The 61,753-nt window shown below is 32.8% G+C and overlaps 2 protein-coding genes across 3 annotated transcripts; one reads left to right on the top strand and one right to left on the bottom strand.

The window, feature by feature from the left end:
• Window positions 1-3,159: 3,159 nt before the first annotated feature.
• On the top strand, window positions 3,160-10,925 carry LOC133189168 (uncharacterized). 2 transcript variants are annotated; one of them, XM_061324576.1, is made up of 7 exons: window positions 3,160-3,204; window positions 5,593-7,060; window positions 7,938-8,049; window positions 8,628-8,762; window positions 9,051-9,158; window positions 9,411-9,618; window positions 9,935-10,925. In XM_061324576.1, the coding sequence occupies exons 2-7, from the start codon at window positions 5,616-5,618 to the stop codon at window positions 10,228-10,230; spliced, it is 2,304 nt and encodes a 767-aa protein (XP_061180560.1). In that variant the 5' UTR covers window positions 3,160-3,204; window positions 5,593-5,615; the 3' UTR covers window positions 10,231-10,925. The 2 variants fall into 2 exon arrangements, with proteins under 2 accessions (XP_061180560.1, XP_061180559.1); XM_061324575.1 differs by lacking the exon at window positions 3,160-3,204 and having other exon boundaries at window positions 5,559-7,060.
• Window positions 10,926-13,671: 2,746 nt separating this feature from the next.
• LOC133189167 (uncharacterized) lies at window positions 13,672-20,315 on the bottom strand. Its single transcript, XM_061324574.1, has 7 exons — window positions 19,661-20,315; window positions 18,745-19,382; window positions 18,166-18,401; window positions 17,757-17,874; window positions 17,111-17,231; window positions 16,306-16,421; window positions 13,672-16,118 (listed from the first exon to the last, which is right to left on the bottom strand). The coding sequence occupies exons 1-7, from the start codon at window positions 20,313-20,315 to the stop codon at window positions 16,065-16,067; spliced, it is 1,938 nt and encodes a 645-aa protein (XP_061180558.1). The 3' UTR covers window positions 13,672-16,064.
• Window positions 20,316-61,753: the final 41,438 nt, after the last annotated feature.

Here is a 61,753-nt window from a genome sequence, read left to right as displayed (position 1 = left end):
CAAGTTTGGTTGAAATTGGCATAGTTCTAACAACAACAACGACGCCGACAACGACAGACAATGGATAAATTTCGATGAGAAAAGCTCACTTGATCCTTTGGCTCAGATGAGCTAAAAAGGAAAGGCGGTATAGGTATTAATCAGATAGATGTAGACCTTCACAAAGCCGAGGAATGCTGGACACCAACCATCTTGACAAATATTCTTCAGAAGATCTGGTATTCAGAAGAGACACCAAATTCCTGGAGAACATATACTTATAGTTAAACTATCAAAACAATGAGATTGCTCAAACTGCAACAACAATAGAGGGATAATGTTGATCTCAATAACCATAAAATTTCTGATCAGAGCGATGTTTAACAGAATCACAGAAGTAACAGATTCCCTACTGCGAAAAAAGCAGGTTTTAGGAAGAGAAGGTCATGTACCGACCATATATTCACTCTCAGACAAATACTAGAGGAGAAAAATAAATGGAACTCTCCACTTTCAATCAATTTTGTCGACTTTACGAAAGCTTTTGACAGTGTTAATCGCCTAGCCTTAGAAAAAATCCGGCCTCAGTCGTTATGGGATCCCAGATAAATTCATCTCCATCATTACAATGCTGTAAACAGGCATATAAATGCCAGCTAGAGTTATGATCGATCCTATCAGAGGATCTATAGTTTAAATTGGAGACAGGAGTGAAACAGGGATGTCTGCTCTCCCTTCTTCTCTTCACATTCTGCATTGAGTGGGTCATGCGAGAAAACGTAAAGAACAAGCGGATGGGAATTAATCAGTCGGGATATGTCAGAAATGTTTAAAAATCTAGATTTTGCAGATGTATAGCACTGCTAGCTTACCGATATCATGATATCTAAGAAAAAAAACAACCAGCTTGCAAAAATGGCAGGAAAAGATTGGTCCCAAAATCAATAACATAAAAACTAAGATCATTAAGATCAACACTAAATCAGACGAACCCATCACCCTAAATGGTATAAAATTGAAAATGTCACAGAACTTTGTCTAACTAGGAGTAAGATCACCACAGATGGGGACTTGGAAGTAGATGTACTAGCTCGGATTTCTAAAGCCACAGAAGCGAATGCTGCATCGCGAAACATCTAGAGGTCAGCAAAGGTCAGCATAAACACCATAATTAGGTGTTTTCAGAAGCAATGTGCTTGGGGTCCCTTGTATGGTGCTGAGTCTTGGAAAGTAACAAAAACCATTTCAAAGAAGCTAGATGCCTTCCAGATATGTTGTCTTTGCAGAACATTACGCATTTGCTGGCCTTATACCATCTCAAATAAATGAAGAGCTGTATACAAAAAGATTAACATCACTCCTCTATATCCCATTAATAAGGAAGAGAAACTGGCTGTGGATAGGACACATAGGGGTTGCATTGAGAGGGACGCCAAACGGTAAGAGAAAGAGAGGAAGGCCAAAAAAGACCCGAAGAAGATCATTGGAAAAAGAAATGATTGAGAACAACTGGACATGGGGACAGGTCTAGAGATGGACACAAGGCAGACCAGCATGGAAGTCTCTGGTGGCGGCCTTGTGTGTTGACCAGCACGAAGAGGACTAAGTATATAAATAAAATTCTGCAGCCACCCCCCCCCCCCCCCCTGCACCTACTCCTTTGAAAAAAACTTTGCTACCTTCCTATTAAATATTTGATAATATAATATTCTACAAAAGTAACATATATTCCTTTCTGTTCATTTGTAACAGAATTTAAGGTGGGTGCGGGAAGATGTCGCCTCTCATTGGGGGGGGGGGGTATATATAAATACAAAATTTATGTGATTTTATGATATGAAAATGAAAAAAAAAGTCATATTTCGGTTTATAATATTATGTATGTTCTTGTCTTAGTATATCACTAGGAAAAAAATCTTAAATTGTTTTGCTTTATTATGTCACAGGGTGAATTATAATTAATTAATTAATATTACTAATTATCATTCATATCATATTCATACATTTGTCTAAGACATTATATTATTATAATAACTAGTGAATTCCGTTCTCACTACGGAATTTACTACGTTCATTCATTGCCTTATTCATTCATTCATTCATTCATTTATACGGGTGAGTGGTCAGTGAGAGTACGGGTGTGTGAGTGGTCAAACTGGTTTTATTCTGTCCCCTGCGCATTCGCGCCAATACTAATTCTCGAGCACTCCAACCTAAGACTTTGGGGAGAGAAGACGCTCTCTCTCCCCAACACAACTTTATCTCACGATAATTGTGAACTTCAGTCTAGGAATTACGGTAAGAAATAATTGGTATATTATTTCTAAGGATTCAATTATTATTCAATATCTATTTGATCATTTTATTCAAATCGAGTATTTTCTAAATTATCCAAATTTATAAAATTTAAATTATGATCCGCGTAAAAGTGTGAGTGAGGCGAGAGATATTTAATACCTGTTGTTATATTTCAGGTCACCCTTCCTTCTATGTTATAAAATTCCATAATCGTAGAATATATACATGTATTATATATATACATCGAACCCAGCAGCCGTGTTGTGTTGTATTTTACCACTTATATAAGGCTGTGACAATTATATGAAATTAAAGTAGTTATGACCACTTAACACGATCGATTGAAAAAAAATACCCCAATGCAATATTACAAACCATTTCACACTGCTTATCATTGTAGTAAATGAACTTGCGATGTTTTTTCTTTAATAACCAATTCAAGTTCGATAGAAAACGAATTTGTGACATTTTTTTCTTGAAAAATCAATTCGAATTCTATAATTTATAATTTGCTTTAAATTTTTATTATGGTTAAAAAAATGTTTGTTTCCAGCATACAATTTTTGTTCCAGGAACAAACACCTTTATTTTTTAGCCCTTAATTCTATTATACCAGCATGCATGATTAAATTTAAACCCCGATTCTTTATGCTCACGAATAAAATCAAAATTACTCTCTCGCTCTTAGCAACTTAGTCCATTTGATATAAAACAAGACAAAATAATAGGTCCACGATTTATTATTTCTTTTCATCTATTTCTATACCATAGAAAGCCATTGAAAATCAAATCGGGATCGGAACAATGTAGATAAATTTCGATGCAACCCGAAAGGTTCTTCGTGACGTAGAACTCATATTTCCCCGAAAATGTCAGCGAAACTCGTTTGACGGTTTACATAAAGATTTATTTCATTTTTGCAAAAAAGTAAGTATAGATTCTTTTTATAACAAATATTGATACTCGGTTCTTTGGTCAAAATTATCAGTAGCAGGTTATGTGTCATGAAGACACGCATAGGAGTTTGGTAAAATGGGTAGAACCCGTGCCGGGCCTGTATTTACGAAAATGAAAACCAGGTTTTATCCCGAAATGACGAAAAATGACAGAATTGAGATAATGGAGATTGATGTAAAAAAAAGGTTGAATAATTCATATATTAAAGTACTAAATTAAAAGTTTAAAAATAAATAAATGAATAATTAAATTAAATACACAATAAACAAAAATATTCTTGGACTATCTTTAACTTAATTTGGTATTATTATCATGTGATTATATTATAAACATGAAAAACATATGATAATTACTTTGGTAAGTAAGATAATATCTGCAGAGCTAGCTTGGTACACATTATATTTGCTATATATCAAAGGAAGAGAGGATAGGAAGGTACTAGGCTGCTTAATCCTGCAACTTAAACATGTTAAATGAGGATACTTCTACAATACAATTCAATTCAATTCAATTAGTTTATTTACCAATTAAGGGCTCTCATGGGGCAAAAAAGAAAGTACATTGTAAATTAACATTTATATATAGTCATGATATAGTCATCCACTAGTTAGAATAATCTAACTGTGTCTCGGGACAAGCCCTCACCACAGTTAGAATACGTCCCATATACTTGCAATGTAGCAAATCGGAGTGGATCCACTCCAAAATGATTTCGAAGAATACAAAAGGAGTTGCACTGAAAATAACTACCAAATTAATCATAACAAACCTTTTTGAGATTGTATATGCCTTTTAACCTAAAAAATAATCCTCATAAATACGAAATTTCAACTCATTTTCTCAGCGTTTTTTCCTCGCTTCAAATTTAACGCCACGTTGACATTCGGAACTCTCTGGATTGTTCATAGAAAATGCACAGAGTTCGAGTTATCGCCCATGTTTATTTTGCAACATTGCCAATACACGGAACAAATTCTATCGTTAAACCAGGTCCGTAGGACAATATCATTTTAATGATAGAACGTTCTATCTAGTCATCCACATGAGATGTGTAATGTCTGAGGTAAGTGATACAGTCATTGGACATTAGTATTCATCACTGACCTCAAAATACACAAATGGCCTTAAAAATTGTCAGAGCTATTTCCGTTCATGCTTTTTTTTCCTGATCAAAATTTGTCCATTAATTGTCTGTTGTTGTCATAAACTTTTCACAATTTTATCTTCTTCTCAAGAACCACAGGGCCAAATTCAACCAAACTTGCCACAAAGTATCCTTAGGTAAAGGGGATTCAAATTTGTTCAAATGAAGGGCCGCACCTTAATCCAAGGGGAGATAATTATGAATTTGTGAAAAATTAATGGCGTCATTTAAAAATCTTCTTCTCAAGAACAGCAAAGCCATGATTTATCATACTTATATGGAAGTATCCTCAGGTAGTGTAGATTCAAGTTTGTTCAAATCATGACCCCCGGGGGTAGGGTATGGTCACAATAGGCAATCAAAGTTTACATAAGAATGCATAGGGAAAATTAATCTTTAAAAATCCTCTCAAGAGTAGCAAAGCCATGATTAGTCATTTTTAAATTGAAGCATCCTCAGGTAATGTAGATTAAAATTTGTTCAAATCATGATCCCACTGGAGAATAGAGGGGCTATAACAGGGGATCATAGTTATACAAAGGAATACAAAGGATATATCATAAAAATTTTCATCTTAGGAACAGCGAAGCCATTATTTGTCATGTTAATTCAAAAGCATCCCTATGAAGTATAGATTCAAGTTAGCTCAAATTGGCAACAACGGAAAATGGAGGAAATTAATTTTCAACAAAGTAAGTGAAGGTTACAAAATCAAAATGAATATTTCAAAAATTGATAGATTGTTTGCATTGATGCAACACAGGAAATTGCAATCAATTGTTATAGGTATTCATTTAAAAAATGAAACACAAAAATGTCCAAACTGGATTTGCTACCCATTTTATCAACCAGGAAAATGACAATTGGTAATATTAATAGAAATACATGTTGTTTGAGGTAAAAACTTCCAGCGATGACATATTTTATTGTCTTTAACTTCATGTCATATGTATAAAATTTCACGATCAAAGAGCAAAATTATTCTTAAAGTAATTGTCAATGACAAAAAATAAAAAACAGTTTTCACTTCAGTTTTGAAAATCCTGGCCCGACTCAAAGTCATAAATAACAGAGATATGCAACTGCTTGAAATCTCACTTTTGAATTATCATGGGTCAATTATTAAATATTTAACATGTTTAAGTTACTTTTTTTCCTGTTATCAGGTGGCAAAATTTCCATACTTGTCTATTGTGACTTTATTTCCATTCAAGAGTGGCTTAGAAAATAGTTCACCATGGAAGAAGAGAATAGACCATGTAAAAGAAAGAGAACAGATCCAGAGGAGGGAAGTTCTGAAGACAGCTGTAAGAATTCCGGATGTAATCCAGACCATCCGGACTCCACATCCAGATCTCTTAATGCATCTCAGAGAAATTCTAATTCCATCCTGTCTCACTCGGATGTTGATATCTGTTCACCAAGTGAAAAATGTTCATCCAAGTCAAATAAATCTCCGTTTAATATAAATCCTGAACAGTATGTGCCAAAAAATATGCCTCAGAATTTTCATGTACCAAATAGTTTATATCCTTTTAATGACTCAAAGCCAACTCAGGTACAGCCTTCCCCAAAAGTAACTATATCTAGTGAAAATATTGCAAGCACATCTTATGACAATAATAAATTTTCAGATCTGCATTCAGGACAGGGTAGCTCAAAATTGCTTGATTCCAAGTGTGATAGTTGTAACTGTGAAAATGTTAAAAGTTGTGAGAAATCCAGTGACTCAGTGTGCCCTGTGAACTCTGACCTTAAATTGAACTCTAACCTTGAATTTACCTCTGACCCATTGCTAAATTCATGTATGTGTTCAAGTACCTGTGCATTTAGCAAGTTAGGTTCTAATAGTCCCAGTAATGAAAATAGTCCCCAGCAGATTTGTAACCCAGGTTTTGAGGTTCTATATTCACCACCAAGGAAGAACAACTCGGAGGCAGTGGGGGTGGATCCAGAATGTGGAGAGGTGGATGATGAAAGTGGAGAAGTGGATGATGAAAGTGGAGAGACAGTTAGGCAACCACCTCAGAAATCGGGCAGGACACAGCATGAAAATTGTGATGATGAGAGGTCTACAGTAAATGATATTATAACCTCTAGAAGAATCACTAAATTTAAAATACAAAGAAGTCTAGGTGAAAATTCCCCAAATTTCGGACATAGGTCGTGGAATTCCTTTGGTGTTTCAGAAATAAAAGACTGTGATAATGTTGAAAGTGAAAGAAATACTCATTCCCCTCAAAGTGACTTGAAATGTGAAAATTACCCGACATTTGAATCTCTACCCATTACCTCAGACAACCAGGTAGATAAACTCAGGAACACAGTAGGTAGTCTACCAAATAAGGGGGTGTGTTTTTCTTTGACAGCTGTCAATAACATTAATGACCTCCCACCTTCCATACTCGTGAATATATTGAAACATTTAAGAATGTGTGACCTACTTCACAAGGCATCCCTTGTCTGTAAACTTTGGCATCAGCTTGTGTATGACCCAGACCTATGGAGACATGTTGACCTTCACTATCAACACAAGGTCACTGATAAACAGTTGTTGACCTTGACCCAGATAAGTGACAGAGTGACCCACATTGACATCAGCGATACTCAGAATTTGACCTCTGAGGCTATGGAACGTGCTCTGAAGTGGTGTGGTCATTTACGGTCACTTTATATGTCAAGGTCAGTATAGTGGATACAATCTGACATGATAATGCATAAAATTTTATTTCAGTTCATACATATTTGTTGAACATACATGTTAGTACATGTATAAAGAAATGTTTTTTTTCACTCCATGTCTTATTGGATATACAAGTATGTATTCCCAACATTTGCCCAATGGCAAACCATCTATCTTATGTTTTGTAGAAAATTTCCACTTGAAACAGATAGCTAAACAATGTGTGAAAATTTAAAGAAGCTGTTGAAAAAAATTGTTTAACATTTAAAATTGAATATCTGCCTTTTTAACATGTTTAACGATGCATCATGATGATCATAGTCCTAAAATACTATTTCAAATCTGATTTATTTTAGAATGTTATTATTGAAATAGCTCACAAACAAGTTTCCAAATGCCATGAAAATAAAGATATTACTCCATGCCCAGCTGCCCTCAAATATTGATATAATTATCCCCCCACCCCACCCCTGATATAGATATCATTAACCCCCCCTTTTTCTACTCTCCCTCCCTCCCCCAATGAAGATATCATTACCCCACCCATCCCCAAAATCTAGATATCATTATCCCACCCACCAAAATATAGACACACCCCCACCCTCCACCCCAAAATATAATTTATCAATACCCCACCCCACCTACCAAAATATAGATATCATTACCCCATCCTCCAAAATATATACATGTATATCATTACCCCATCTCCCAAAATATATATATCATTACCACCCCATTCCCCCAATCTGAATACATGTACCATTGGTTATCTCCCAAAAATTGTAATAAAATGCCTTTTTTGTGGGGGGTGTAGGGTGGGGGTTCTAAATTGCACTTTCCTGATTTTCTATTGATTTCTCTCTTTTTCTTTCACAGGTGTTACAAGTTGAAGGACACAGTTCTACAGACCGTGGGGAGCCACTGTCCCCACCTCGTCACACTAGTGATGGACGGGTGTTATAAAATTACAGATGGTGGACTCTGTGCTGTAAGTAAAGTTACAGTGAAACTTGTCTAATGCAGACTGGTTTCATAGAAATAGGCTGGACTAAATAGGACAGATAGGACAACAGTTTAATCAGTTGAATTTACTGAAAGGGACTTAAAAGTAAACATCGTATTAGAAAAGAGCATCTGGATTAGACAAGTTTTAATGTGTAACCTTCCACTCTCCATTAGATTGAGCTAGATATTTACTTTACTCAAAAAAAAAAAAAAAAAAAAAAAAAGAAAAGAAGAAAAGCTTATTCTAAAAAAATGAAAAATCTGAAAGAAAGACATTGTATCATTGCCTCATTGGCAGTGAAGTCAGGAGTTTTGATCTAAATTGTTCCAAATGAAAATAAAAATTCTTTAAAATTTTCAGATAATTTTCTTAATAAAAAAGACTACACACCAAATGAAGGATTATGAATTTTTGCAAAATTGAATAGGCATATTTTCTAGTTCAATCCTTAAACTTGGAACTATAGTACCATGTGTACATGAAAACATAAAATGAAGAAAATTGTGAACTTGTAGTGACTTCCAATACAAAATGTAAATTATTTTTGTAAATTATGATAGATGGCAGTTGGATGTAAGGAGCTACAAAAGGTAAACCTGAGTCGATGTTCATACCATGTGACAGACAAGGGAGTGGTAGCTATAGCCGAGAACTGCCCACAGCTGAGAGAAGTTATACTAGCTTATCTGTCTGAGGTACTTGTATATTCTGATTTTTATTTCCCAAAGACTTTGTCTTGTAGAATAAATGTATAAACATGAAATTCATGTGATTGTATGCTTGAGCTTCAGTACCTCCAACTATGACATCTGGAATACCATGTAAATGTTGAAGACACTTGGAAGTCCCAGCTGCCTTTTTTTTTTTATGTATTTTAACCTGGTTAATCTGAATCCTCAGACATCTTGAAGTTATTTCTTCGTTCCACAGAGTTCAAGATTATGAGGTTTTACTGTATACATGTATATGCATATGTTTTTTAGGTGACAGACTCTTCCTGTGTAAGATTGTGTGAGATGTGCCCTAACCTGGAGGTCGTGACCCTGATGTTTTCTGGGGTCAGTGAGAAGGGAGTCAGAGCCCTCAAACAGGTGAATAATTAGGGAAAATCTCAAAACCTTTTAAAAAGTAGTGGATAAGAGATCAGATTGAATCTCTTTACACTCTTCATACATGGTTGGAAAAACAAAGAAAAAAAAACTGATGCAACATTTCAAAACATAATTCCTTGAAATTAAACTAAGATTTTTCCTTCTCTGATAAAGAAAGTAGCAGATTTTACATTTTTAAATGACCACATTGTAGTCTTTAAAATTAATATCACTGTGTTTTTTATTTGACAGCTTAGGAAGTTAAAAATCATTGACATATCTAGTCTACCTGGCATTTTGCCAACAGATGTAGCGTCCTTGACCCAGTATTGCCCTGACCTTGAGGCAATGAATGTGTCCTTGAATCCTCAGATAAATGATGAGTGTCTGTTGAAGGTCATCAAATATGGCAGAAAACTTCATCTGTTGCAGTGTGTATCTTGTCACATCACTGACCAGTGTAAGTAGGTTAAAGTTCAAGTCAATCTAAAGATCCTTTGAACTGCTCACATACAAATGTATTTAGCTAAGCTAGAGATGTAACAATTAAGATCCAGTTTGGGTTCATCTCGTATTGACGATAACCAGAGATGCCTAGCTAGCTGCTATATGAACATCCAGATTTAGAGTAACAAACACTGTATTTAGAGAAATATTATGGAATTCAATTGTCTAAAGTGATTTCTTGTCTAAATTAAATTAATCAAGATGTGTCCTCTGCGAATACAATGATAAGTTATCTACATGAACAATTATTTATTTTTATTTTTTTGTAGTTTTAGGAGAAATTGGAAAGTACACAAAAACACTAAAGAACCTTGATATTGGCTGGTGTCAAGCAGTCACAGACAACGGCATTCGAAATCTGTCTGCAACCTGTACGTCCCTGCGGTATCTTGGCTTGATCCGATGTGACGCAGTCACGGCAGATGCAGTCGAAGAACTGGTTGCGCAATATCCGCACATCACATACTCAACTTTTATACTGGAGTCCAAAAAGCTTATAGAGCGGGCCCGACGAGAGGGGTTCATGTTTAACGATGATCAAAATCATGTTGATATGTTAGTGTGATATTGCAGATAATTAAGTGTGATTTTTTTTTTTTGCAGAGAGTTGTTTCCCTTTAATCTTAACATATTTTTTATGTTGCTGAGGAATATGTCAAACTGATTCTGGTTTTTAAATGATTTCATTTTTTTTAACATTGATTATTTGAAAAACAACTTTCATTTACTATTTTCAGTTAAAATTTTTTAGGGAAATGTATCAACAGTCAGAACAATCATGCATTATGAATGTTTGATTAGCCTTGGATATATGAAAACTAGCCAATGAATAAGAGCTTCATAGATTGGAAATTGAAGTTTCTTTTATATAAATGAAGGTCTCGCCTTATAAGTTTTAAATCATGCTGCAGGCAGCTAATTAATGAAGAAAAAAAATCTATTTTATATACCTGTGTATATTGCTTGTTAAATGATATTCTGATGTGAAATGAAAGAAACTATTATATAGGATAACCTATTTCAAATGATTTGTTCCTTGGCGTTGTGTTTTGGCATTTTGAGGGAACAAATTATAAACTGAATGCACTTTTTCAAAAGAAGAATACTTCCTGCTAGAGATACAAGTACATGTATATGAATGAGATCACTGTATTTATATCAAAATGCATGTTTATTGTTTTCGTGTGAGAATGAAAGTACATGTATTTGTTTGCACTTATATTCTTTTTTTTTAATTCAGACTTCATGATTAAAAGAATTATTACTATAATAGAATTGTTCTGTATTTATACTCATTGTCTGGACATCGTTGTTATAATATTTATTTACTAAATGTTTTTTCTCTAAAAATTTGTGTATTTCCAATCAGTTGAAGAAAGACAACTCTTGCAAGTCAAATGAACTGATTTGAAAGGTGGAGATCATAAAGACAGAGGTAGATGACTCTTGGTCTCCAAATGTTTAGCCAATGCTTGCGGTAATATTAATGCCAGAGTACAGATGTTTTAAGCAGTAGGAGGAGTCAAATCCCTCTAAACAGAAATCTGTAAAATACATTATGTGAAACTGAAACTGATTTATTTGATTAACACCTATTTTTACACAAATGTATTCAATGGAGTTGTACAGTAAAACTGTAAAAAAAAAAAAAAAAAAAAAATTACATATTATTTACAAATGTACATGGAGAGTAATCATTAAAATAAAGCATCAAAGTCCCTAAAGAAGTAATTTTTTAAGTTGTTTCTGAAATCCTCAATAGATTTTGATTGTTTAATATACAAAGGCAGTTCATTCCACAATTTTGGTCCGATGGTACTAAAACTCCTGTCGCTGAAAGTTTTTCTTTTATTAAATGGGACTATGTAACAGCTTTCGGAATTTTGGGAAGAGTGCAATTTTTGATTTGAAGTTTGTTTTGACAGAAGTTCAGTTAGATATTCTGGTGCTTGGCCCACTGAACAATTATACATGAATGTCAGAATCTTGAATGATATTCTAGTTTTGATCGGTAGCCAGTGGAGATCAAATAGAGATTCTTTTGAAATGTCAAATTTCCTCCGATTTAAAACCAATTTGGCACACATGTTTGGAATTCGTTGCATTTTATTAATTTCGTATTGTGCTATGCCGAATAAAATAACATTGCAATAGTCTTAATGTGAAATAACTAATGATAGAACTAAAATTTCCGTAGCTTCCTTCGTTAAATATTTGCGGATGCCTTTGATCCTTAGATAATTTAACATTGCTGTTCGACATTTCCTATTTACATGTTCTTTGAAATTAAGATTTTCATCTAAAAATGCACCCAAATATCGTATACATTCTACGGACTTTATTTCGTTTTCATTAATGTTAATCACTTTTGTAGCACATTTTTCTAGTTGTTTTTTACTGCTATGTAGGTAGCTAGTGCATGCCATTTTTCCATTTTGAAATGCCTGGTATGTATAAAATGTAATATATATATTTTCCCTACATTAGTTAAGGATTTCTATCCAAGAAGGCATAAGGGCCTAACAGAAGCCTAAGATAGAGGAACTTGACTGTAGGTTTAATATCATAACACAGTAAAATCAAACAGAAAAATAACATTAATTTTACAGAAAATATTGTTACCTGTATCTTTAATAGCCGTTACCTTGACCTTAGATGCAATGACATGTACAGGAGTGTTTACTCCATTCTGTAAGGTTAAATCCTTCTCTGAGCCATAAGGCTAGAGCTCGTACCCGGTACATGTATCTATGTTGCTAAGCAGATGAGAGTCATTGACTTCCCCTACTCCTACAAGAGCCTCGGTTAACGTCCCTAACCTCCTTATATACCTCTGTGCGCCAAGTCAAATGTATCTTGCCGTGAACCTCTAGCATGCTGGAGTATGATTTCCCCTGGATGAGACACCAGTCCATCATAGGTTAATCATCAGCAAAAGCTGGTCCCCATTGCAGCTGGGTGGACTGAGAAGTGCAGATGAAGTGTTTTGTCTTAAGGACACAATGCCAAATATCAATTTCCCACTGGGGAACTTGAAACAGCGACTTATGCATTCTGGCCAAACACCTATGACCTCTAGGCTATGTACTCCACTTAACCATTCTGTAGTTTTCAGTAACTTATAATAATTTTAATAAAATGGTTCTGTCCATAATTTGGGCTTTTCATGGCAATACCTTGGCTTAATTTTTTTTTTTTTTTTTTTTTTTAATTTTCAGAAATTATAATGAAATTTTTATTGTTAGGTTATTATTTGTCAGCATGTAATACATAAATGACACTTTTATGAATCACCTAGGCAACTTTTCATTATATTCCTTATTTGGATATATAAAGAATCTTGGTTGTAAAGAAGCCAAATTTGAAGTCCCAGTAGCTTCCTCATAGCAGACCTGTTTACCCATATTGTTGTCTCTCGGTATTTTTTATTAGATTTGTCAGTGAGATTTGGCATTTGCCAGTAAGATTTCACTTCCCATCGATTTTACATATATTACTAAAGAACAACTACATTTTTGATTACCAAAACATGGTTTAGTAACAAAGAAAAACATCATGCCTTGCTTTCTTTCGAGGGGTTTCTGTCATTTCTTAAACAACCGCGTTTTGGCAACCCAACAACACTTAAGCGTTTGAAATCATTCTCTTTTATTCAGCCATTAAAACGCGTCAAACTGAGACGAATCATAACTATAACTCCTGAAATCCAAACGAATGGATTTCCGTATTTTTATTATAGAAAAACGTGAGACATATTTTGAACTCAAAATCCGTACATAATAAGTCGAAATCCTAAGAGTAAACAGGTCCGTTATAAACGAGCTTTACTGTATATGTTGTATTTATTGTTATCATATATTAGCATGTACTTATTTAATGAACAAGAAAAAGCACAAATGCAATTAAATATGATTGCGGCTAAATTAAGTACCATTACATGTACAGTGTACAGTACATGACAACTATATGAAGCTACTGCTGGTTGAATCATAAAGAACATCAAAAACATCTTTTTATTTTTACTTTAATAATCATTTTTCTTGCAATAAATAAGCTGATTTAAAATATGGCATTTGTTGCCTAATCAACATGTAATAGATTGTTCCAACTTTTCTCTTCTTCACAGAATTTCAATGTTCAAAAATTTCTTTTAATGCCTTTAAACAAGAAAAACTTTAAATAAATTCAACCAAAAAATGGCAACTCAAAACTTGATGCAAGTTTTGTTTAACAATTTAAATACATTTAAAACACATATAACTAAAAAAAGGATTTTCTTAAGACTACTGGTAGATAACTTTTAAAATGACTCATTACAGTGTGTGCATGATGAGTGCCAAAAGAAACACAAGTACCATATATATTCGCCTATAAGTCGGTCCGCCTATAAGTTGGTTGTATTCTTTTAACTTCAACTAGAGTGATTGACCCACTAAAATACCAATCATTTTATAACTCTCGTATAAGTCGGATAAAGAGTTTTGGACCAAAGTTTGACTCCCAAAAAAACGACTTATAGGTGAGTATATACGGTATACTGTACACATACAAGTGTTGAATGAACATAGAAATTTATACAGATATGCATTATATAAAGATTATTTCCACTTAGTACTATAAATGCTATATCAAACATTTACATATACAGTTAAACTTTGGTATCTTGAACTCTGATACTTGAATACCATGTGTATGTCGAAGTGATCTGAAAGTCTCAACCACTAATTTCTTATTGTATTTTAAGGACATACGTCGCAACGTACCTTACCTACTGATAATATTTCAAGATAATTCTTAATTTAAGATCATAGTGCCATCAGATGTTTGTAGACAAAAAATCAGCATGCATTACCAGGGGTTTTGAAAAGATATCAATTGATGAAAATTCTTGTATAATTTAAAGAAAAATATTCAAAAACTACTAAGCATATATTCTAGATGTTTTGTTTATCAAAACTTGTTTTTATAGAAGAAGTGTACAACAGCATATATAGACATTAAAATGTAGCACACAGTTCCTTTAAGTATTGGAACTCTTCAACTCCAGGGGAAAAGACAATAAAGTCCAAACTACGTTGCATATGTCCTTAACCTCAATACAATCTGATTAAAATCAGATCTTTGTTACGCTTTTTACGGCGACTGTCAGTTTTCGGAGCGTAACAAAGATCTGATTTTAATCAGATTGACCTCAATATCTCAAACCTTTGGATATCTCGAAGTTTTTACTCAGTCCCATTGAGTTTGAGATAACAAGGTTTAACTGTATGTCCTTGACCTGTCATAAATGAAAATTAATCAGTCATGGAAACGATAGATTAATGTTACTCTGCCTTGTCAACTCATGCGGGAACAATGGCATCATGGGCTATCAATAATTCTGAAGCAAACACTTGAATTCATCCCCTTGAAGAGGCTGTTTAAAAATTCTTTTCAAAATCGTAGTTTATTTTGCCAATTATGACATTTGAAGTGACAAATCATTGAAATGGTGATACATGTATATCGCCTCCTTCCGCCCCTTATTGAAAGCCCTGGGCATGTTCAGAATTTAGCGGAAATGAATGTCTTGGAACATGTAAGTAGTGCCATCAGCAACTTTATACTGGGTATTATAGTCTGATAAATTCATATTTTGCCAATAGTTATAAATTAAAGCATAAAAGACTGCATCAAAGATGCTTCCATATGAATTCTGTTGACAATGTACCCTTAAACTACAGTGCCTAATTATACATATTCTGAAGAATGAGGATGGTTCTATACGCAGACTTAAAATAAAACCAGCTAAGCTTAACAAATGAAAGCTGCATGTACATGCATGGTCCATAATTCAATGGCTTCCACAATGTATAAATACAATGTGAAAAAAAAACTTCAACAAATTCAATCATTACCCAGTTGTATGCACATGTATCAAGTACATGTACCTAGATACATTGTATCAGTATATTGCACCTCAATCTGTTCCCAGCCATACAGGAAATTGACACAGTTACATGTATATCACATTGAAACAAACTGAGAGTTAACATTCCATAAACAAGATTCTCTCAACAAATAACAAATACTCTCAGAACTGCACAGCACTATCAAGACTTGCCACTTTAAAAATAAAAAAAACAAAAACAAAATGCAAATATGAGAGGAATCTTATCCAAGCAGGAGAATTGTTAGTATGAACATTACAAAAGCAGTTATATTTCAAGATATGCCTTAAGAAAAAAAATTTTGGACATGAACAAAATATATTTTGCTGTAGAGATATAAATAATTATAGATCCATGTAATTATGCTGTCCCTCGTTGTATAGTATTTTCTGTTTTCCTACTGACATCTAAACATCAAAAGGTTAGGATTTTTTGACATCACTTCCTGTTGAATGAGCATGCTCAGTTTCTATGGAACTGTTGGTGACTCCACACGTGATCGACAGACAGGACATGTTGCAGACTAAAACAGAAATTGTACAAGGAAATGGTTATTGAGTTTGGTCTGTGATCTGAAGACAAATATCAGTTTAAAATTAAAATTGGACTTGTAAAATTTTGATATTTGCATTGATAGTTTGGACAAATATGCCTTTAGAATCCACTATAAAGTTGTTCAAAATACTCTGTACATTAAGATTGCTTTCTACCTTTGTTAGCCAGGCTTTGATGCAGTGAAGATGAAAAAGGTGATTGCAAGACAGATGTGAAGTGGTATCCATGACAACAAAGGAAGACAAACAAATGGAGCAAGGGGCAAGGTCATCTGAAAAAATAAACAATATCATCATTTTTTAAAAATTTTGATTATTGTTATATGTAATCTTTCATAATATACTTGAGAATGAATTTTTAGCAAGTAGACAGTCTCTCATAATTACACGAAAATAAAGTTCAGTCTAATTAAAAGTAATTTACAGTACATAAAAAAGTGACTGTTAATTGTCACATTTTTCAAGATTCAACTCAGGCATAATAAAAAAATATGCTTGTTTATGGTTACATGCTGAAATAAATTAGGGTCGGTAGGTAAGATTTTTTTTTATTTCATTGAAATTTTTTATATACAAATTCACATGAATTGGTTGAAATACTTGGTTGAAATACAAAACAGTTTTATCATTGTGTAGTGATCGATTTACTTTTGTTTGGACTTGCCATATGGGCGATAGACACAAATACATTGATGTAGATATTAATTTAAAACATGCCATTTTGTTTCTAGTACTTTTGATTTCAAAAGTTTGACCAATTAAAGATGCATGTCAAATTTAAACTGACCGGCGAGACTTCCGGATTTTTACAACGAAAAAAAAATTGGGCCGGCGATTAAATATAGGGTCGGTTGGGTAATGTAAACAAATATCTTTTTATTACACCTCAACTTATCTTGCTTTATCACATGACTAAAACCTAAAGTATTCTGACTGATCTTAGTGTATTTATTGGCCATACCAATTTGGTGGGCGGTGACTGTGTTGTAAGGAAGGCTTTCAATGGTCGAAGTAGATGCAGGGGGTGGGGCTTGTTCTGTTCCACCTCCAAGGTTAATATCTTGTAGCTGGGCTATCATTCTCTGTAATACAGGATGCAATAGCATCAAAACAATGAACATTACATCAAAACCTCATTAAACATATGAGATACATGTGCTGAGCAGACAATAAAAATTCACTGTTTAGTTTTCAGTGAACCATCTTACTGCATATTTTGCAAAAATTGACATACAATTTCCCACATATGTACATATGTGCTGGTATATTATCAAAATAGTTAAAATAAACTTGATCTGTATTTAAACAAACATTTTAACAACTTGTTCTTATACCTAATGACAGCTAAGAGAACATGCATCTAAAAGGTACATGTATGATGACTTTGAAAAGACAAATTTGTGCCTCTTGCTTTCCAATGATAACTACTCAACTAGGGATTAACATTGTAGCACTGAATCAAAAGTAATGGATGGAAAACTCACAATTAGGTACACAATGTTAGAGTAGAGAAATAGGTTTACAGGTATACTTTTTAAAAAATTAATCATTAGATGTTTCTGAATAATTCAAAGCTTATTACAAGAGATGGTGGACTTGTTTGCTACCTCAAACATGGCCTCCAGTTGTTCTGAGTTTAATGGAGGCAAGAGACTGAACCTATAAACACCCTCTTCTATATCATTATCTTCAGGGTCAGAGGTCACTGAGGCTCCCATGGGTGTTCTGTAATTATACAAAATTGTCAGAGTGATTTACTATAAGTCCTGGAAAATAATGTTGCTAGAATGATAAATATATGTATATATATGCTTAACCAAAAGCCACATAATATTTAATAACCTTCTTGAACATGTTGAAAGAAACTTGTTGATGGAATTAGGAATATAATTTTCTATCATTATAACACTACTAGTGATTAATGTATATATTAAAAAAGTCCAAACATCGGAATTTTTTTTCCAAAACAATTTGTATTTTCATCAGGATGAGCAATGCTTTCCATGTATGACATACCTTTCACTTGAGAGTTCTTCAAGATTCCTATTTTGTGTATGAGAATTAACTCCCCTGGTAGAATCCTCCAGTCTCCCTGCCACCTGCCAATTCAGGTCAAGGTTGTTGTCATGGTGACCTGGCCCTGATCCTTCACAGTGCCCACAGTCACATTCAAACTCATCGTCTGCTTGGCAACTGTCAGAACTGAGACTAGAAAATAGGTCAGGGACCACCTCAGAACCTTCACTGGACATCTGTAGAAAAAGATAAACCAAATTCCTTACAGGTATATTTTCTATGATAATTATGAAAAATCACCTTAGCAAACACTTGTCAAACAAATTTTATTCATACACGATATATATGTTGAATTTTCCATTGGTATTTCAGTTTTTATTCCTAGCTTGAAAGGTTGATGATGATTAGCTAAAAAGTACATGTACTGCCTTGTGAATTTCTTATGAATATATATACAACTGGTACCTTAGTTGGTACATACAAATGTATTGAAGTTTTTTGTACAAAATATGAAATATTTTCCAATCACAGCAAGTTAAATCTTCTCCCTAACAATTATAACAATGAATTCACACAAACCTCATCTCCTCGTTCCTCCAGGAAGTGATCCAGTAGGTCAATCTTTCCCACGTCCTCCACAATCCGACTGACGGACTCCTCAATCTGCTCCTCCTCAGAAGTAATGGTCCCAAATATACTGTCCTCAGAGAGGACCCCACTGTAACTGTCCTCAATGTCCTCAGAGTGGGCTCCAATGAAGTGGTCCTCAGAAACTCCTGTTGTATGCTGATCATTGGAATTGTCAATATGACAAACATACATTTCTCCATTATGTTCACAGCTATAACATTGCGAACCATTGTCTGATGGAATCATGCCTGTATCATTACCATGGCGATTGTCTCCAAATTCTTGTTTTCTGATGTCACATTGGTTGTTATGGGGATTGCAGCAGCCACGATGAAAATGACTACAACCCTTATTTTCCACAAATCTGCATGGTGACTCACCATTCATTTCACTCAATCTTCCAGAACAAAATGGTTGTGATTCATTGCCATGGCAACACGAACCACTGTCCTCATGGTAGTCGTGACAACATCGAGGTAGATGTTTGTTGTCAAGGCAAGGATTTTCCTCCAAAACAAAACTTCCACTATCACTGCTATCATAGTCACAGTGGTCAGTTTCCTGATCTTTGATAGTCTTTGTGGCACCTAATTAAAGAAAATATTGATGCAAGTCTCAAGATGTAAGGATAACATGTAAAATTGCCTCTTCTTACAAGGTAAAGTTTTGTGTACATCATTTTACATCATATTAACTGTGTCAGTGAGGAAAGAATTTAATCTTATCCCATTCCTGATGTACAGAATTTTTCACTGTTTCTGATAGATCTCTTTTTTCAAAAATTAGTTTGACAGCTCAAAAAAATCTTCTCTAGTCACAATAATTATATTGAATACTTGTGCAAATTATATGGTACATGTCATACCTATTTCTTTGGGCTCTGATTGACATCTTAGTCTGCTGAATAAGCTGGACTTTAGTTTGTCTGACAAAAATGGAATGGCATAATGCAGTCCTGAAATAAAGTCACACGTCTGACTGGTTCCCTGTTCTTGACTGGTACCTGCTTCTGAAATCTGAGTTTCGTTAGTTTCTGTTGATTTAAGATTGGGTCTCAGTGTTTTTGAATCTCTTCGGTTCTTTGGCTGTAAAGCTGATGATTTAACTTTATTTTCATTTAAATTGTTACCATATTTAGCACTACACAAGTCATGAAGTAGGGAAGATAACTCTGGATACTCAGTTTGGGTTGTTTCCCCTTCATCCTCATCATCTTCACCGTTTTCTTTGTCATATTCACAAGCTTCTGATGAAGAACATGGAACTGCAAAAATATTTTTGGACCCAACATTGGAATTAAAGCTAAATTTTGACTTGGACTGGTTAGATCCACTCCTTGGTTTTCGTTTAAATTCCCCTTTCATACATGTATGTTTGTCTTCATAGTGACATTCACAGGAGTCAGAATCCAAAACTGGGCACTGAATTTTCTTGACCTCCCTTTTCTTCACTTTATTTTCACAAAGTCTTCCGGGTTTCTCACTACTGTTTGAATGTTTTTCTTCTGTATTTTCTTCCATATCTTAATCTGAAAGAGAAAAAAATGCTACTTTACCTTCTCATTCCGAGCAGAACTAAACAGCTAAGGTTGAATTTTCTTAACACTGATCCAGTGTTATCAAAATCAGTTATTCCTTGTTTAAAAAACACTTCTTTGCTCTAAAGATAGTAAATAAAAAAAAAAAAAAAAAAAAAAAAAAAGAGGAAAAAAACTCCACCAGTCGATCTTTTCCTTCAAGTTGTTGACGATCTAAGGGAATCTCGAACCCGACTTGAATGTGTGATTCTTATGTTTCATGCTTTTTTCGTCAATTATCAATAATTATTTCATTTTATTTTCGTTTTTTTTAATCAAAGCACTAAAATCCATGCCCGGTATCACAAGTGCGGAACCATGATCCCCTCCCCCAGGGGGAATGTCCATACTGAACTTAAAAAAAATTGACATTTAAAAAACACACAAAAAAAAAAATCCATATACGACAGCCAACTGCTTACTGCCAACTACTCAATGCTTACTGCCAACTGCCAGCTGCTTACTGCCAACTTCTACTGTGCATATATGATATTGCATGCTATGTTATCTTTTATACGAATGGTTGAATATAAAACCATATCAAGCGCGGATCCAGAATTTTTTTCCAGGGAGGTCCACCCCAGACAAAAAAAAATCAACCCAGAAATTTCTTGACAAGCAAAAAAAAAGGGGGGGGGGTCCAAGGTCACTTTTAATTGCTTTACTATATACATTTAATAACTTTGCAACTTCAAAAGGGGGGGGGTCCGCACCCCCTCCTCCCCGACACCCCCTCTAGATCCGCGCATGCCTATGATAGCAAGAATATAACAATGATAGCAAATATTATTCAGAAATTTTTAAAAGGGTGTAGGCGAGGTAGAAATAAATAGAAGGAAGGAGTATTTCTCCTTAAATACAAAACATTTAATTCCCACATTTCCTTACAGGCAAATAATTCAATAGCTTTTTGACGGGAGAGAGATTAAAGTCTTATATAACGTCAAAAATGGGGATGGGGGACTTTTAGTATAGGATCCTGGGTAACATTTGTTGGTATAAGTATTTATACCAGAAAAACAAGGCATTAATTTTACTCTATGATATTAAAATTATGAATCCATTACTAATAAACCCTTCTTTGCATTCAAGCAAGTTTTAATGGCCAAACTGTCATTGGTACTGTTGAATTGAATGGATGTAAACTGTAGGCGAGAATCGAGAGTTAGTGTGCATAGTTCTAACAATAATAACAAGAATAGGCAGATTCAGGAATTTTTAAACTGTGAAGGTCAGGTTAATTGGAGTAAATCGGAAGAAGGGTTATTTTCTCATAGAAACAAAACATCTAAATCCCACATTTTCTTACAGGCAGATGATTTAATTTTTTTGACGTTGGGGGGGGGGGGGGGGGGTCACGTACGACGAAAGAACAAACTTTTAGTAGGGTCTTGGGTAATATTTGTTTGTATATGTATTTTACTAGAAATATTACTAAAACTCATAATAACATACCTTTTGCCTATAGGGTAAAATATCTAGCACATGTAATATCTTTTAGTGTCTTTTAGTGTTTTGTTTTTTTGTGTGAAAAGTACATGTATTTGTGATTTTTGGTATGTGTCGTATTTAATTCGAATTAATGGGTAACGTCGGGTCGGTAGAAGCATTGGTGGTGGTGAGGATGGGGATGATTGTTGAGGGGGTTACGGTTTTCATAATAAATTACCAACATATACTATACAGTTAAATGTATAATGCTCCCTCAATAATGACGCCTGTGACCTTTTTAATTACTTGCGAAGGGATTTCCGTTGGGTTGTCCCCCCTACCCTCCCACACTGAAATTGCTTCCTTGCCTGGGATCTACTATTTTTAAATAGAGTAAAATGCCTTGTTTTAGTTTATGATTTTCAGTAGTACTTCTCGTATAAATACATATATCAACAAATGTTACCCTAAGATTCTACTAAAAGTTTGCCCCCCCCCCCCCAGTTTCATCTGACGTTCTATACGCCTTTACACCCCCCCCCCCCCCCGGCTATTGCGCCTTTTAAAAAGGCGTTATTACGGTATATATATATATATAATACATCCATTTAATTCATTATAAATGGCAGTATCATCTATGATCAGTGGCAGTTGGCAGTAAACAGCTGACAGTCGGCAGTAAGCAGTGACTAGTTGGCAGTAAGCAGTATAGAATTCCATATGTAAAGGGTGTTGGGGTGTATGGGGAAGCTGCTTTCATTCATTTTAGAGCTTCGTACATGTAGAAGGGTTCTGTGTTTTCAAATAGGGTGGGAGGGTCCAAGTCCATTTTTTAGCTACTTTGCTGTGTACATTTCATAACTCCGCAAATTGGTGGGGGGGGGGGGGGGTAACTCTGGATAAGTTATTCTTCATTAGTTCAAAGGACTATTACGAGGTCCACTCACAGACGCCAGATACTTTCAAAGAAATATAGAGATAACAATCTGTAATCAAGCTCAAAAGTCCATTGAAACTATACAAATAGGGCGCAGATCAAACATAGAACTCTAAATTAATCAGAGGTGGTTCCAGGTGTCACGGAGGAGTAAGCAACCCCTGTCAACCGGTCATATCGGCTGTGTACTCATTGTCATGATCGGGTAAACGGGAAAATCCGTAAACAACACAGTGTGTTAATAATGACCTAAAAATTAGTATGAAAAACGACAGTCAGCATTCGAATTAATGATGAATACAAGAACAAGTCTGCTAATAGAAGAGCGCAATATTGGTACACATATACGAATGGAAATTCCGACAGATTGTTTGAAGTTTTAATCTACATAGTATTACATCTACCAGTATTAATATAAATAATAAGTATTTAATATCAACTTCAGTGTACTTGTTTGTACAATCAGAATATTTTTATCAAAAAAAAAAAAAAAAAAAAAAAATGAATAAAAAAAAAAAAAAAAATAAAAAAAAAAAAAAAATAAAAAAAAAATTGCAATTGACCAATGACAAGGTAAGTAAATTTACGAGTTCCATTTCTATTAAAACAAGATGTGTTTGTGAAACACTGATGCCCCCGTAGTGCAATTTAACTTATAGCGAAGGTTAAACTTTCTCAAATGCAAATCAAATATGTTGGTACCCAAAGTAAGGTCTTGTCCCGAGGAATATACCTGTGAAATATAAAAGTCCTAGCAGCAACCATTGGAAAGATTTGGAAAAGTTAAAGTTTTTCAAAAGTAAGTCAAACATCAAGACCAAAGTCGAATGATCATGACCCGCAGTGTATTTTTGTTTGTAAGGGGAAAAATTCCTACGAAAATACACATCTAAACATTTAACATAACATTGTAAAGCACAACAGCTTGCTTTGTATGTGTTTTACTTTACATAATTTTATTTTATTTCATAATTTATTACTGCCTTTGTCTACAATTATATCTCTTTCACGTATCTGCGAGGGCCCTTGATTTGAAGTAAACTATTGTCTACAGTCTAATGCATTCGGATATCAATATTAATATAAGACAGAACAAGATAAATTCCACCTATATACGAGGGCCGTTCAAAAATTACGCGAACTCTGCTATTATTTACTCTTACAGACGTCATATAGAAATGAAATTTCACAGGAACATATTTCTTCAAAAATCCAATAACTTCTTGGTAAAAATTTTTTGATTTTATTTAATATCTCATAAAATTATTGCCGTTTTGATACTGCTGATGGTGATATACGGAGCAGGGCAAAAATGTTGAAAACCAAACATCAGTGCGGTATCCAAAATTTTATTCATTTATTTTCCATATTTCACGATATTATTCAACGATTTTCTCTAAAATTTCTTTTTATTGTTTTATTATTAAGTATTTAGATTTCTGGCGTAATATTTGAAGTACTAACAGAAATATTGTAATTTTTCTCCGATGTGACCCCTACGAAATCAACTGCAAAAATGACGTCTCGTGATTTGACGGAGCAGCGCACTTTTATCAAATCATGAATCATGCTGGGAAAACGCAAACAGAGACCCAAAATAATCCTAATGAAACATGTAGTAAACCAGAGGAATATCCGACACATCTCTACAAAATGTAAAAAAGAAGAATTTTAGACTGTTAAACCTCAGTCAAAAGGCAATCCGGGAGGGATGAAAGAAGTTCATCAACAAAACACTGATCTGGGCTGTTAAGAATGTGATTGAGATCGACTGACGTCAAACTCAACTTCAGAAATATCTGCAGTTTTGGGGTTTAACACAAACTAAAACACACAATAATAGTTTTATAGTTTTAAAGCTGAATCGGAAATGTTATATGGATGTTTATTCTGAGTGGATAAGGTAACCCAAACTATACAGTATCAAATACTAAGGAAAAATATTGAGAAAATAAAAGCTCCCATTTTTTTAAAATGCCCTTGACGTTGAAAGTTTACTGCGCCGTGACTTCATGAGATGTCCTGTTAAATCACTTGAAATTGATACCAATTTACAATATTTTGATATGAAATTTTGATGATCATATCTGAAAAGATTATTTATATATTATTTATGACTTTTTGCTTGTTTATGTCGTCAAATATATTGTGCAATTTCTGAACGGCCCTCGTATTTATCCATCTTGCAAAACTTACCGATCTATAAAGATTTACATACCATTTAATTGTACTCTATTTGAAAATCGTGCAGTAGGAATGTTTATTTAAAAATATGATCTGCCAAAATCTAGAAGTTAATACGCATGTCCGTCGCTAGGCGTTTTAAAATCAATATGGCTGCGGACAAGGTAGATATTTACACGTATTTGTTAAATTTTTTATAATATTGACACATTTTAAAATATTTTTACTCCGATAATATATTCTATTTAAACAAATAAAATAATATTAATAAAAATAATACTAAATTAATAGAAGATTGAATAAAAAACTATAAAAAGAAAGTTTAACTCTAATGATTTGAAAACATTGATCTTTATATATAAACTAACAAGTTATGGAAACTGCTTGTAGTATTCACTATAATGTACATGTAATATAATTTTCCATTTTAATGAAAACCTTAATCTTTTCTTAATATTAATCTGTCAACTAACACGGATCGTACCTGCGCAGCAAATAAAAGGCTTAATTAATTTATCATTTCTAAAAGTATATGTCAACATGCACTTAGCAATTACAGTGTATTTGATTCGTGAAAATGTTGCACGGTAAAAAAATCACAAGAAGACTGATTTACTAGTTTTGTCTCAATAATTAAATCTTACAAACCTGATTAACTACAATGATTATATATTCTGTTTATGCGTTATATAACAAAGACAATCACTCTCTCTTTAACTATCTTTAGGCGCCGAAGCTGCTGGGAACAGACGTAGACGAGGTATTTTTTGAAAATCTTAAAAACCACAGCATATGCATGCATAAATACATAAGTATATGTACATCCTTAAAAACTCTAAAGAAATTTTAGAAAATTAAAAATTTTTCAAAAGTTTGTAACATCAAAACGTACGACTTTTCTACAATTTATATACAACTATTCTGCACGATAAATTAAAAATTTTTAGGCTTTTTTGATATCATAGACGACTGCTTCTTCAATAAAAATGGAATTCGGAAATTTTACATCTTATGATTGTACATCAACAAAATTAGCTCGTTTCCTCGATGAATACTCTGTAATTGATATTTAAAGAATGCTTGAGTTCCTCAATGACAACAATCATCTAGTCTTCGGAGACCACGTCTTCCAGCAGACTGTTGGAATATCGAAGGACATTGATTGTGCTCCTTTATTTATTAGCCGACCTGATTTCATATTCCTATTCTTTATTTATTCTTTAAGCCATATGGCTTATCAGATTACACAATCATTAGGCAATTACAAAAAACCAGGATGTGTAGCACAGAAGGAATGTATATGCATAAAATATTTACATACACTTGTTTTAACATAATATTGTTTGTGTACAATATTTCCAACCAAACATTTAAGAAAAAAAACCCCTTGGTTTACAGATGTGAATTTCTAAGTGCTTCTGCTTTCTGGAGGAATTTTCCCTATATTACTTAGTTCACTCACGTTTTCAGTTGATAATAATTGTAAAAGTTCATACATACTAGGTCTATACCAATAATATACTTTTAAATATACAACTTCCTGTACTCATGATAAAGTGAACATTTCAAAATAAAATGTACTCATCTTCATTATCTTCTGTATTATATTAAACCATCAAAATTAAATCTAGATTTATGGTCAATTGTTGCTTTGGATTTGATATTGTTCAATGAGATTTAAAAAATCAATTTATTATTACTGTTTCTGCTACAAATTACTAGTGCCGAGGAAACATTCAAATGGTGTGAAATAAACACCCCTACCCCATCCCATCCCTACCCTATACATACAAAATAATGTATGTTTGTTTCACATAAAAAGTAGTATTAAAGGGGAAGGAGAATAAACTTTATTTCCTTTCTTCTTAGGCTTGGCTTCAGAGATCTCTAAATGATGCGAATGACGAAAATGATGATAAAAGTGAAACATCTTTTTTGTCTGATGCAGATAGTGCATTTTATGAGAAGGAAGAAGAATCAGGTAATGCATCTTTTATTTTGCCCTTTTTAGAAAGTTAACATTATGATTATTGTACACTAAAATTGATTCAATACTAAGATTGAAACTTGCTTGGTAAATGATGTATGAATATGCAAATTTATCACGATTCTTTAAGATGTATTTGAATTCATTTATTTACGCACGTTTTTATCAAATTTATCAGATTATATTGGAAAACGTCGTTTTTTTAAAATAACTTTTTGAGTAGTTGCTTGAAAATATATCTCAATGAAAACTAAGCACTTTCTAATGACTTTGGAAAAAGGGTATAATATCACATTTGAATCGATGTGTGTGTTGTGTGTGTGTGTGTGTGTGGGGGGGGGGGGGGGTCGTGGGTTGTTACAAAATTAAAAAGTAATAGAACATAGTATTTATTATATGAAGTTAATAAAAAGAGTGCAAAAACTTGCAAAATCAAATAAACCAAATTATGTCACATAATAACAAAAACCAATATAATTTTAGACAATGAAGAGACTGTCCTATACGCTACATATAGACCAGCCGCCTCAAAATTCCGACCTAAATCCAAACAGACGAAACTTATTACAGAAAAAGATTATTTTGTGTTCACAAGCCATTTCTGGAAAGCTAAAAAGGAAGCAGAAAAAAGCCACATTATTATAACTGGTTTACCAGGAAGTGGGAAAACTACACTAGCAATAAAATGTGCCCAGGTTTTAGGAATGAACTTACATTTTGACAAAGAAGCAAAGATTGAGCGAGGTTTTTCTGATTTAAATTACAGAGGCAACCAGGTCATTGTATTAGATGGGCAATTTAACCAAATATCCTTTGACATCAAGGTGAAAGAGTTCATTTCCAAAATTGTGACATTTGCTCAAAGCACCTCAGCATTAAGCAGAATCATTCTTGTATTCCAAAAAGAGTTTTTAAATTTGCTTTGGAATCAAAATAAAAATCATGAACTTTTTCAACTTTTTAAAATCATTGACATCAGCAGTGACAAAGTATCATATGCATTAAAAGTCTGCGAGAGAAAAAGAATATTAAGATTCTACCTTGATGTAGAAGGCAAAGATCAAGACGAATTGATACGAGAATCGCAAGTACTTCCTTCTTTTATTAAATGTTGCAAGGAACTGGTTTCCGCTGGTAGAAAATCCCTTGATGACTTTCAAAACTTATCAATCGGAGTGCTTCAAAATCACTTTCAGTCTATGATATTGGCCTGCAAAGTTATTCTTTATGGTACTGCTATGAAAGACGAAGGGCTATTACACATTGATATACAACCAACATCAGAATTTACGAAATTCTTAAAATATACTTTCGAACAACTAGACGAACCCTTCGAAACAATTCCTAGTCAATCCCTCAATGATATAGCAAAAGCTTTTGAAGGCATTTACTTGTCCTATAAGAGCAATAGATATGTATTCATTAATCGTATAGTGTCTGAAGCTGTTCATAGAATGTTGTTCGCCAAAAATAAGTGGAGATATATTGAGATGTGTTCTGTTTCAAGACTTTGTGTCCTATCAAGTGACCTCAGCTACAGATCAGAATTAAATGGGTTACTATTAAACTGGATAATAAAACGCCTTGCTAAAGAACTAAAATATCAAACATCTGAAAGTTTATTGACTTTAATATGGGATCTGGTTTCTTGGATGGATCCGGTTGAGGAGTCGGCAGTTCAAGATATTTATACCTTAGTTCTAGACCTTGATTGGATGGCACAGAAATTATTCTTTGAACTGATGCCAAAGGAAAAATGCAAAAAATTTCTTTCAAAAATGTTACTAAGCTTCCCATGCCTAAAGTATGATAGATCTAGTCGTAGTTGGGGCTTAAGCAGTGTGGAAGAAAGTGAATATAAAAATTTATTTGATTTTAGCAAGTTGTGTTCTTGCTTATTCGAGTTATACAAATCTTATCAATCCAGCAATTCATACAATAGTTTGCATTTTCTTGAAACTTTCGTCAAAGAGGCGCAGCTACAAAAGCATACAAAGAATTTCATGAGATCTCTCAAATATGAATCAAGATATCAAGTTTTTGCATGCGATGTTTTGCCTAGTGGAATAATGTTTCCAAATTCAATAAAACTGATGGACTTCGACAAATTGTGTACTAAAGAAAAAGTAGAAAAAGTATTGACGAAAGATTCCATGCGCTTATTAAATGCATACACACGTGAAAATAGCCCCGAAGAGTACAGTGACACCTTGTTAAATATTGGAGAGGAGAAAAAGGAAAGGTGGTATATTAGATGCGCAATTTTGTTTGGATCTGCAGAGTGGCGTGGAAGGGTATGTTCAGAACTTTCGTTTAAAAAACACCATTTTTCCACAAAAATCATCGTAGAAGAAATTAAAAACTTATATATAAAATATTTCAGTAATAAGTTCACAATTTTAAATGCTTTTTGTGGATACAGATTTGAAGAAGGGAAGATGATGCAAAGAGGTGTTGATTCCATTGTCATGATTGTATCTGACGCAATATCAAATCCTTTGCAAAATATGCATTCAGATATTGCTCGCCTTCATGTTATTCTTCGAAAGAAAAATGAAGTAAACGGAGAGGCCAAAGACGTTATATTATATGAAACAGAAACAAATCTACTCCCTCCTCTAAGTTCGAAGTCAATAGATGAATTATTTCAAAATCACAGCAACATAACATTAGTCAATATGTCTTGTGTGCGATCGAGTGGTTACAAAGCTTCAAAATGTACTATTCAAAGGACAAATTGCGTTGTTATACACTGTCAAATTAAGGGAATCATCCCGTTCGGCGAAAGTTCCTTTCCTAGATTTATTGAAGGATATCAGGTGGATGTACGTGAAGCAATATGCAAGTTTGCACTGGATCCATTACGCATTGGAATGGAAATAGCGAACCATAGCAGAAATAACTTTGGTACTCTAGGTGGATTTATTGATTCTACTGGCACTTTCAATAAAATGTTTCTAACTTGTGCCCATGTTGTATGTCCGGCTGAGACTCTGATGCAAGACGATTCAACAATAAATCTGGAAGGACAATACGTGCATGTTTTTGATGGAAAAAATCGCAATGAAAATGCTCCTATAGGTATCGTAGTTAAAAAAGCTTTCGAACTTGGTGATTCAAGTAGAGTGAGTGTTGATGCTGCATTGGTTGGGATCATCAATCGAGACCCAGTCGATGGCAAATTTGCTGAAGTGTACAGTAGAGAGCAAATCAACCTTGCAGGTAATGCACACAGGGTTATTTTCGCCATGTGACACTTTCACCTCTTTTCACTTTCAAACAAGTATGCCCTTTTGAATTCGCCCAGATGCAATTGTGGTAGAAGTAATACTAGCTTCTTTGAATTCGCCCTCTTGAAAACTCCCCTCCTCTTCTCCGAAAATATATTTCCAAGGGAAATTCTTGTAGTCCCCGGTAAATGATGGGATATAAAGTATAGCTAAATGTCTCATAATATCAATCATGTTTATAGGGGTTTACAAATGAAATTTACATTGCTAGCTTAGATTTCATAGCACTGTCTCTTGCTATAAAGAGTCTGACTATTCTTAGTAATGCATCGTCTTCCAATTAATCACCACAGTTTACTCTTAGATCTATATCGTAATACTTGAGTCAGGTGGGCAAACAGGTTCATTAAACTGAACTCCAAGATCCCATTTTGTTTTTTAATATAACTAAGAAGAAATATAAGACATTTTTTTTCTAAAGAAAGTGTGATTTAAGTGTCACACGTTAGAAAATGCCAACATTTAGCTCTATTCAAGGTAAATATCCCTCAAAACAAGAGCACGCAGCTGTCAAGATTTTACTATGCCAAATTATCAAAACATTCAGTTTTAGACGATTCAACACTAAATAAAACCAGCTAAAATAATTCTAATATTGGTTATCAAAACTGACTTTGTCGTTTTAAAAAATCGTTCACAAAATGCCTTGGCTTCCAGACAAGGTGATCTGAAGGCTATTAACACAAGTCGCAGAACGAAACAAATATCATCTTTTAATTACTAATGTATGTCCATAATTGAAATCTTGAATGACTTTTAAATACTTGAGAACCCTTTATGCTGAACACGTGACGTTATTTAGCTGAATTTGTACATGATTATCATATCTCAGTTCATTTAAAAAATATTCAACCCTTTTCCCCCCATTTATTATTCTTCACTAACTGCCTATCCTTAATATTTAAACCGAATATGGATTCAAAAAATGTTAAATATCAAAATCTTTATTCATTCTAGAACTATTTTAATTTCCAAATGTTACATTTCAGATATTATCAAATATAACCAGGCTATTTTATGTTCCTATATCTAAACTGCTGTACACATGTACGTGTCAATATACTTTTTGTTTGTTAGCTTTTTTAAACCTGTATTTGGATCAACGCCGCTACGTTTTACTGTACAGAAAATAAATAGAATCTTGTGCATTCTCAATCTTGGTGTTAAATCTCTAGCGTACCATTACATAGTTAGATTGAATAGGTATTCATTATTCATAAAGGTAAGTCTAACTATCTGAGAAGTTTCGGTTTAAACATTTTGACAATGTTGGAAATAATGCCGAGTCTTTTGCTTTTGTGAAAAAATAGGTAGAATTGGCGACTTTAATTTAACATTGCATAAAAAGATTTAAAACCTGAACACTGGTCTGCAATCTTTACAAACCAGGCCTTTAAAACCTTCTCGATAAAGTAAGGCGAACCACGTTTGGAAACCCTTGATAGATAATCAGATCCAATAAGCTTTCAAAATGTTCTCAAATTTTATATCATTGTTCTCAATTTGTGTGCTCGTAACGGAATTTCTCGTCTGTATAATGTAAACATGACAATCCCCAACTATTACGCACATATATCGGCAAAGTGAGAGAAGTAATTGATATGCTGGATTATTAGCTGTAGTTAGAATTTGCAATTGATCCCACAAAGTAGGTTTCACAAAGATAGATCATCCTGTGCATTGGTTTCAATTTATTTTTACTTTTTTTTTTATTAAAGACAGATGATACAAACGAAAAAATGGATGACTGGCTATTTTGGTTCTAAATGATTAGAATATTAAATTTCTAAAATATAAAGAAATTATAAACTTTCTACGATGTTCAAAAGACCACCTTTTTGCAACTATCCTTATTAATCTGTACAAATTTTTGTCACTTTAAATCCAATTATTGTAAAATTTTAAACGAAAAAGAAAAATCTATGCGGTTAAACTTACTCAATTTACTTATATAAACATCACTTTAGTTGTTATTTTCAAGATTTTTGATAAAAATTTGTTTGTATCACCTGTCCTTAATTAACGAATAAAAATTCCACTAAAATTCATTAAAAGCGCCACCATTGTTTTGGTTCAATTTATCATTGTATTGAAACAAAAGAGGATAAGGTCCGCAGTGCTATTTGGTTTTCTAAAACAATGTTGGCAAGTCAACTTCAGGTTGAGCAACACCAAATTCTATTAAATGAATGTATAAAGTACTTAATTTCAAAACACCAAAAATGAAAGTTTGATATTTGTTGACTGATAATTATCCAAAGAGTAAATACTTGTAATAAAAACATAAAATATAAACAGGTCAAGAAGAAAATACATTTTTCATTATGCAAAAGGTTAAGATAACTAACAGTAATCGATCTAAAAAAAAATCTATAAACAATTCAAATCCGTTAGAAGAGCATAAAGCTCAGACCCCTGGAAATTCCAGAAGCTTGTTCAAGTGCCTAGGATGAATAAGCATCCCTTGTTGACCGGTAAAGCCCTAGGTTTTGATCATGTAGATGAAACATTCCGTATTGAAATTCAGTATAAAAACAAAGGCCTAACAATTGGTATTTAACAAGTCAACCAAATTACGGCCTTATGATAGGTTTTATTTGATACAAAGGTAATTTTATCGACCATGAATTTATGACATGCTGACTTCAATCGAGGTTGTTGAAATTCTCATTAACATCAACTTATCTGTTAGTCGAGTGCTTCGATTTAAAATTGATCGTACTCGTAGCATGCTCTTAAGTATCGAATACGATGAAAGTCGAAAAACTCCGTATGCTAGTGGCATCGGGATATGAAAACATAAATAAGGAAAGTTTGACGACGGAAAAAGTTGAAGTCATTTCGTTTGTTATACAATTTCGTTGTAAGTTTTTTTAAAAAAAAAAAAAAAGAAAGAAAGTGATATGAAATAGCGTAATTTACGAACTATTCCAAATTTTTAAATTGTAGCCAGTCCTGATTCGAAAGACAATGATCCCTGGAACAATTTTATTTATACAGAGAAAATGACACAAAACTCAGAATCGAATTTATACTTATTTATTGTGTGGAGTATTGGCCGTGGCACAAGAAAATACATTGTGGGATGCCATTTCAACTGGACAATCCCACCAAATTCAAACTTCATGTGTGTTCAAAGTCTAACCATCTCAGGTTTACCGCGGAGGGTCAGCACACATACAAACTGTTCAAAGTCAACATACAAACTGTTCAAAATCAAACTCATATCTCAAACTTCCAATATCTAGCATATCAACTTCATATATCAAATCATGTACAACATATATCAAATATCTAAAACTTCATAGATCAAACATCTCAAACTTCAAGTATCAAAATTTTTCATATTTCAAACCTGTACTATATATTATAACTCTAAAGTATATATTACTGTCACCAAGAGTAAGCTTAGTTTAAATATACAGTACTAGCATTAGCATATCAACAGTGCAAGTTTCACACAAATATTCAGTTACATGTATCAGTTGACTTGGTGTGCGCAGACGCTTAACTCTCACGACTTCTCCTTCAGGAAGTGCCCCGACAATTTCCTTTAAAGTTCAAAATATCTATCCTTTAAACGATTGTATGCTACCGATTCAGTTTATAAACGATAGCAAATTTGGTCCGATTTTGCAACACTATTACGTTAGCATACTCCACAGAAACAATTGAATGCATATTTCGCACACATGTTTCAGCTGGCAACGGACTCAATGCGGCAGATTCTTCACTTTAACTTCTCCTTTAGAAAGCACCAGGATGATTTTCTGTAAGGCATTAATTTCAGACATCAAGATCACAGCTTTTTCACTGCAAAATAGAGCAAAAACCAAGCAGCAAAAATTCTACCTTACTAGAAAACAGAAAATGTTAATAAAGGTGGTGGGAGGAAGGGTTTTTAAAATTACAAAGCAAAAATTAGATATATTTTTTGCAAGCATTTGTTATGCGTCTTTACCGGCTTCACCTTTGAAAGGTTCAGCAGAAAGGAATGTGAAGAACAAACCCGACTCTTTATATATACAACACTTGCTGGGTCTTCCAAGCCCGACTCTTAAAAGCCAACGTACAAGGGACCTACAGTCCCTGAAACGTTCTACTTTCCCACTTGAACGGTGAGCGAACGCTGAACGAACGGTGAATGAACGCTGAACGAACGCAGAGCGAACGGTGAGTGAACGATGTGTGAACGCTGAACGCAACTTGGTGAACGATGTGTGAACGGTGAACGGAGAGCGAACGCAGAACGCGAACGCAAAGTGAACGGTGAACGAACGGTGAACGCAAGATGAACGATTTATTCGGAATGCCTCTGATATTTTCCTTGCATTGAAACTACTAGTATTCTATTGTATTCTAATGTCATGTGCAAAAAAAAAAAAAAAAAAAAAAAAAAAAAATAAAAAATAAAAATAAACAAATCAATGAATAAATAAATGAAATAAATGCTCCAGATTTGCCCTAAGAAATACGATATATGCACATTAAGTAAAACTATTTAAGTTTCTTACTTGTATGATGTTTAAATTCAACTTTTTAATCACACGACTTTTATCGCTGTAAAACATTGTAATTGTTACCGAACGCTGTAGCATAAAAGATAAAATTATTCTAGCTGAAAAATAAATATGTTTATTCTTGTTTGATATAAAAAACCATTACAAATAAGAAAAAACTTCTGACTTATAGAATGAATTACGACTTATAACATCCATTCATATATTTCCGTGCGAAGGCGATTCCGTGTAAAATAATGAAAAAAAATAAATAAATAACGGTCTGTGGACGCATTGCATAAATACACTCGTATTTTAAATTTTTAATGCAACGATATATTTATGTGCCATTTCCATTTTTTTTATGATGATTTATTGAGCAGAATCCTACATGTACCTGAACACATTTCACCGTGATTATACTCGGACAAGATGATACAAAGAGGCATTCATATTATTTGTTGTAGATTAAAATTTCAGAACTTGATATTTAAGTAATATACTGTCATAGTTTTTATTAAACAAATGAGAGAGAGAGAGAGAGAGAGAGAGAGAGAGAGATTCCGTTTTACCCCCCTCCCCCATCCTTCAGGCTTCACCAAATGTTTGTACCTAAAATCAAACAAAAATTTTTAATTTTTTTTTTCTAAATATATCAGGCAATGAAATTAACTTTTTAAAAAATCAACAAATCCATTGGTTTGACAGTCATACTCGTTTTTTTATTCTCCTGCTTCAAGTTCACACGGAGTCCACGTGCTTGCCCTGTCAATCAAAATCATTCGACACTGTGCAGGTGTGAGAGTCTCGTCACACCGAAGACGAAGTGCTAGTATTTCCAACAACTTTTAACATTTTTTTTTTATCATTTCTAGATTTGATTCTTACATTTCTAAAATAAAAAATAAATAAATGAATAAAATAAATTGGGCATTAACACTTGAATTTGAAACATACTCTCTGCCACCGCCGACGCATTTTTGTGCTACAACACACATTAACTTATTTTTAAATGTTAATTAAAATATACTGGAAATACTTACTAAGTAACCGATTTAGGAAAAAAAGAGGGGGGTGTTCTTAATCATATCGAATGACAAACATATAAAGTTATGATGAAGGAAGAATTTTTTTTCTCTGTAACTATAGACTTTATATATTATAGTAGAGAAAATTCTGTAGTGTATTACATATCAAATAAATATTTTTTTAACCACACTATCAATTTAATTGACTCCAAAGATATTTAATTAACAAGATATCTGCAGTACTATGCATAATTTTCAAAAGCAGTTTTAACATGTATTTTTGTAGTAATTGAAAATAAAAACGTGTTAGCAATAAATATTTTCGTAATTTTGCTGCAGTTGTAAATTAATTGACTTTGATAATTTTCTCTCCATTAACGTTTTGTCATCTTTAATATAACAACAAAATGTTGCAGTGCTTCAAGAATCTATATATTGCCCGTATTTATATTTATTTTTTTAGCATCGTTCTACATAGGTACATACTTATAACAACATTTATTTTCCAGAGTAAAATAATAAATAACCTTACAGCTAAGTAAAAATAATAAAAAAAAAATAATAAGTTAGAATATTGTGGATAATTTTCCCTATACGATAAAGATACTTTAAACACGATATGTTAATTATTATATTAAAAAACCTGTTAATCCTTACTTACAAAAAGATAAGTGCTTTCACTCTGGAGTTCCGAATGACAGTGAAGACTGAACGATAAGTGAACGCTGAACGCAAGGGGAACGCAAAGTGAACGAACGGAGAGCGAACACTGAACGCTTTGTGAACGGTGAACGCGAGCGCACAGTGAACGTTGAACGCAAAACTGTGAACGGAGAGCGAACGGTGAACGAATGGTGAACGCACGCTGAACGAACGGTGAACGAACGGTGAGCGAACGGGAAATGGGAAAGTAGAACGTTTCAGGGACTGTATATACTAGTATATAGGTCCTTGCAAATATACATTTCTCCTAAAATAAAAGCATCTATTTTGTACATACAAATAGATGCTAATTAAAAAGTTTAAATATTCATGTAACTATAAAAATCTCATAAGAAACTCACTGTTGTAAGGTTTACTAATTACATGAGGGATTTAAATTTTACAATAAATCATTCCTCAGTGACAACTGCCTCAGGCAGTTTTATTACCTATACTCTTTTGAAAGAGGGTGTGGGCATTTTTTGTGATCCTGTTTGTCTGTTCGTCTGTCAAATTGCCTTCCTTGTATCACTCTGGCATTTTAAACGAGTAAAATATTTCTTTTGGAATATGATTGACATAGTCTCGTAGATGTGCAATAAGGTTTTGGAAGTTCCATTTTTACCCTTAGGGCTAAATTGAGTTTTCTACAAAAATAGATACCACATTAATAAATTTTACTCATTGGCAAATCATATTTTCAAATAGGATTGTCTGTGTCTTGTAGTTCAATAATGTTCTGAGATTTTCATTTTCACCTTTCAAACTAAGTGAATGTCGAAAAACTATTTTTACGAAGACATTTTCAGGATTTTAGCATTTGTTTTAAAAGTTTAATTTATCTATAAAATTTGACTTCATAGTAAGCCATATGACGTGGATTTCAGAGATAACGATTTCTCAATATTTAATTTCATATATTAATTTAAGTTCTAAAAATAAATAAAAACATGCACAGCATAAGTTAAACTCAACCTTGTCATTTTTGGATGATATGTATAATGAAGTGTTTGTAACGGGGTGAAATACCTAACACATGACGTCATAAGTGTTGATCAAATATTTGCCCAGTAAAAATGAAAAGGAACGGAAATTCATAAAGACAAATATATGACTGGGAGTTAAAAAGCATATACAGTGTATACCTTACGCGATTCAAAAGTAAATAAAGTTTAAAAATCAGGTATGCTGATTTATTTCCAGCATTTTTATTTCTTATGATGCATACACGTAATGTTTTAAATCCCAATCATCCCTTTTTTCGTCGTTCTTAAGACAAAGTTGTTCGAGGTTTCGCTGCCTTCTGTGCAACAAACCCACCATCCCTCCTAGTACCAGATATGAGTTTGCTGTGAATTTTTGATGCATGAATTATTTTTGAATGAAGACTTGGTGCATTTTGATTTTGCCTTGTCCGTCCGTCTGTCTGTAAACATCATCCGCAAAAACTTCAATCTCCGTCATATCTTTTGATTTGATGGAGCTTTTGCACTCATATTTCATATATATATATATATATATATATATATATATATATATATATATATATATATATATATATATATATATATATATATATATATATATATATATTATTTATATATAATATATTACTTGTGATAAGACCTTTCTTTAAGTAACATCATGTTTGACCCTTTGACTGTGAAATTTGACCCACTTTTGCAAAATTTTACAAAACTTTAACCTTGGCCATAACTTTTGAGCAGTTTTTACTAGGACTTTTATACTTCAGAGGTGTTTTTCTTGTGATAAGTTACAATTTTGACCCACGGACCTTGGATTTTGACCCACTTAAAAAACTTTAATCTTGACTTTAACTTTTAAACGTTTAGTTTTAGGCCTTTCGTATTTCACATGTGTTTGTCTTATGACAAGATCTTCTCTTGGGCACCACAGGCATTTGGGGGCTGGAACCGCTTAAACTTCGCGTGATTATTTATCGAAAGCATAATAGAACATGGAATATGCATACATCAATTAATTTGTTACACATGCTTCTTCCTTTTCATATTTCCATTTTAATTTTAAGTTCAACCGATTTGTAAATATTTCGATTAAATCTCTGTCATCTAGGGTACATTTTTTGGTGTGCACCAGCTGGTCACAAAAGTGCAATTATAACGATAACTCCTACCTTTTCAATTCCTTACAATGCTTTGCATTAAAAAGGGTCTTAGAGACCTTGTGATAAAAGTATTGTGAAATTTGGTTGTCAAGATCGTATGTTAAATGTTAATGTTCATCCATCAGAATCAGTTTGACACAGTTATTTGCTTCTATACAGAACCTATCGTTAATATTATGAGAAAATTCGGGATTTTTTCCTCTCGCAGCTAATGTTCCAAATGACATTACACATAATGATGACGCCCGAAAATACCTGCTGGACCCCCAGTCCCCAAGTGCCTGTGTTTGGTACCAACAGTTTTGACCCTTTTACCTTTGAGTTTGACCTTCTTAAAAAACTTTAACTTTGGTCATAACCTTTGAATGGTTGGTGGTCGAGCTTTCGCTTAATATTTCTCTTGTATATATTCTACCAAGACCTTGCCTTGGGTACCAGCAGTTTTTACCCGTTATCGTTGATCTTGGAGCATGACCTAATTTTGAAAAAATATTTTTTTTCCAAATTTTCTTATAATGGTTAGTGCTAAGGCTTTTATATTTCCAATGCTTATTTGTTATAACAAGACCACACCTAGGGCACCATTGATTTGGACAAGACTTTTCTTTGGGTACCAACTGTTTTGATCCTTTGCCCTTGGACTTTCACTTGCATTTGAGAATTTTAAACTTCGCCATAAGGTGCCAAACGGGAGCATTAATATTTTATAAACACGGCTTGTTATGTTTATAAAATGTCGATCAGATCGTCTTTGAAGAGTAGGCTTTTTGTACATTCTATAGACTAATAAAGTCTGTTGCATCCGTATACGCGATATTTAAGTTTTTTTTTTTTTTTTTTAAATTTATAAATAACTTACGTTTGTTTGGACTGGTAGAAAAAAAAACATAAATAGCAGCGCTTTTAATTAACGGCTTGGTGCTATTTTAGCATGATTATTTTTGACATGAAGAAATGAAATATCCCCGGGGTATTGGAAACTTTTTGCTTTGCACTGAGGCATATTTTCTATTTGAAGGCGTCACAAGATGACAAAGTGGAGTGAGTTTTTAGCCTAAGATTTATTACATGTAACGTCTATTCAATAGATAAAGATAGTATATGTTTTATCGGTCGCTTTTCTAATAATTATAAGAGTCTGTTTAGATACCCGCTAACCTAGGCCTCTGCATTTGCAGTCAATCAGACGGTTCTTCATTAGTTACCTGGGAACAAAAGGGAATTTATGCAAATACAAACACTTTTGTTGGAATTTTACTGTTTTTAAAAGCATCTAGTTTGAGTATATTTTTGTATCAATTTTAATCGGGATCAGTTTAATGACAAGCAAGATTTTTCACGATACAGGTTTTTATGCATAATGCATAACATTCCCTTTTCACCTGCATAAGTTGCTTATGTTTCTCAACAGACTGAATGTTTTTGTATGATCAGTTTTGAAAATGAGGCAAACTTCAGAAAACTAGTGATTTTACAGAACTTTCTTTCTTATGTCGACACGATATACCCCGCTGAGCTTGAGATAAGAGGTACCACAGAGTCTGACAAATCTATTTCATATTTAGATATTTTATTAGAAAAAGACGCTGATGGTAATCTAACAACAAAGCTTTATGATAAACGTAAATGATTTTAACTTTTCAATCGTCAACTTCCCTTATTTATGCAGCAAATTACCCTTATCACCTGCATACACGGCTTATATCTCTCAGTTGATTCGATACGCCAGAGCATGCTCCACGTATGAACAATTTCTAAAACGAGGTAAAATATTGACAAACAAGTTGATGAAACAAGAATATCAGCAGTCTCGTTTAAAACCATCATTTCCTAAGTTCTATGGTCGATACAATGACCTTGTCACCAAATACAATCTATCATTAAGTCACATGCTGACTGACTTTTTTCAAACTAATTGTAAGGCCATTATTTACAGATGTACTGAATTGTCTATGGATTTTTCCGTTATTTCCCGATCACGACAAGGAACACACGGCGGGTATGACCGGTCGGCAGTGGATGCTCACTCCTCAATTGTACCTGATCCCACCTCTGATGTCTTAGAGTTCCGTGTTTTCTCTGCTCCTATTTTGTTATGTTTAATGGACTTTCGAGCTCGAATACTGTTCGTTATCTCCACATATTTCATAATTTCATTTTAGTTGCCATATCCAATTCGTCATGGTAAATATAATGATTTTGTTTGCAAATACACCATTAAAATGCCAGGTAATTATTTTGACAAAGGGTTTATTCGTTAGACGTTTACCTGATTAGTATCTTCTCGGTTGATTTGAATATACTTTCTCCTTCTATTCACCCAATCACCCTTTGTTTGTTCCCTAACAAAAACAAAATACTACAGTAAACTATAGTTTACTATAGTTAACTAAAATTAACTATAGTAATAACTTTGATACTATGAAAACTACCGTATAACGGGTATTTTCTGCCGTTGTCCAATTTTTGCGGAATTTTGCGGATAGGACAAATCCGCAAAAATTACAATCGCAAAATATTTTTTTCAATATTCATTCAGATATTTTGTATATGCAATTATGATAAGTGGTGCTTATGTCTGACAGGGTTCTCATTAACGTAAGAACCTGTGTACTGGACACAGCAAAATTATTTGGAACGCAAGGTTTTTAAAATCGATGCGTCCGCATCGACTCATGAGTGGCCACATCCTCATAGCGAGAAAATTCGGGTGTCATCGAAATTTAAAGATTTTAGATGTCAGGATTTGTCCAAAACATATTGAATCAAAACCTCCCTAGCTGTAAATAATATCAATTAAATAAGTTGATACAAAAACATCTTTACTTGTACCTATCAGGGATGGGCACGATTACTGAAAAATGTAATCGATTAATAATCGATAATTAATAGGTACTACCTATTTCGCAATTATTAGTCCAAACTCCGATAGCTGCAAACAACACATGGTAGCTTTTCTTTTTTAAACGTGTTTTATATTGAGACAATAATTACGGCTTGTATACACAATGTGGCTCGATTGTCTCGTGAATTTCTCCTAATGCATAAGACTGACAGGATTAGTTACGCCTCAATGCACATGACACCTGTCATTTGGGGTACTTCATTATGCAATTGTTTGTTTTAGCTTAAAATATAAACACCAAATTAATTTTGATGGCAGTTAACTAGAAATGTATTTTAGAATATGGCTTGGATGTATTTATTATCATTATCTACACATATTTAAATACTAGTATTTTAATAGATCGCATAAAACTGTTAGAATAAAGATTTGTATTGTTGTTTGGGTGGACTTACACTGCATTAATTCATTTCAATTGGTTCTCGAAATATTTTTACAAAAACTAACTAAAAGACAGTAGTTTAATTAAGCCTAATAGCTAAATACCAGTTTTCATGCACCTTTGATCAGTATGTCTTAATGAATTTATAAAACGTAAACATGACAGCGTTCTGATAATTCATACAGTTTAGTGCATGATCATACCCCGTAAATAAATTTTTGCGGTATAGTGCAACCGCAGAAATTGAAAACGCAGAAATTAATTTGCAACCTTTTTGGGGTTAAATCGCAAAAATTTCCAACCGCAGAAAATACCCGTTATACGGTATATCGATAACTTTGACACTTTGATTTACTATAGTGAAAACTTTGACACTTTGATTTACTATAGTGAAAACTATGACGCTTTGATTTACTAAAGTGATAACTATGAAAACTTTGATTTATTATTTTGATCACTATGAAAACTTTGATTTACTATGTTGAAAACTTTGATTTACTAAAGTGATAACTTTGAAAACTTTGATTTACTACGAGGGGTGATAAAAAAGTTCGCGAACTAATTGAATTACTTCCTTAAAAGAAATAAAATGAGGTTTCATTGTTCATTATTTTTTTAAGTTATCCTATCCGGCTTTATTGCACATCTGCCATTGTTCTGCCCATGCGAATATCACATGATCCAGGCGGTCACGTGACATGCTCCGTACCGATCTGTTCACAGATGCTAAACGATTTTTCCGAGTCTTATATTTCTTACCATGCAAAATATGTTTTATACCAAGAACAGTCCAACTGTCAGAAATGGCCAAATCTCGGCAATAGGATGGGTAAATAAGGATATCCCTTCCCATAATTAGCATGGTGACCATCATAACCCGACTCCTCTGTCTCCGGGGCGTCGTTTATCCAATGTGGATAAAGTATTGGCGCCAACTTATTTTCATATCTCATATGTTTAAAGTCTAAAGTAAACGATATTTTAGGGATTTGATAATTATATTAATGTTAAGATATTCAACTATTTTTCTAATTGTAATTGGCGATCTTTCTTAATAAATTGCTCAACTAAGGACACATCTTTTCCCCAGCTTGCTTTCGCTGGGCAACAGAACAAACATCATTTTTAAATATTTCCCTGCCTTCACTAAAACAATCAATCCAATTAATGATTGAACTTCTAGTGAGTCTTTTGTCTTAATAAATCTTGTACAAATTATCATATTCTACTGCAAAGGAATTTCCAAGATATACGTTAAACTTTACAGCCGTTCGTTGCTCGAGTACGATTGAGTCAACCTTTTTTCGTCACAAGTCACCTACATATTGACGTCATTTTCACATTGTGACGTCACAAACACTAAGCAAAACATTATATAACATCTGCTATTTACACGTGCATGACTATATGTGTGCCAAATTTCATTCTGATCTGAATTGTGGTTTTGTGGACCTTTTCCTTATAGAACTGAGTAATTTGCATAAACATCATCTAAACATTTAGTTGAAAAAAAACTTGGTTTTAAAGTAAGTAGATATGTCATAGAGAAAACAACAGCTGCGTATTGCGCATACTATTACATCTGTCAGAGAGATTTATTCTCCGTCATATATTCAGAGTCTCATGAGACAGTGGTTACAAGCTTGACACTGTTGATAACTGATAAAATATACATGTACACCTAGCTGCGTATCTTATCTTGCTTATTATTTGCAGGTTTTTCCGAGACCATTTTACCAACATTTGACCATGGTAAAATCGAGACTATATCCAGTAATAATTATAGAAATGATGTCATCAAAGTAGGGGCTAAAACAGGACTTACAATCGGATCCTTAAAGTACGAAAATTCATGTGCTAGACTTGTTCAACAAGATATTAGACTTAATAACAGCACCTGTACCTTATGCAATCAATATGAAATAAGTCCAAGAATTGATTCTTCAATAACATCAGACATACAACAACGATTTATAGATGAAGGTGACTCAGGAGCATTGGTGTTTATTGTTAAAGATAACAATCCTGCCTTGTTAAAGTGTATTGGAATGGCTGTTGCATTTACATCTTATGGATCCGGCATCGTAACACCAATCAAATCAATCTTTCAAGCCTTTCAACTTCCACAGCACACTTTTATTGAGTTTGAAGCTCAGTTTGAAGATCAAAATGTCCTAGCGTCTATTCTTTCAGAATTAAGAACTGGTTTCACAAGTGTGAATCAAAGGTTTGAAAAAGTGGACTCTGAAATAGCTTCTATAAAAACAGGACTTGGAGGTCAGGTTGAAAATATTTCTAAAAGACTTTCCAGCGTTGAAGGAAAGTTTAGTTCTTTTGAGAGTACTAATAAGTGATTTGAGGAAAAATCAACAGTTTATGAATAGTATATTCATATGAATAAATATAAAATTGTTAGCTTAAAATTCTGTTTTTCCAGGTCAGCTAATTTCGATTACTTTACTGAAGAGTTGCTGAAATTTTTAGTGGTATTTGATTTTTTATTTTATTGTTTTTATTTTTTTTATGCTTAATAAGGCTATTTTTTTTAGTTTAAATAAGGTATTATTCTATATTCTTTGGTTAGTATTGTTTAACGACTGCCTTTAAAGTGCAGAGTCAGCGATTCATTCAATCAAGAAAATACATGTAGCTAATACCAATTAACTGTTAAAGGAGCAAAGATAGATTACGCAGCACAGTTAAGGCTGCAGTAAGGAGGCGGGGCCTAATTTATACAGGAAATGCTTACTACGACATCACAAAAATATAAGTTCTACAAATTATCATAAAATGAAATGATTTGCTATTTTAAACTGTTGAAAAGCTTTAAACTACATCAATACTAACTAGTGCATGCATTATTGTCGTAGGTTAAATCCCACACAGCAATAACATTTCACTGATTGCAATGCACTTGTCGATGTGACGTCATATCGTAAAATTTGATGCAGTTTGTTAGCAGTAAGGGGCGGGTCGTTATATTTATACAATGAAAAATGTATTTTGTAATTAAATAGAATATAAATTGTAGATATATAAGAGGCCATTAGCTTGGATGCGATGTCTATTTTATGATTTTATTCAAATACTTCCCGTCCATTCCCTAGACAAGCGATACTGTCGTATATTTGTATGCAGATTCATTGAAGGGTAATAGAAGGTTCGTAATAAATCGATATATTGCAAGAACATACCCTCAATGAATTATGACAAGCTTTCACACATAAACTCAAGAAGTATGAAGATATTTGAAAAGTGCTGCGAACCTGTTGAAATCTTGCAAATGAATTAATTATATCTATATTTAATGTACTTGAACAACAAAATATTCAACATACGGTGTGACAAATGTAATTTTAGCAATTAGATAGTAGAATCTATATAGGTTCGCAGCACTTTTCACAAACTACAAAGAGTGTTGGAAATAATTATATGTTAAAGTTAGATTTTTAACTTGGTTATGCCCTTGCAATATTAGAAATTATAGATTACCTCAATACTTTAGGTATATTTGCTAAAATCACGTGACTGCCACATTATGTCACAAGTCTAGGTAAGAGATCTAATCGTCTTCAACATGTAGTTTTCATCCACATTGCATTTGTCCGATGATAGTAAAGTCCTAAAAAGAAACATCCATCCTTGTAAAGAATGTATTTTCTATCTAAAAAATTTGCCGATATTTCCATTTGGCACCTTAACTGTACTGCGTAATATTGGAGGCAATGAATCTTACTTTTGTACAACATGGAGTCCACCATTTAAACCCTCATACATTTGTAATATACATGTATGGTATGTTATAACCGGTATGCTTTATGAAGATAATTAACTGGGGAATTAAAACACAGATGTTCTATTAAGTATTTTGGTATCTCTATTGTAAACATGGATGAAAACACCCATATATAGTATATAAATACAACTACTTGATGTCAGGATACTGTGCACAAAAAATGCAAGAAAAGTAGGAAGAAGACATTTTCTTGAAATATGTCTAATGACGAATAGAACACGCATGTCACATTTCATATGAAATTAGTTTTGCAACAAGGAAAGAAATGTATTTTGTTACAAAAAATTTAGTTTCGTTTGAGCTGGAAAATTAATACAATAAAAGATAAAAAAAAATATACAGAACAGAAACCTTTTGCACATGTTACCTTCTTTAACGGATAAGGTAATGCTTAGTCAATGTGTAAACACCACTAAATGATCTATTTCATTCCATTGGAAAAAAAAGTTAACATGGAAAAAAGTTAAACTCAGGAAACACTTGACACTTTTGATTCAGTGTATGAAATTTGATGTACTCTGAAACATCCAATTATTACTGTCATCCTCCTAAGGGAATATGGGATTGTTTAGAAGAATGGATTTTACAAAAAAAAAAAAAAAAAAAAAAGAAAAAAAAAGAAAAAAAAAAAACTGGAAAAAATATAAACATAGACCCAATTTCTGTTATACTAGGAATTTCTGGCAAAGAAAACAAAGCTTTAAATGTTATTATCTTGCTTAAAACATTATGTATACCAAAAATCTAGAAATTGTAAACCTTTGATATTGAACGAAGTGAAAAATATAATATATAAATACTTAACCTTTGAAAAATAGTTGTTTGTAATAAATATGGAGGACATTCAATTCAAAACGAGATGGGTTTATTTTGTACTATTTATTTGAAAAATAATCAGCTATATATATATCAATTATAAAGAAAAATTGCAGTTTTTACTTTGTTATTTTTCTTATAAATATAGTAAACATTGTAATTTGTATACATGCATATATATGGAATAAACATTTTTTTTATATTATTTATGTAGATGGAATGAGTGAGAAGAGAGAATCAGTGAGTGAATGTTTAATAAAAATCCGCAATGTTTATATGTATACATATACTGTTATCTGAATGTTGAAATGCTGAAATAAAAAAAAATGTTTGATGTAAATGTATTGTAAATATATTGTATAGTTTCTTTGGAAAATAGCAATAAAAATAATCTTTCAAGTAAAATGGAAGTTGTTATGAACAAAAATCTTCGACACACCGGAATGATTCTCTGCAACATATATTATATGTGTATAAGCTTTGAGGGAAAACATGATACTTTTATTTGAAACTACTTTAACACACAGCGAGTGTGACCGGTTGACAGGAGATGCTTACTCCTTCCTGGCACCTTAATACCACCTCTGATGTTCTTTAGAGGTCCGTGTTTGCTCTGCTCCAGGTTTGTATTGTTTCAGTGGGCTTTTTAGCTTGATTAGTGTTCGTTATCTCCACATTTCATGCAAAGTATGTATATGGATAAAATGACAAAGTCTTGGTTTTGAGACGAGTTGGCAGGCGCGGGTTATCAGACAAACGAGATTCGAAGCGTTAGTTTTATGCTCTCTATTATTGGCTTTATATAATAAAAACATTCTTGGATCAATTATACATTAATCAAAACAGATTTTAAAGTTTTTGTTTTTTTTTAAATCACAAAAATATTTTGTACTGTGTTCTACGGATCTTTATGGCAAGTGGTGATAGGATTTCAGGAAATCGAAGTGTGGTGATAAGAAATTTCGAATAACATCGTTACGTGATTCTGTGAAATCGACAACAAAATACAAAATATAATGATATACACATATGAAATTGGATTGTTGCTTTAAATACATTAATTATATATACCGCTGGTTGATCAAAGAGAAAATGTATTTTATATGGTGGACAAAGTTTCATTATACAATGTTTTGATGTTGATAAAATGAATGGAACAGCAAGTCGCATTTGAGGTGAACATGCACTGCCCCGAATGTTGATGAACATAGGTAATAACAAATGCCAGCGACAAGCTAGTGTTAGTCAACACTTTTACGAAGTTATATGGCATATTTTTTTTTATCTGGGTCATATTTGAACACGGAAAAGTAATTAAGTATGAACATGATTTTGTATATTATATCCTTTCATTAAAAAATATGCATAAGAGCAGCTTGTCTGATTAACACACAAATATTTTTATGGAGGAATAAAAGGGAACTTGAGTGTGTGCATCAGTGGAATTCCCGGATACGATTGCAATTGGGGTTAAATCAACTTTTTAAAGCAAAGATGAAACGTGACGTTGCTTTAAACATCTGTTGTTATCATCCGTGCGTTGTAAGGCGATACATAATCCCATATTTTGTTTATTTGAGCGTGTATCAATTTGAAATTTGCTATGTATATTGATAAAAAATGTATTAAAGAGTAGGGGAAATTTTTGAAATCAGTGTTGGTTATTTTACACTCTAGACAACTTGTCCACGATTTTACCGGACAACCCTCGTAAATAAGTGATTCAATTCGATATAACAGTTAAATTAAAAGGTTTTATAAGATACGTGATACGTAGGGGTATTCCATTACATTTTTTCTTATATGTCCCTTTAAAATATTTTTTTCTAATTTTAAGACGAACTCATGTACACATTTTTTACTATTTTCACCATAAAACATTAAATTCTTTTGTGCTTTTATTACACACCTTATTATTTACTTGTGTTTAATAGATCTTAACACAATATACTGTTTACAATTTTTTTCAATTTATCTGTAATATAAGGGTAAGGAAAAAGCACTTATCAAATACAACACTGTCATGCAATCAATTTGACCTGTTTTTATTGACCTACCGACACCTTTTTGATATAATTTGACTCTCTTTGCCAAATAATTCTTTGATGTATTATATTAACATGTATAATCAAAGAAGTAATCAAAGTCTAAAAATTCCTCATGTCTTAATATATCATTGGGATCAACTGAAAGATACGTTTTATTGTATATGCTGATCATGCTATGAAATTGTAAGGCATAATTATTCTATATTCCTTTTGTTTCATGTGTGTAATTGTAAGAAAAAAAGGTGGAGTAGAAAAATTGTAAATTGTAAAAATTGTTCCTTTTGTGAACAAAATATCTTGAAATATTCGTAAGGTACCATTGCTCATCTTTTGAAATTGACGAAAAGATCAATTTAATTGTTAACAAGGAAGAGGTTTGTAAATATGTGAAACTTGTAGATAACAAACTATGATCAATATCATAAATTTAGTAAATATAAAACAAATCGTGAACAGGGCGAAGAAACACCAGAGGTAGAATCAGATTCCTTGGCTTAGCATCCCCTATCTACCGGTCCCACCCATCGTGAGCCCTATGTTTTATTTGATTAGATAGACGGAGTACTCCTCAGTCAAATGTAGTATATAAGCAATGTCCTCACAAACAGTATCGAGACATTTCAGAAAAATAGCACCCAACGATAGGTTGTATTTACAAGATAAATCATTATAGCGACCGTAGAATTGGCAAAAACTGACTTAAAACAAATAATGACACACATATTTGACATCATTTATTTTCAAAAACAACAATTGTATTTTATCTTTCAGATTTTCATCAAACTCCTTATCTTTTCATATACATAGCAGGAAATCTGGGTTTTTCGCATGAAGAAAATGCCTTTCTTTTCACTTTCTACAGCACTGATTTTTGTGCCTTTTTTCCCTTTCTTTCATATCAAAAGACCTGGAATGAAATTTGAATTTATTTATTATTATAATTCATAGTAATAATGAAAACAATAGCAATTATCTCAGATCTCGTTACGGGGATTGAGTGGATATTCCGTCCAATTTTTGATAAGATGAGCTATAATGTAAACTGAGATATTCGTTCATAAATTATTTAAAAATTTGCTACCCTTGATTTCATTTAGATGTTCTTTTTAGAATATCTTCTGAGCATTTTCGATCAAGATCGATAATGCTTTTTAAATAAATGATTCTCATTAATGAAAGATCAAAGTGTAAGCATCATAGTTCATTAGGATTCTTGTGATTAAAAATATCACTTTTTGTAGGGTTAAGATTGTTTAAATAAACATTTCTAATTCGTTGTTAAGAATGACAAAATATCTTAAAAGGGCAAGTAGGTAAAATTTCTCATGACTTTATATATATATATACTTTTCTGTTCAACAACTGTTCAGAAATCCCTTTTACTCTCCGGGGTATAGAGAAAAAAAGGATGTATGGGTATCTCTTTAAGTATCTATTGGGACCATTGAGCAAAATTCTAAAGAGTTGTATATTGACACTGAACATCATTTGTTCGAGACCGTTCACAGTAGCTCAGTCGGTAGAGCTCTCTCTCCGTGATCGGAAGTTCGTGAGTTCGAATCTCGGCCGCGACTAGCCTCAGTCGATAAAAATAGTTAGCAACTGTGCCTTCGCCAGGCGCTCGGCACTTTGAAGTGAAAGTTGCGGGTACTTCGGATGAGACCTATAAGGCCGAAGTCCCGTGTCACGGCAGGCGTTAGCACAATAAAGATCCCTCACAGCACTGCTCAATGGCCCAGAGTGCCGAGTAAAGGTCAAAATTTGAAGCCCTAGCTTCACTGATATATGGTGACGTCTCCATATTCTCGAATGGGACGTAAAACAACATGCAGTCAATCAATCTTTCGTTCGATGTTGCTTTTCAAAAATAATTCTTGGTAACAAGATTTAAAACATCAAAGAATTTGCATTCTTTCTCCCTAAAGACCCCCTACTTACAAGTTAACGTATAATCAAAATATTATAATACATCCATTGCAGTTGAAGATTCTTGACATTTTTGACAAATAATTGATGGATAGAGAGCTAAAAAGTTTAGCCCCTCCCGGCCCCTAATTTGAATTGTGAGTCCCTTTTTCTTATAGGTGAAATCATCAAAAATGAAATAAGCAACTCGAGTCAACTTTATCTCTATCACCTTTGAAAGTTTCATGAAAATCCACTGAACATTTAATGAGATATCTATGTACCCCCCCCCCCCCCAAAAAAAAAATAAGAAGGACAAAAAACTTTACAGTTGTAGTAGGGTCTTCCGTTGAAGATGAAACGCCCTACATCTAATAACATAAAACAACTGGTCGGTGAAACAATTATTAGTGTTACTTACCCAGGTTTAAAAAGTAGTAGACAAAGAAGAAAGAATAAAACTTTCCTATATATAAAGTAGAATTATTCTCACTATTAGTGAATCTCTAATCCGGTCTATCCTTGTATCACTTGCAAAGTCCATTAACACTGCAATTGTCATGGTTTGTATACACCACCATAGAAACACAGAGAAGTTTAATTAATTTTAAATATTATTTTCTATACGTAATCACATAAAACAAAAACCAGCTGATTTTTTTTTCTAAACGGGATAATTCGGGAAATAAGACTACAGATTAATTTGGGTTTACATTTCCTAGTTAAATATCAGAAATTAAATGAATTCTTACTTTTTTATTTTTAAGATAAACAACGATCGGATTTATTTCACAGTAAACCTTTATATTAAAATACTTGTGTTTATGATTGTTTCTTATTTATATGTAATTATTATCGGACAAAGACAAACTCTGTATTCATACTTCTGAGACTGTAATCATATGGACTGCAATATGTTAATTTGTATATTTGTATATACATAATTATATGTATCTGTACTTAATATCTAGAAGGCCCTGGGGAAGAATAGTGCATGCACTAACCAGGTTACCTTCTTTAAATAAAGTATTATTATTATTATTATTATTATTTACAAATCGGGTACGAATACAACATATAAAGTATTCAAATACTTTCTAAATTACTTTTCAAATGTACGACCTCTTCAAAAAGAAATTCCAATTACGATTTAACAATACAATTTGTTTTATATAATTACCGTGAAGAACAGCAGCCATATCATGCTAATGGTCTTCATTCACTTCCCCTAGAGATACAGAAAACTTTGTTTCTTATATGAAGGTTGATGATTCAATCACGTATTCTATTGTTGAACAGATTTCAGCAACGTTTTTTATGTTTATTTCCAGTAACTCCTCATTATTGGGGTCATCCGAAACAAAATGTTTTGTGTGTCTCAGCTGACGAGATCAATTTCTTTATCAAATGTAAACATGTTAATATAACCTCACTGTTTTAAAATTAGAAAGCAGTAATAACCCCAGTCCTTGGAGCGTATTTTCTTTTTATTTTGAAGAATTATATACGTCAGAATTACATTCAAATGATTATACATTCATTATGTAATTTAACTTTTGAGCCAAGAACACAACTTTTAAAACAGACGTAATTTTTCAGTTAGCATATATTTTTTCTTCTTTTTCTCGTTTGCTTAAATTAAAGTTTTCCCACCTTGTAGTCTTTTTACTTAATGCTCATTTCAATGTGGAGCAAACACGGACCTCTAAAACACCAGAGGTGGGATCAGGTTCCATGGCGGAGTGAGCTTCCCTTGCCGATCGGCCACACCCGCCGTGTGCTCCTTGTCATTATCGGGAAAAAATAAAACGGAAAAATCGGTAGACAATGCCGTTTATAGATAATGGCATACCAGTTAGTATGAAAAACGTCAGTCAGCATTTGACTTAATGTTAGATTGTATTTGCGGACAAGGTCATTGTGTCGACCATAAAACTTGCCAAATGTTGACTTTAAACGAAATTGTTGATATTCTTGTTTCATCAATTTGTTTGTCAATAGCTCGCCTCGTTCGCCAAATTGTTCGTACTTAGAGCACACTCTTGCGTATTGAATCAACTGAGAGACAAAAAAACCATATGCAGGTGATTGGGGTATATTGCTATATAAGTAAGGGATGTTGACGATTGAAAAGTTGAAATCACGTTTATCATTAAGCTTGGTTTTTAGGTTACCATTAACGTCTTTTTCTAGTAAAATATCCAAATATGAAACAGATTGTCAGACTTTGTGGTATCTCCTATTTCAAGCCCATTGGGATTTATCGAGTCCATTGTGAATGACAGTAACTATTGTTAATTGATAATACGTCGTCGATATATCTAAATGTCGAGTTGAAGGCCACAGCAAGTGTTTTCTTCTTCCCATGTATAAGATTTTGAATAAATTCTGCTACATATGAATACAAAAATAGGTCTGCTAATAACGGGGCGCAACAATTACCCATAAGAATTCCGACAGATTGTTTGAAGACCTGGTCTCCAAAAACTACATATATTATCAAACAGAAACTCAAGCACCTTTTGATGTAAACTTCAGAGTACTTTTGTGTACAATCAGAATGTTTTTAATCAAATAATGTTGCAAATGACAAATGACAAGGTAAGCAAATTTAAGAGTTCCATTTTTATTGAAAAAGCAGCTATCAATGATGTCAAAAAGCCAGGATTTTAATTTATCGTGGGGGATGGTTGTATGAAGTGTTGAAAAGGCGTAGTTTTGATGTTATTGATTTCGGTAAAATTGTGTTCAATTTTTCTAAAAGTTCCATGGAATTTTAAATATCCACATCTGATTTACAGCGCTTCTTGAATATAATGTTGTACAGTACTCCTGAAGTTTCTCCTTCACTGCTCGTAATATTTTAATGAGGAGTTAAGAAATAGGGTTGGTAGAACATTTAATGGAACCCACTATTTTTGTTTGTAAAGATGTCTTTGAAGTTTAGGAATCAAGTATAGGTATGCTAATTCAAATTCATTTTGATTTTTGGGAATAATATAATAAAGAAAATATGATTTAAATAAGGTGCATAACCGCGGAGAGTGGGTGGGGGGTTCTATATTTGTCGAATTTTCTGAATGATGAGCACTATTAGTTAATTACCCATGACAGTTTTTAATCCACATCTGAATTAAAGTTTTCTTGATTGAAAAACAATTTAAAATAAAAATGCATCAGAGAGACCAGTGCAGAAAAATAGCGACACGACATTATGAGATTGGTGACGTTTTTACATCAATATCAGTGTAATATTCTTCATTGGCTCAGTAAATAACACATTCGTATACACTGTAAGAGTGAATAAATTCAAGAGTGGGTTCAGAAAATTTTCCGTTTTTCCTCGGGAGGGAGAGGATTGCCACTAAAAGTCCGACTCGGAAATATTTTGAATTATTAATAAATCACACCCAAATTATTTCCTAGAGAGGGAAGGGAGCTCTCTTCTCATGGACAATCCGCTTTAGAAAGCCTATCGCTCAAGTAAGAAAAGCGTGATGGGCTGACAACCTTTGGTAGGGAAGATTTCACTGCTTGTAATTAAGAAATTCTCCTGAGAGAATAAGTTCATCTTTATCCTTCATCTGTTCATCGTGTAGATATCTTACTAATATTCAGTTTTATTGGGAGTTTAACAAAATGTTGATTCCCTGTAGGCCATCAGACAAACACCGAGAATTTGTACGGATTGTATAAAATATATATTATGTTTATTGTTTTTGGTACTCAAAAACATCTTATGATAAATGAAAAGAGAACATACACGTAACGTTTATGAAATTATGTAATTTTTATTCGATTGCACTTCGAATTAATTTGATGTTTATCTAGATCTATGATTTTAGCATACAATACAACTTCCTACTCTAATTTAAAAAAAACACTTATAAACACTCATACACAACAAACCCCGAAATAGTTGACTTTAAAGGTAAGGGCAAATGTATGGAAATTCTTTTAAATTGTTATAGATTACGACGAAATAAAACCAAAGAACAAAACCTCAGAGTTTTGATGAAATGGACTTCGTAAATGTAGACCTTGGATCAGAGCTTTCCAGTTTGAATCAGAAACCGATATGAATGAGCAAGATGTTATGTTAGTAATAACCCCAACATAGCATATTCCTATTCTTTGATAGATACGTTTAATCCCAAACAAGTTTTTACATCAAAAAAAAAAAAAAAAAAAAACAAAAAACAAAAAAAAAAAAAAAAAAACAAAAAACAAAAAAAAAAAAACCAAAACACTGGATCCGATATATATTGCCATTTTTCAAATCATATGTACATGATACTGATGGCTAGGTTAACTTCAAAGGCATTTAAAGATTTTTATGCCCCGTAATCGAAGATTTAGGGGAATATAAATTTTGCTTTATCCGTCCGTCTGTTTGTTTGTCCGCAAAAACTTTATCTTTGCTTAAAACATTCGATTCGCTAAAGCTATAGCTTTCATATTTCAAATGTGTATTCCTTGTAACAGATTTGACCTTGACATGACCTTGGAGTTTGATCCACTTCTGCAAAATTTTACAAAACTTTAATGTAGGCTATTACTTTTGCATGGTTGGTGCTAGGGCTTCCATTTTCTCAGAGCTGCATTTTTTGTGACAAACTCTTTCTTTGATACAATTTTGACCTGGAACTTGGAGTTTGACCTTCTTTTGAAAAACCTTAACCTTGGCCATAATTTTTGAACTGTTGGTGCTAGGACATTCATATTACACAGGTGTATTACTTTTGATAAGACCTTCTTTTGGGTACAAATTTTTTTTTTAGCTTTTTCCCTTGGAGTTTGACTTGCCTTATAGAAACTTTAACCTTCGCCATGAGCTGCCATGCAGGGGCATCAGTGTTTCACAAACATTTCTTGTTAGCTTTATCTTTTTCATGCTATTGTCCAACAAATATCAAAATCTGATATATAGTCTGTTTAATCATTGAATAACATCAGTTTATTTCTTTGCTATGTAAAGAACTGCTAGATACACTCGTTGACTGTATCAAAATTTTGAATTTCTTTGCATTTGTTGATACAATTAAATGTTTATTTCCACATACTGACTGTTTATATTTGAACATATAACGACATGGACATGTTTGGAAGCGAAATAGCAAAATTGTTAGCTGTACTTATTATATTTAAGATATTGTCGGTAATGACTGTGTCTTTTATATATGATTGCGCCCATGACAAAAGGGCCTTATGGCAATTTTGCTAAAACAGAGAAATAACGTCATAAAGATATGACGTTGCAGACGGTGAGCGTCGACGCAGATTTTTTTTATGCACGTGTTTTACGTTTTGACACGTCTAGCTCACTTTTGTCGTTGTTCTCAACATTGAAATAATTATTTATTTTCATTTATATCTTTTTAATTCACGTCTTAATCTTCTAGTCCACTGATATTAATTAAAATATTTAGAATTTTATTCGAGACCCGTTTCTTTACTACATGTTATTGTAGCTTTATACGTCTCTGATCTGGGCTATGCATTTCCTATACATGTATATAGAAGCTTCAAACAAGGTGATTTTCTGGATAATTGAATATGGATGAACGAATGCGATTTTGCTATATAGACAAATTGAATTTATTTGTTAGACACGTGTATATTATCAAAATATTGCAGAGGAAATCGTTTTCCTGTATAAGATCCGCCCCACCATTCTCAACACATCGATCATGTAAACATTGAAGCAATGGTACATCGTGCATAAATTTTTGTTGTAAAATGCTTTAATTGCCAAAAATTTGAAACTGATCACACTTCTTCACTTCTTCCAACAGAAAAGAACAGTATTCTTGTACGTTTTCACAAATCTAGCAAAAGTACGAACGAGTGACAGACGTGATATTATTTTTAAGAGCTATAAATAAAAACAAGAGAGGTAACTCTGACAAGCGAGATACTAGAGAGGTACCAGAGAGGAACTTTTTTTAACACCATTCAAAATAAACAAACTCATACAAATTTGCTCCCGTAGTTTAAAATATATTTTTTAAAATCTTACTTATCATCAGTTAGAAAACGTTTTAATTGTAAGTATTATATTTATATTTTCTTTAAAAGTATTTTTGAAAGTTCATGGGACTAGCTGGTGTCAAAGTGAAAGAGAAAAAAAATGTAGATTATAGAATAGGAAATGGGTGCTATATTGAACCAGACTTTCATTTATTTTTTAAATGTGTTACATGTGCATCTATTTATTTTAACATGAAATTATTTTTTAAAATAACTTGAATTTTAATTTTTTTTTTTTTAGTAATAATGATCATAAATTTTAATAAAATAAAATGAAATTAAAAAAAAAATTGTTTCGTCTTATTTTTGTTGTTGCCACCTCCGATGTAAGTAAAAACTACCGAATGAAATAAAATTGTTCTAATTTTTCTAGCTTAAAAAAAGTTTACATGTATGTATACCTGATGTGTGTGTGTGTGTGAGAGAGAGAGATGTTACATTAAATCCAGTTTATTAATGCAATGTGAAATGTGAAACTTTAATGAAAAGGCGAATTTTCAAAAACACAACAATATCGTATTATGAAAAGAAATCTCTATCTCTTTTTTTTCTTTTGCTGTCTATTTATTTTCAGTAACTCGAAAATATAACATTTTGGTACTCGTGTTGTGCATAAAAAAGTTCAGAGTTTTTACTTTATCTGCAGGTTTTAGTCACTTAAAAGTCAAATATATGTAATCCTTGTCATTCATAGAATCTCAGCACTGTATGTCATTACAGTTCTATTATCAATCTAAAACTCGTTTTCTTATTAAAACTTCATATACAATAACATTTGAAAACAATAACATTAGAATTTCATACGATAAAGAAGCCGCGAGAAATGGGGGGGGGGGGGATTCTACACACACCATCACTTAACAATGTTTACATGTACCTAAATGTGTGCCACATCGTAAAAATTTGTCATTTAAAAACTCAGCCAGTCAAGGAATATTATGAACCAGTCGCATTTAAATGACTGGATATATAAAACTTTCAATTAATTTTTACACCCCCCCCCCAGCCGAAAAAAATCTATTAATTAATCTGCATGTCATTGATTCATTACGACAACATATATATAATTATGCATTTCTTTAAAAAATCTATTTGATATTATTTTTAAAAAATGACATATTGATTTCATTCAAAGTTCGGATAAAATTTGTTGAAATGATAATAAAATACCCAATATCTATTAATACCAAGTGTATACATGTTCTTCTAAAACCATTTAATTTTACAAAATCAAACAAAATCGTTATTTTAGGACGCAATTTTTCTCATGATTAACTAGATTTGATAGCAGTTAAGTTTCCAGTTCCAGGCATGTGGAGCTCATGATCGCTGTTTGTTTTGAAAATGACTCTGCTCATATACATGTACGTAAGGAGAGAGTTCAAGTGCAAAAATAAATTGAGGAATTATTTCAATATTATTTCAAACCTAACCAAATGACGTATATGGAGGTTATGTGGTTGGTGGTGGGAAGGCACCCTCCCCCCCCCCCCCCCCCTGCACACCTAAAATGTAGGAAGATTTTTAAAAAACGACAACCCTCGTATGCTATTAAACTCATGTTAACTACAAGTATTGCATGGTTCTGGCATGTTTCTGTCATTTAACATTTAATCCCCCCCCCACAAACAATCCAACTACTGGTCATCCTGGATCTGTTCCTTTCATTAATGCATGTGAATTATTTTTCATCCATTTGTTTATAATTAATCAACCTTAAAATTAAACTTAAAATTAATTATTCCAAACTTTTTCTTGCTGTGACTGGAAAAATGTGTATCATTTCAATTTAAAAAAAAGTTTTGTTACCACATGCGGGCAGAAGTCCTTCTGATTTTTTGCTTGAATTTTTTTTTTATCGAATACTGCTTAACATGCAGTGTATCAACTTAATGTCCTTAAATTGTTGTACAGCGTATACGGTAACTCACTACATTTCACAAATTTTCTGTCTAATTATATTTAGAAAACAAAAACAAAAAAACAACAAATTTTCACTACCCACCAGCATCTGTTTTATTGTTGTTCCCGAGAATTTTTTTGAAATATTTTTTAACTTCACATTTTGAAAGAGATATCATTTATACTGGATTCACCCCCCCCCCCCCCCAAAAAAAATAAAATATAAAAAAAATTGACATCTTGTCCTATCGAAAGCCATGCTTAAAATGAGACGATTTTCGAATGAATTTTACAGGTTTCTCAAACGATTATTACACGAGATAAATACTTTCGTTTTGAGAGAATAAATTGATATTGAACAGAAGCCGCTTGATTTTCCTGACATTCCAGCATAGTGAAATATAAAACAAACAAACGAACAAACACTCATAATTCTATACATCACTGCATGATGGATAATAGTTAATACAACTATTTTATCATATTATACAATTATTAAAAGAGACAATGACTCAAAAATGTTTCTAAAAAGCTCAATAACATACATTTATTACCGTAGTAACATTACAATGCAAAGTGAAAGCCATGTTCACTCTGAAAACTTTTGACGTTGGTGCGAAAGTAAAATGACGTCATTGTTTACCTGTTAAAGTATCATTGATATAAATGAAGAAAAAACCTACTTAGAGTTGACGTAGGGCCATAAAAATTCAGATTTGGCAACTTCTAACCTTGCTCTATTAATATCCATGAAAAACTTAAAATGTGTAAAAATTGCCATAAGGCCCTTTTGTCATGGGCGCAATCATATATGCACCATCGTAAGCTAAAGGTGTATCGATCGTTTAATTAACGCATAGAAATGATCTTTATTTTTTTCCTGTACTCTTCAGTCATGATATAATTGAATTAAGCCTTTCTCGCATTAAAAATTCTGAAAAAAAGAAGAAAATAATGTAGAGTAAAATAATGAAATTCAGGTTTTTAAATACAAAAACTTATTAGTATCAATTATATATATATGGAGAACAAGTTTTTTTTTATCAATTAAAAAAAAATACACCCTGGCCCACCATCTCGTTATCTTAAAAGTGTGCTTTTTTACTTGTAGTCGAATAACGTTGATTTGGTTTATTTTCAACAAATAGTACATGGTCATTGTAAGAATGGTCATTGTTAGAAGATATGGTTAGACACATGCAGTGAAAATATAGCAAAACAGACAATAAGATTTGCAGGGTCTACGGAATTACTAAACGTACATATTCTAGGCGAGAATAATTTGGAATGTAATTTCAAAGGTCATTGTTAAGTCTCTGCTTGTGCCTTTCTATGTACATAAAATTATTTCAGAGAGACACTCGTCCCCATGACCTGTCGTTTTATTTGCTAGTGGAAGTCGTGTTGAAAAAATTGTTGGAATACCTGCGTTTTGCAGAGTGCAAATGCATATATAATTTAAAACGGCATTAAAAAAACTTCATAGAGAAATATCATTCAACCATTATGTATATATGATTTCGTAATAGGGAAATCTATATAATTTTAATTGTAATTACGAGAAAATTTTCTTGTAAATACGAGATAATTTTCTCATAAAAACAAAATTATTTTCACCTAGTTACGAGATATTTTCTCGTAATGATGAGATAATTATCTTGTTATTAGGAGATAAATAGGTCTTATTTTTTAACTTGATAATAAAAAGACACGCATATATAAAGGCACGAGCTAGAAAATGTATTTTAGAACTACAGATATATTATTAAGGACTGAAACATACATGACTGAAGTGGTTTGGAATGGTTAAATATATTAAAATTATATATTAAAATATCTGTGAGATGATTAGATGTACATTAATAGAGAATGGCATACCTAAGTATGTAAAATACAATTTTCATTAGTTCAGTTTTGCAGTAACACACCACTAAGCCCAAAAACTTTTCGATTAAGAGGTACGGGTGAGACAGCGGCACTAGTGGTATTCAATCTGGCCTACTGAATTTTTTACGATATATATTTCAACATGTGTGCTGGTAAAGCAATCCGTTAAAAAGACACTTGTCGTCTGCTTGAAATAAGGTATCTTGTGAGCAGGACAGATTACCTACAATTAAGCACAGGTGAACATGGTGAAGTTAAAGAGATAACAAGCTGAAAATAAGAATTGATCCCACAAAGTAGATTACACAAGGAAAGATAGATAATCCTTTGCATTTTTTTTAATGCAATGAATGGTGTTTTTATGTTTACCTTTATATTTTTTTTTTGAAATTTCATTTAAAGAACCATTCTTATTCTATAATATCATTTATTTTTAAATATAATAACAGAAGATAAGGTTTCCAATCGGGATTTTCTTTGACATTGTTCGCATGGTTGCTTAAGGTAGATAACATACCATTTTTAAAAATTAATTTATAAATTATTTCATTGGAAATAAAAATTCTCAAGTGAAAGATTGATATCCAGACTCTCAATCATTTTAATGATTTTAATTAGTACACACATATGTAATAAAGATTGTCAAGAAAAGTCGGGTATATCTTAAATTTTACATACACAATTTGTATGAAAAAAAATTGTGGAAAAGAATTTTCCATGTATGTCACATATGGAAATGAAATGAATGAATCATATTTCAAATTAAAAATAAAACCATGATTATGATAAACGACGGTTTCGCTTCCAATACACTAAAATTCATGAACCCTGGGCAGGGGTTCTAGTGAAAGGGCGGGGCTCTATTTGTCATTAAGTGAAATGCATAGATTCTTCAAAAATCTTCTCTGCCCTATATATATACAGACAAAGTGAATTGCTTGCCTGCGTGGCACAGTGATTAGACCGTTTGCTCTAGAGTCGCGCAGTCAGAAGTTGATTCTTACGTCGAGAGTTCTAGTCCACTATGTGACGTGGAGACCGGTCCTATGGATGAGACTATATAAACTGAGCTCCCATGTCACAGTAGGTTCTGGCACGAAAAAGATCCCTCAAAAATGGAAAAAAAAGTCTTAACTTTGTACATTAAATTTCTTCAGAGAGCAGGGGATGTCAGTGTGGCGTTGAATATGATGGGTTTACTGTTCGTGCTCAAGCACTATAGTTTTGTTTAGGTTTTTTATTGTCATATTGACAAAAGGGAGTGGAATGACGCTTACTAGTACAGACAAGTTAATTGATTTGATGCATGATTTACTATTTACCATCAGATTATCTATTTTGTGGATCCTTTTCATCCTATTTCTCTTGCTGTTCGGCAACATATATTCATCTATCAGTTTTTATTAAGTATTTTATACCTGTATGGATCCGTTAAAAGTGTTGTAATACTCAGGTGACAGTCAAAGCCTCTTATTTGTTTCAATTCTAATGGAGATCAGTGTAATGA

The sequence above is a fragment of the Saccostrea echinata genome, unplaced genomic scaffold (genome assembly GCF_033153115.1).
Source record: "Saccostrea echinata isolate AGI-Se365-2 ecotype Australia unplaced genomic scaffold, CSIRO_AGI_Sech_v1 ptg000017l, whole genome shotgun sequence".
Classification (NCBI taxonomy): domain Eukaryota; kingdom Metazoa; phylum Mollusca; class Bivalvia; order Ostreida; family Ostreidae; genus Saccostrea; species Saccostrea echinata.
Note: the sequence above shows the minus strand (reverse complement) of the source record. Positions and strands in the feature narration are given on the sequence as shown.

Excerpts from the sequence above, each read along its gene's own strand:
- LOC133189167 (XM_061324574.1), bottom strand. The coding sequence starts at position 20,315 with ATGGAAGAAAATACAGAAGAAAAACATTCAAACAGTAGTGAGAAACCC. Across the intron at positions 17,232-17,756 it reads AACTGGAGGCCATGTTTGAG|AGAATGATAGCCCAGCTACA; the intron begins GTAGCAAACAAG and ends CCTGTATTACAG. Across the intron at positions 16,422-17,110 it reads AGTCACCGCCCACCAAATTG|ATGACCTTGCCCCTTGCTCC; the intron begins GTATGGCCAATA and ends TTATTTTTTCAG.
- LOC133189168 (XM_061324576.1), top strand. The coding sequence starts at position 5,616 with ATGGAAGAAGAGAATAGACCATGTAAAAGAAAGAGAACAGATCCAGAG. Across the intron at positions 8,050-8,627 it reads CAGATGGTGGACTCTGTGCT|ATGGCAGTTGGATGTAAGGA; the intron begins GTAAGTAAAGTT and ends AAATTATGATAG. Across the intron at positions 9,619-9,934 it reads TTGTCACATCACTGACCAGT|TTTTAGGAGAAATTGGAAAG; the intron begins GTAAGTAGGTTA and ends ATTTTTTTGTAG.